Source organism: Patagioenas fasciata, chromosome 12 (assembly GCF_037038585.1).
Source record: "Patagioenas fasciata isolate bPatFas1 chromosome 12, bPatFas1.hap1, whole genome shotgun sequence".
Classification (NCBI taxonomy): Eukaryota; Metazoa; Chordata; class Aves; order Columbiformes; family Columbidae; genus Patagioenas; species Patagioenas fasciata.
In genome coordinates this window covers 25,253,950-25,314,272 of record NC_092531.1, presented here as the reverse complement: position 1 = coordinate 25,314,272, position 60,323 = coordinate 25,253,950, and the positions used below count along the sequence as shown (strand labels likewise).

The 60,323-nt window shown below is 45.5% G+C and overlaps 2 protein-coding genes across 2 annotated transcripts; both read left to right on the top strand.

Moving 5' to 3' along the window:
* The first annotated feature begins 5,827 nt into the window (after positions 1-5,827).
* Positions 5,828-36,101, top strand: LOC136106759 (tropomodulin-2). The gene is made up of 10 exons (XM_065847350.2): positions 5,828-5,966; positions 15,305-15,503; positions 17,305-17,461; positions 24,812-24,934; positions 25,719-25,805; positions 28,345-28,475; positions 29,071-29,178; positions 29,449-29,592; positions 29,913-30,057; positions 32,648-36,101. Exons 2-10 carry the CDS (start codon positions 15,378-15,380, stop codon positions 32,680-32,682), a joined length of 1,056 nt encoding a protein of 351 aa, XP_065703422.1. The 5' UTR covers positions 5,828-5,966; positions 15,305-15,377; the 3' UTR covers positions 32,683-36,101.
* A 15,070-nt stretch (positions 36,102-51,171) lies between these two features.
* Positions 51,172-59,579, top strand: LYSMD2 (LysM domain containing 2). Its single transcript, XM_065847906.2, has 3 exons — positions 51,172-51,417; positions 55,893-56,230; positions 58,791-59,579. Exons 1-3 carry the CDS (start codon positions 51,220-51,222, stop codon positions 58,840-58,842), a joined length of 588 nt encoding a protein of 195 aa, XP_065703978.1. The 5' UTR covers positions 51,172-51,219; the 3' UTR covers positions 58,843-59,579.
* Positions 59,580-60,323: the final 744 nt, after the last annotated feature.

Here is a 60,323-nt window from a genome sequence, read left to right as displayed (position 1 = left end):
TCACACGGCAGGCGATGCCGACACGCCGATCTGTTCAGAGCCACTGGAAACACTTGGCAGATTTGGGAAAAGAAAGTGGGGGTGAATTGCTGTCCCCACTGGCATCAGTGTGAGTTCTGCTGTCTGCTGCCAAGATTTCACTTCTGAAGATACATAGATTGTAAGGTATCATACGTAACCCATTTCATTTAATATGGAGGTTATTTAAAATTCTAGTAACTTACAATTAATACATTAATTAAGGATATTTTGACAAGTCCTGGCTGTGCTGAAGTCATTAGCAAGGCTCTTATTAACTTTAACAGAGACAGAAGTTAACCTGATAACTTACATCAAAATGAGAATTGTGCAAACTTGAAATAGAAGAGTCCAGTGTTCTTTGCGTCCAAGACAGACGCTCCCTGTGTGTGTGGAGGAGGAGGCTGGGAGCGGTCGGCAGGTGATGGAGCCGCCTGCTCATCGCTGTGACATCCTCACTTGTTCGGTGCTGGAGGCAGGAGACCCACCAGGCCACGCGGAGCCCTCCTGGCACCGAGCCTGGGGTGAACGAAGAGCCATCTTTATAACCACAAGAGCACTTCTGCAGATGCTCAGTAATAGATTTATAATCCTCTAGTCATTAGAAGGCTGGTGTTTTCCAAGCTGGCAGACCAATGCGTGTGTCAGAGGGCAAACATAATGTTCTCAGAAGGATTAGCAGAGGGATTTCTTTTTCAAAGGCTGCAATATAATTTAAAGCAATCGTAGATGGGTGAGGGAAGTGTTGCAAATACGAAACCTCAAGGGACATGGAAGACCCGGACAGCAGAGGAACTTCCGCTAGTGCTGAAATGATGCACGTGCAAAGCAAGAGCGACACGGCACGAAGCATCCTCACTGTGATTCACTGAGCTGAGCTGCACACGGCAGGAAAGGGACATCCAAAGCCTCAGACATAATCCTAAACTGATTAAATCATAATACATCTAATATATTTACTTTCTACAGTGCTGATGTGGTACAAATGAAAAAGGTTGTTTCCATATATATGGCCTGAGACACAAATGTCTTCCTGGTTGGGGAATTCACACAGGATAGAGACAGGAAGGATACTGTCAGCAAACTAGATGATGACAAAAAGCAATGCTTGGACCTTCTATCTTATGAAAATGAGAGTGGCCAAACTCAGACTGAAGCAAATTATGAGTAAGGAAATTGTGTTCCTTCCAGTGTCAGCAGAGAAGGGCACGGTTCAGTCCTGGTTCCCTCGAGACACTAATGCTTTGAGAATTTTCTCTTCTGACATGAAGGGTTAACCGAGCACGTTCCCATGAGTGCGCTGGCTTACACCGCCTGTGGCAGGAGGCCACAGGGGAAGCTACCTACGTGTTCTGGAGTTTTGTCCTCTCGGTGCAGATGGCCAGCCTGCCGGGGTGCCTGGAGACAAGCTCCAGCACCCACTGCCAGACTCTCAGCATCCTCAGCCCCGTCTGCAGGAGCCACTCGCTGTCCAACGCGCTCTGCCCAGCACCTGGGACACGCTGCACAGGGCCTTGTTTCTCAACTGCACCATTAAGGCAGTTTAGACATATCCAAAATGATCAAATCCACTGTGAACTGGCTGTATGAAAGAAACATGTGCTAAGAGAAACATCCCCAGTGCATACTGGTCAGCTACAGAGGGTCTTTATCTGACTTTGGGGCTCAGGCTCCTTAGGGAAAGAAGGAAACCCAACACTGAACAACCTGTGCTGCAGATGCCTTCATGGAGACAGAGATGGAGCAGGAAGATCTTTACCATTAGCAGAGCCAGTGAAGAGAGGACAGCATCCATCAGGTCCTGCTCCCTTCTGAGGAGCAAACCACCCCAATCAGGACAGGTCGAAGGAGGCAGAGAGCTGCCCTGTGCCTCCAAAGCCTCCTCATGCCAGCAGACAGCACAGATGGGGCTGGAGGAGCCACCGTATCTCAGTGGATGGAGCAGAAGTTGTGTAGCCTGTACTGCTGCAAATTAATCGGTACAGATGAGGTATTTGGTATTACTGTTATTACCACAGCAAGCGCAGTGTCCGAATCTGAATGCGTTTCTCCAGGACTCAGAGTACTGTGGATATAGGAGGGTTTCACACAAATCAAGTCTGGGTGAAATAACAGGTGACTCGAAGTTGGTGTTCCTTAATGTATTGCTGTACTCTGCCATATAAAATAGTCCAAGAAAATCCTATTTTCTGCCAAACCAATGCAATTTAAAAATTCCAGCCTAAATACAGTTGGGGTTTGTCCACTTGAAATGCTGCTGGCCGGAATTTTAAGGCCTGAACCTCCAGGTTTTTACAAACTGGGGCTGACTATATACCAAAAACATTTCGGCAAGTGTCACAGCAACTCAGTAATTTCACATGTGAATTAGAGTAAAATTTGATCTCTAGGTCCAAGATTTGCTGATCAGGCATTGAACCAAGGGGTTTTATCTACAGTTCGCTGAATTTGATCAACAGCTGGTCTTTAAGGGAAGAGATCAAAACATGCACAATGCAGTAATCAAGGCCAGATGTTTGTCTAAAAGACAAGCTCCAGCTCGACAGGAATTCATTAAGCAAAGTCTTACAAGCTGTGCTATAAGGAAAACAGATTAAAAAATCGCAATGGCTCCTCTGCTGTTTTATTAAAAAAAATATAACAAACAATTTAAAGCAACTGACCACATTTCAGATACAAATAGCTCAGTAAAAGAGCCTGGCCTCTGGGTGCAGGCTCTGGCGCCGAGCTCAGCCCGGCAGTGCTGGAAACGCCAAACCTCACAGTGCAGCCGCTCCGAACCAAACCTGCCCGGCTCAAAGGACACGCAGAGCCACAAAATGCTCCTGCTGGGGACCCATCGGACCGCTCGCTATTGAAAGTGACCCTCAGAGGGCAGCAATCTTTTTTCTAGAGTAGTTTTCCCCATGTATGTTGTATCCTTAGGGTGTTAACTCTACCACTGCACCTCTTTCAACAAGGCGACTTAAACCATAAATAAATAAAAAGCCAGATGGACAAAATGTTATGCAAGATTCCTACCAGAGAAAAAGGACAGAGCTGGTTGGAGCCTTACCCTGCACGTCTAGATGTGCTTTCAGGGTCTGTGAAGCCCCATGCACAGGAGATGCAGTCAGTGCAGGCGGTCACAGCCGTGCGATGTAAATGCGTCCCAGCAGGTACATCCCATGCAAGCGATGCATTCTCCATTTGTGAAGTGCATTGTGTACTTTTGTCTTTCAATTCTGCAGTTTGGGAAAAATGGAAAATTATTTAGAGCACACTGTACAACAGACTGAAGTCTGATAAGGTTTACTTTGTATTCTGTGATTTAAGGAGACTGCCATTCGTATACATGTGGGTATGCTCTTGTGTACACCTTCATTTAACATATTTATCAAGTGTATTTTTGTCTGTATGTCTCATGAATACAGGTGACCTGTATCTTTTCTTAGACAAAGACTGATTGTGTTTCTGATTTTTTGTTTGCAAGTTCTATACATGAGGCAAAAGGAAGAAAGAAACATGAAACCACAGCCAAAGAGAAGAACCGCGACTCCAGCCAAACTGTGCTCCCTGCAGAGCTCTCAGATTGTTACATTTCAAACAGAAACCAGTGAAGTGAGTTGGTCAGCAAATACAAGGGAACTGCGAATGGAAAAGTCAGCATGGGAGGGGTTCTTCCCATTCAGATCAACTGAGACAGAGTTCCAACTTAGCAAATATATTTTAAGGTGTGACAGGAAAATCCGAGTGAAAAACTTGCAGAAGTTTATCAAAAAAACAAACAACCCAATGTTAACTTTCGCTCTTTGTTGATATTGCACATTTCCCTTTCCCAGTGTTTGTGTAATTACAATTTGAGTAACTCATTCAACCCCTGATCCTACAGACCAGGATTAAACACCGAAAGCGAATTTAATCAGTGTTAAGAATTGAATCCATGTTTCTCAGTCTCGTGTCTGAATCGGCCCCGTGTGCAGTGGAGCTTCAACCCCACCACCAAACCAAGCGATGGATCCGCAGCCCGACCCCCCCATTGCTGAGCAGCTGGTGTCAACGCACTGCGGTTCAGCTTCCCTGATGCTCCTGGTGCCAACCAAACAAAACCAGGGCTGCCAGCCCTGTTTTCTCTGAATGCTCAAAGGCAGAGAGAGGGGAAGATTGTGGGATAAACAGATGTGCTCCTTTTCCATTTCTGTTGATCTGACAACATTTTGGATGTTCAGCAAAAGCTTTGCCAACTTATGGATGAACATCATGTTTCATTAGACATTTGAGGCAAGGAGGCTCCAATTAGATAGTTGCAGTTTTGGAGCACCTTTGTGCTTTCTGCACATTCTTGTGGATACAGGTGTTTTCCTGAACAGCAGCAGCAAAATGCCCAAATTAACCTTTCAGTCCCTGAAATGAGTCTGAGTTTTCTGCTGTAAGTCCTGCTACAGATGCCTGAAGTGTTTGGCACTATCTAGTTGCACTTTTTAAAAAAATTGGAAAATTAATCTCTGTTGCAGCATCTGCTTCTTAACCAGGTAATGTCTTGTTTTCCTGCCAACATGTCATGAAACTTAGAGAAATTTTAATCACAGGAATAGCTTTTCTGCTGCCAGTGACGCATCACTTAGTGCTCAGAACCAAGGGCCTCAGTTCAGCTAAAGCATGCTGTCTAATGAAGGCAACAAGATCAATTAAACTTACAGACATACTTGATTACAGGCAGTACATTCAGATTTATTACATATTATATATGACCTCAAATAGCAGTTAACTTTAGAATAAAAGCATGAATCTAAATTAAATCATCAAAATTAATTAAAAGAAGAGAGGAAAAGCATTAAAACAATCTTTTCTTATATTCTCTGTTAAGATCAACACGTTTTTTCTGGGAGGTTTTGACCCCACTGTAACACCATAGCCTCACTGCACTATGATACAGCCAAAGCTCTTGGGAAGTGCCAGAGTAGTGACTTGTCCTTCCTGAATGGAGAGGGGACCCAGAGATGCTCCTGCCCTTACAGCCTCCAGGTGAGACCCCCAGAGATCCCTCTGAATCCTTATGGAGACACCGCGTCCCTCTCCTCCAGCCTGTGTCCTGCGCCCTGGCTGCAGCCCGGGCAGCCTCTTTGGGCAGGGGCCAGCACCCTTTGCTCCAGAACGGGCTCCCTGGAGCGCCACGTCTTGGTGCAGGGTGAGGGCCAGCAGCCACTGCTCCCGTGGGACCCATTTGGCTGGTTCAGCTGCGGGCCAGTTTGCAGAGGGTGTGCGAGAGGAGCAAAGCGTGCACTGCAGGGCCAGCTGCCTACATGTGCACCCAGAAATGTCCAACGTATCTGCCGAGGCCATGCACCCACATGCGGCGACTGCACGCTCAACTGCTCAGAGGTGCGCAGAGGGCAGGGGCGATGACTGCAGTTAGCCCAGCAGCCGAGCCTCAGCACAGTCTGCTTTCATGCTTTCCACAGAGGGGGCTGCACAGGGAAGGGGTGAGGCTGAGGCTACCTCATGCCAAGTCAAAGTCGAGGTGCGATAAACCTGGTCTGGATAGGAGTTAGGTAGGACTTAACCTGCAGACTTAAGACAGAAAGAAATGGAACAGGGTGAGGGAGGACAGGGGGGCCATGGGGTGACCCGGTGAGGGTGGGAGGGATGTGCTGGTGAGGTCGGTGATGCTGGGGCTGGTGCTGCCCGCGGGTGGGCAGGGGCTGCCTGGGGCTGGGTGGGGCTGGGTGGGGCTGCCTGGGGCTGGCCGTGCTGCTGCTGCCGGGGCCCGCGGACCCCGCGGCGGCTGCCGGACTACGAGTCCCAGCGTGCCCGGCAGGGCAGGGGCCGCGGTGCGCAGCCGCCGCGCCGGGCACCCACCTGCCGCCGCCGCCGCCGGGCTCGGGGCGCGGAGGGGCGCGCAGCCGCGAGGCGGCGCCGGGCTCGGGCGCGGAGGGGCGCGCAGGCGGCGAGGGCCGGCCCCACGGCGGGTAAGACGGCGGGCCGGGGCCGGGGGAGCGGCTGGGGCACGGCCCGCGGGGCCGGGGCGGGTGGCGGCTCCGCGGGGCTCCGCGCACCGCGGTGCGGAGCGGGCGGGAGGCGCGGCGGAGGGCGGCGGAGCATCCCCGGCGCGGGGCCTCGGCTGGCTCCGACCGCCGCCCGGCGCCGGGCACAGAGCGCTGGACACCGCCCCCGGCGGGTGGGCACCGGCGGGCTCGGCCGGGCGGCCTCGCCGCGCCCGGGGCTCCCGCGGGGCGCGGAGTGCCGCTCCCTGCCCGCCGGCTTGTTTATGACAGCGCGCCTCACCGGGAATGCGTGCGCATTGATGCGATGCGCTGGCATCCTTTGTGGCACCCGTTAAATGACAAAAATTAGGTGAAGCAATTTAATAAAATATGGAGAGCAGGTATTTTTGTAAGTGAAGATGAGCTGTCTCAGAGATCTCATGCGCTGTGTGTCAGCAGCACGGCAGGGCCGATGGAGGCCGGCGGTGCTGTGCTGTGCTGTGCTGTGCTGTGCTGTGCTGTGCTGTGCTGTGCTGTGCTGTGCTGTGCTGTGCTGTGCTGCGCTGCCGGCGAGCAGGGCAGAATATACGCAGCAGTGACCGCCTCAGAACGGGGTGCGGATTTAGTAACATTTCCAAGCTCTCCATCAGCAAAATGTAGCCCCAAAACCTGCACGTTGGCGTTAGATACCACACGTGCTGTTTTGTCATCTTCTGATTACAAAATGATCAGAGTGGGCCTCTGCTAATTCAAGGGGTTTTGCTTTGATGGAAGCTCTGGGGGAGGGTTTTTTTGCCAGAGTAAAAATCCACAGTTGATCAATGAGAAACGTGTAGAGAAATCTGACGAGTGTAACAATGAAAAATAAGTGAAAACTGGTTAGTTTGGCATGACCACCCTGAGCTTAGGAGAAACATAAACTTAAGGAAAACACATTGTAACATCATTAACCATGAAACAAACTCGGAAATGTATCAATTTAAAAGAACAGTTTATAAACAGTTGGAAGAAATAATAATATTTTATACAAAGAATGATACAGTGTATCATTTGGAAACATTTAGTGGAGGGGAAGTCTTCAGCCAGTTACTTGAGTGGTGTATTTGTAGTAAACAGGTGCGGTCTTTCAATTTCTTCTCGTACCAAGGCTTTTCTTTAACTGATTATTCTCGGAAATTGTCCTTGAGCTTCCTCTGTCCTGCCCTCCGCTCTGGAGACAGAACACGTAACGGGAGAGGAACACCTGGGACCAACCGGCCTAGTGCTGCAGGCACCGCGTCTCCCGAGGCCTTGCGAGGGTACAATGAATAGAATAACGAACTCAAACGCAGGGAGGTGCGGAGGTGTCTCACTCATGATGCTACAGTCTTTTGCACATTATTCTGCACCCATTTGCTATCTGATAGACCGTCTGCCTTTGCTGTGGTGCTCTATACTGTGCAGCTTTTAACTGGCTTTCAGAATATTTATGTTTTTAAATTTTTACCACTATGTAAAAAATGAAGAAGGTTATGTGAGTAATTTTAGTGGCTTTGCCAACCTAAATTCCATATGTATCTTTTCTCCCATTCATCTAGCTTGGTTGGATTTGTGTGAACTTAGTCAGTAGCTTCTCTCATCTCGATAATCTGAACAATTTGGTTCAAAATGATGCACTTTGCTCTCTCATTACACAACTTTTCTTCCTTCCCCAATCTATTATTACTTCCACCACTTTACAACTTCTGGCAAACAATGTCTATGCATTTCTGTTGTCATTAATCTGCTCTAGGGGTTGTTTTAGTAGCATTCCTAAGTTACTGAATGTCCTAGCCTGATGTCCTCCTGTGACTGAGTGTCCTGTAGCCTGAGGCCGTGTGTCCGTGCAGGGATTTGCTCTGAGAGGTGCCAGGTACCAGCATCCTGTAGCCATGTGTACGTGCCCATGGGTGAACGCGTACGTTGTGTTTGCTGACCGTAACACACAAGCACTGCAGTGGCTTCTGTTTGGCAGTGGAGCCTGGTGATCATTATTTGGTGCCACAGAAATCTGTAAGCTTGTTTTTTAAGTCCTTCTTTACAAGGAGTGTTGCAAGGAACAGCTGGGTCTGGAGCTCCAGCTGCCGTTCTAGCATAGGGAAATCTGAGGACAGCAGTGACAAAAAAGGTAGCACACCATTTGCTACCAGTGCAGGTAGAATGATGCTTTTGTTACTATTACCCAGTAGCCTTTTTTCCTATTGATGTTTCCAACATGTGAAAAACAAACCCTAGTGTTGTCTTTTCCAGGGCTGGTCTGACCTATTTTGTTGGAAAAATAAAAAATCTATTTCCAGGTACAATTCTTTCTCCTATTTATTGTTTCAGCTATCAAGATGTTCACATCGCAGATGGTTTCTGGCTTTGGTTTACAGCTAGAATGCAGAAAAAATAGGTAGTTATGATGTCTCTGTACATCATAAGAAGAAAAAAACAGCTTAGGAAAGAAGCAAAAAGAGTTTTTTAATAACTTATCTAGCACTGATAATTATTAAGAATTATGGTTCTGCAATGAGTAGCATAAGCTCTTAACCCAGCCTTTGGTTCTCTCTCTGCTGTGTTTTCACTTGTTGTATGTTATTCATTTAAAAGATCCACTTAATTGAATGGGACTGTCCATAGACCCATAGCCAAAGGACAAGCTGTCCCATGTTTGCCTGGCAGATGGTTCAGTCCCTTCTCTTGCCACAAACCTTCCATTTGACCTCGAACAAGGCATTTCTTTCCCTGGCAGGACAGTGAAGTGGGGGCTCTCAGGTGGCTGATGGTGTTTAAGGCACCACAACAGTTGGTTCCACATAAATATGATCGATCAATGAGGATATCAGAACCTGGCCTTTGGCTCCCTGAGGATGCCTTTAATTCGTACCCCAACACCAGCTTTGCTTTGCAGCCGTGGTAGATGTGCCGATCACAAGAACTACAATTCCTTACACAACACGAAATCTGGGAGACTGAACTGGATGAAGACCCCATGTTGTGAATGTCACAGCTATTACTGTAACGTGCATGATGTAGGAACCGATTCGTCCATGTTCATCCAGGGACCACATAGCAATGGGCTGCTGTGTCACTGGGCTGGGGGCATGTACAGTCAAACCTGCACACGCTCGTAGTTACTGAAAGGGGTTCAAATACCATTGGTGCCCCACAGAAAATAATGAGGCTGTTTTCTCCCAGTTGCCACCAAACGGGCACTTACACTATCACTTAGAACACTGATCAGCATCACTACTGACAGTGCCAGTCAATCGTGATGCTAAGTCTTATCCGAGGGCCTGTCAGTCAGCTGCCAGTGGAGCGGCTCCGCGCAGGGTGCTGCTGCTCACGTCAGAGCTGAAGCTGACAGGTGACGAATTGTGGGTGGAGCTGCCATTTCATAGTCCATTCTATCTGTATAAAAATACTGTGCTCTCCAGGATTTTCAGCCTAGCAACACCACCCTCAGTTTCAGACAGTATCTATGTCATGGTTTTATTTGAGGAAAGCTAATGAACCTTGCGTGGATTTTCAAATAACCACTGAAGTTCTGAAGATGGAAGAAACCTGCCTTCCAGTTCCACAAAGCCACCAGTTGCAAGGAGCAGAAATAGAAGATGGTTGCTTTGTTATTTTATAACTAAACTGCTCTAAAAGCAAGGGGAGCCTCTCCCGCAGGACACAGGACAGATGGACAGGTCTCTCTGGGCTTTTCCATTTCCTATACTGGGGGCGTCCCTGGAGACTCAGAGCACCATACACAATTCCACTCATATCTGTAACGCTTCGTCTGTTCTGTCATCCTCTTCTGTAGGTAGAAACTGGGTGATTTAGAGGTTGCTTTTTTAAGCAAGACTGGCTTAAATCATCATATGATCACTGTATAATTAGTATGGTTTTTTTTGTATAGAAACAAATCAGGTGATTATGATCTAAAACTATGATGATACCCAGAAACAGGTTATAAATTCATCAGGCACTGTAATCTGCTTCTTTCCCAGGACTTGGTTTCATGTTTTGAATGGCCATAAATAATACCACTAATGTTATTTTAGAAACAATCAGAAATTAGGTATTATATAACTTTATTCTGCATCATTAGTGTTTCATCTTTCTTTAATCGCCAGTTAAAAACCTTTCGTGTTGTTGGAATCAAAGGGAGTACATCCCTTTATATCTTCTATAAATAACAGTACATTCATATGGAGAATTTTGCAATATACATGATGGTTATTTTCTTACAAAGGGCATGATTGAACTCCCATTAAAATGAATTGATGATTCACATTTTATGGTTGTCAATTCCTCAGTAGAGAAGCCAATCGTAACGTAAACTACAGAGCAGCATAAGCATTAATGAGGTTCAGAAAGGCTCACCCAGTTATGGAGTTTCTGATCACGGAATGATTACCATAAACGTTCAGGCCTAGTCTAATATTATGACAACATAACTGTTAAATATTTACCAGCTTCTATATGGGACTAAACCAGTTACTAGGAACAGAATGTGGAATAACCCTACATTAGCCCTGGAGAAAAGCAGCATTTTAAATATACGGGGAATTGGAAGGATTCTTTGCTACAGTACAACAACAGATGGCAAACTGGGCTGGGCACAGAAGAGGTTTGGCCGTGTCACTGCTCGCCCCGAGCTCAGTGCCACGTGCAGCCGAGTCTGCTCCATCAGCCCCAGAGACACCCGCCCATGGACCAGCCCCACGAACCCTTTGAAGGGAACGCGCTTTGATCCACCAAGCGATCACACTGCGTCCTGCATGGAAACGGTTAGAAAAGGTGGCTAAACTGGAGCAGTTCAGTGCTCCTTGTGTTGTGACTTCTTCAGAAGTCTTTTTTTTTGGGAAACAGGCACAAGAATTGGAGATTCTAGAACACCAAATCCTTTTCTACAGATGTCTCTTCCGTTTTCTACCAATGTGAGTTTATTTGATGTGTCTACTGCCTCTCTCTACATCAGGACCTGTAGCTAATGGCTTTTTCATCATATACTCAAACCATCAGTTTCCTAATGCTCCACTGTATGTTCGTGTCATAGTCCTGTGCTGTGCTGGCCCTCATGCCTCCTTTCTAGAACCTCCTACTTCAAAACCAGGTAGAAATTTTGTACCAAAACTCATGATCTCTGAGCATACATCTCCCTTATGTTCATGGTTAGAAAGTACATATTGGTCTTGATTTTTAAGTATAAAAATTAAAAAAACCCCGTTATTTATATGTCAAATAATGGAACATTTATTAAGTTTCAACTTTGAAGAGCCCAGTTGTACTTTCCATAGCAGTTCGTGGGCAGCAGAGAGGCCCTTGTGTGGCGCTGGGCTGTGCTGGTGGGAGCGCTCCATTGCCCGCGCGGGGCGGGACGATCACCCTCCTTCTGAGCATCTGCTTGTGTTGCACAAACACTTCATCATCGTGGCCCCAATCCTATTTATTTGGTCCAGTATCAGTTTAACTTGGGATTTATTCCACCTGTTTCTTATTGTCATGTTCAGCGACTTCAGACTGTTCCAAGAAAGGGGAGAATTTTTCCACATTTGCAGATGAATTTCACAAATATTTTTCAAAACACAAATATCCACTTCTGCGGATATGGAGATACCACAATTTCCTTTCTAAACATCAGCTGCCATGATTTGGAAAAGTGATAACAATTTCTTACATCTGATTATAAAAGAAGTTTGTTTGGTTGGTTTTTTCTTTCCTATAGAAATGCAAAGAACACTCTTGGATTGTTTCCCATTCAGCACGTCGCTTTCTACATCATAAATTCACATTGCCATGCAGCTTCATTCTTAGCTTGTACGCACTATCAAAAGCTGGAGATTCACATCATCCATATGACAGAATTCTCACCTCTGCAGGACCCCAGGGACGTGATGTTTTTCTAGGTGCATAACCTGTGCTTTAGAAGCACGAGGGACCTGATGTGCCTTTGTCGCTGCTGCTCCACAGAAGGTTCTGTAATTCAGGTTCTTCCAACACTAACACTTCTTAAGGGATGCAAGCAAACACAAGTGGGATCTCCCTGGCATGTAACATTAATTCAGCAGAGGACTGATTCTGCCCCAGAAAGAACTATCAGTATCATCAGCAGAAAATTACAACAGGGTTATGATAGCAGCAGAAAGTACAGCCTCACTGCTCTAGAAAACCCTTCAGTAGCTGATAAGGATTATAACCAAAAAGTACTTATGGAACACAAGCAAAGTACAGGGGAGTTGTAGCGCAGCAGGCGCTGACTACATAGAGCAGTAAGGATTTGATGCAGGCTGACTAGTGACGCCCTTTTTGTCTTTGGAAACATATTTTGAATCCTGAAAAGAAAATCCAGCAGATATAATCTGTAAAAAGTAAATGTTATCTGCATGCTCAGAAAAGTTAAACTGCAATAAGAAGCTGCACAGACAGCATATGGCCCTGTTTGCATACACAAAACTAACAGTATGAAATCCAATTAGGAAGGTGGAGATTGTAATCATCACATTAGACAGCAATTTCCAGAGTATGTGAACTCAAGGCTTCAGCACTTCCTTCCCAGCCTGCAGGATGATGAATGGCTGGATTGATCTGGTTCCCTGGTTGCTGATGATGTGGTTGTGGCAAAAGGTCAACAGAGAACACGGAGCTGGAACGCGAGCGACGGGCGTTGCGGTGCAGCTCTCACTGGCGGGGTGCAGGCTCCAGAAAAGCTTCACCGCTTACAGGGATTGTGGGCAAAGAAACTCCCTAAGCGCTGTCTCCTGCTTTTGGTCACTCACAGAAGAGTGGGATTGAGTTGTGAAAGGGAAAATGTCAAGGGAATTTCTGTTGCAAGTATATGCATGTGAGAAAAGCATGATTTCAAGCTCTTCCATGTACTGCTAATCTAACAAGCGTTATCCAACATAGTGCTTCATGCCATGGGAGAAGTTGGACTGATATATATTTTTCCTTGGGTGTGCCTGTTGCACATGGTCAAATAGATAGGTTTTCTTCCTAATAATTCAAAGGAAACAGTTACAATACTGAAAAGTGTCGCCTGCTGGGAAGTGTCCCCTGGCACATCATCCCCTCGTGGCCGAGCGCTTAGGTAGCTCACAGCCACCAGACGCGGCTGGCACACACAAACCACACTCCACACTCACCACCTGTGAGCACCCAGACCGAGTTTGCAAACCTCCCCCACCAGCTGTTCACAGGTGGGCTGGTGATGTCCGTAGCACAATTCTTAGCCGTGTTCCCCAATGGGAGCCGTGCAGAGCCGTGCAGCGACGACTTCTTACTTTTCAAATGATACTTAATTAACCTAACCTTGGGATTACATTCCTGCCCTTTTCAGGGATGCGATTAAACTCTAATCAAATAACCATTTAAACCATTAAATAGAGTTTTAAAAAGCTCTAATCCCCTCAAAGGAATTTTTCAGCCCAGTTAATGACTGCTGGCTGAAATGTTACATTTTGAGGACTTTACCCAAAGAAACGTAGAGAAGGCGCCAGATGCCTTAGAACAGAAATCTTGTACCGTAGCTGAATTTGGTTTTACAGTTTAAGCAAATACAATTATCACTTTTAAATAAAATGCTTTTGTTACTTGACAAGTAGTTGTGGTAACAAATTGCATCAATTAAACTGTGTAGAACTAGTGTTCTCTTTAAGCAGCAAACACACACCAAAACCCAGCTCTTTGGATGATTTTTGCCAGGATCTCTCTCACACGCATCGCATGTGTCAGGATTCTGATAGCGTAGGATTGTTTCACAGCTGCTGCAACTTTGTGAAGCAGAGGCCGACTTTCTAAAAGAGACTCGCCATTTAGAGAACAGTTGAGTTCTGTCATGGCAATTGGAATGGCTTGACAATGATGTCACGCCGTGAAAACGGGGACAAGAAACAGATCCGTAATAAAGAAAAATTAGGAGTGTTTAGGGGAAAGAAGGCTTTTTCTTGGAATGGGATATTTAATGGTTTTGAATCAAGGCTTATCGTGCCTTGCATTATTCATAGAATTCCACATTTTCCAAATTTGTAATCCTACTGTTCTCCTCCCTTTCTAGAAGGTTGCTGATTTTGATAAATAGAAAAACGAGAGATGTTTTAATATTTAGTATTTTAATAGAGAATCTAAGTAAATGCTACTTTTTCTTCTGGATTTTGAAGAAAAGAAAAATAGAGACCAGGCGTCGAGCTCACATGCAGAGCTCAGAACGCGTGTGGATTTTGCCATCTTCTGGCAGCTAAGGACCCGGCCAAAGGAAGCCGGGGTTTGGGGTGGTACCTAAGGCAGATGTAGGTGCCAGCTGGCTGGGCTCCATGTCAACCGTAACTCTGACGTCCGTGAATGCCAAAGCTCAGCTGTGACACTGCACAAGTCGCTGTGCGGTTCGGGGCTGGCGTGGGAAACTGGGCAGACTTGGGGCACAAGAAAGGCCCCAGCCAATGTTGTTTCTGATCATAGATTAATTCTCTTTCACTCCATCCATTTACAGGCAGATTCTGGCTCTAGACAGGGAAAAAAGAGTGAACAAAGACAGAGAGCCCTTCTTCATATGACAGATGATATGACAATGACTATTGTGGCCATGCAAATGACACTTTCTTGTTAGCGATCACTCTGCATCATCTAACGATGAACCACGTTTAAGTTTTAAAACTTGAAGTTTATGAAATCCTGAGTCAATATTTTTTCACGACCGTGTTTTGAACGCCTGCAGGTGCCCCGTGCAGCAAACTCGTTCACAGGGGGCTTTTGAGCTACAAGTGGCACATCCCCACTGCAAGAATTATTTTGATGATAAGCACTATCATTTGTAGGCAAACATTTTGAAATAAGACTACTGACCAGTGTGCTCTAAAGCTGCTTGGGTAACCAAAATGTACCAAAACGCCAGCCAAGACGATGTGGGTAAACTTCCAGCCGTCAGCGAAGTTGGGAGAAGACAGAATAGCTCAAGACATAACGTTTTGTTTGCTGTTTGTCAGTGTTGGGCTGTTTTCTGTGATTCTACCACTTCCCTCTGCCTTTAGCCAAAAGAACAAGCAGATGCTGCTGTTTCTAAGCAATTACATAGATTTATCTCTATGGAAAGGGCCAGGTTCCCGATGTTTTTTCTGACCTATGTCTCAAAGCTGCTCTTTGCCGCTGCACCCGTGAGGCTCCCAAGTGCCCCGGACCCCTCCTTGCTAGTCCTTGGCTACCACTGCACCCACAGCCCCAGTGCTTCCCACACCCCAAAACAAGACATCTTGCTGCAAACGTGGCTCTCAGCATTGGGGCTTTTTAGGACTATATCAGCTAAACAGAGATAACTTGTGATGCTTTATTGTTGACAGTGAGTGAAGGTGCAAGAAGCTGGATGGTGGAAACCCTGAGGAGCAGCGTCAGTCGCGCAGTGCAGCGGGAACCATGTCTCTGCCCTTCCGAAAAGAGTTGGAGAAATATAAGAATATCAACGAAGATGAAATACTCAGTAAACTCTCAGAGGATGAGCTGAAACAGCTCGAGAATGTTCTTGATGACCTTGATCCTGAGGTTGGTAATGGGGACCAGGGTATCATAGTTCAAAGCTGCCTATTATGAACGCCACTTACCGCAGTGTTTCATGTTTGCATTCCGCTGCAGTAGTGCAGTGCATCCCTAGAGGAGGAGCAGCTCAGCTGGGGACATCCTGGTTTTATTCCTGCTGTGATGTGCTACTTGCTTTTTCACAAGCGTGCCCTTTCGCTGTGCCACCTCTATTAAACACGAGCTTATCTGCGATTTAAATCTTTAACGATGTTTGTACACCGCAGCGCGATGAGGAGCTTTTTGTGAGTGCTCTTTCTGAGCACACCGATAAACACACAAGCAAGCAGTCAGTCTGTGAGGATCGGATCTTTTGAACTTCTGAAATCGGTTGACTCCGTCATTCAGCACAGATATTTTTAGCTGAAGAGAATATATTTAGGCATGATTAAGAAAATTAAGATTCAGCTACACAACTGTCATTTTCTAGAGAGCAAGGGTAATTTGGATATTTGAAGACACTCTCAGAAAGAATTTAAAGAGCTCTGGCCTGGGAACCGCTTGGTCCTACAATGATGAGTTTATAGTCACAGGAGTGCTGGAAATTCTGACTGCACCTCCCCCAGAAGCTTCCAGAGTGCTGGAGGAGGTTGAAAACCGGCAGGTAAACCAGCAGATAACATCCGCTCACTCTGGAGACAACGTGAATTCGAAAAATCACCATAAATTAAAGCTTCTAGTTTTATAGCACACATTTATCTGGAAGCTAAGGGTGGGCTTTACTGTCCTCTCCCTGCACGCTGCCTCTTCCCTCGCTACTGCCGCTCTACCACTTCTACAGCGCATTTTCTGGTATTTTCACATATCTGGCATCTCAGAGATACAGAACATTAAAAACAAAGAAAAAACCCCACAAAACAGGCAATGGTGCATTTGCGGCCAGGCTACATACATACGTGCAGTACATTTGTAGCACTCCAGGCACGGTTGTGCACGCACAGATAAACTGTTTAGCGACCGGAGTTCACTGGGTGTGCTCAGGGTTCGCGGATATTGGCCACGGATCAGGTTTACTGCTCGTGCTCTGGCCAAGGATGGAGCGTTTCCGCAGCACCCCGGGGCACCCCAGCGCGTTGGCTTTGCTGCACGTGTACTGCAAAGTCCGGGTACCTGTAATCCTCCCTGGGATTTCCTGGACTGACATGTGGGAGCCTCATGCATCTTCCTCTATGATGGGATAGAGATGCGATCACATGCTCACGCAGCTACATGTTTAAAGTCAGGCTTTGTCTGCCGCTTCCCACATGCTCTAAATACCTGAAGTCCACGCAATTCACCAATTACTTTCTGCACGTACCAATCATTTCCGAAGCTCGAGGGACATCTGCATTAGAATGAAAGGAATTTTTGAAAAAATGAAAAGAGAGAGAGAAAAAGGGGGTGGAAACAGAGTAAATGAAGAGAATTTATAGAAAACTTATCCTGGTCTCTTTACCTGGACTGCAGACTCTATGGTTATAATATGTGTAACAGAAAAGGGTCTGATCTTGTTCTTTGTGATCTCGTTCTCTTGTTATCTTGATCTTTGGTGCTGTGATTGTAAATGTGCTCAATCAAAATATGAATAGGTGGTACACTCAAGCAGCATAGAAGGTATACGGGTTGTAGTGATTACATTTAGGTAACGAGTGTTATTGCTCTCACCAAACACCATTGTATGAAGTGACATGCAAAGAATGGTTTCACTTACAAAACAACAGTGAAATTAAATTTGGAAAACTGTAGGAAATGGCCTCACGTCCTTTCCGTGCGTCCCTCTGTTGCACAGAACGCCTTGCTTCCAGCGGGATTCCGGCAAAAGGACCAGACCACGAAACCTGCCACGGGCCCTTTCGACAGAGAACGCCTGCTGTCCTACCTGGAGAAGCAAGCGCTTGAGCACAAGGACAGAGAAGACTTTGTACCGTTTACGGGGGAAAAGAAAGGTACCGTGTGTCCCTGTGTGGGCGCTGGGTAAGGGACCGCCCGAGCTCCGCTCCCACCGCTGCACGGCCTCTCTGTGCTGGGACAGGAGCGCTGGGGCTGTGATTGCGCAGGGTGGGCTCGGGAGTCACATTGCAGAGCTGCCGGGTGCTCTGCCCTCCTACCCTGCCACTACCATCGCGTTTAAATCAGGGCTGGCGTGGGCACGGGAACACGTGTACAGCAGTGCAGCAAAGGGCTCGCTCAGCAGCTCCCGGACCAGCAGATGCCCCTATGTGCAGCCCAGGAGGGACAGGGTGGGCTCGCCAAGCGCCCTGGGGCTGTTCCCACCTCCAGCATCAGTCCCATGTAAGTGTATTGAAGTGGGGGAGGTGTTTAGGAGGAAACCTATTAAATGCCTTTCTGACTAAGTATTGCCTGCAATTGCTGTAAGTAATAGCTTAGGGAATACACTTTAAAAAGTAAGTATTTTTCCACTTGTTTACTAGCACATCTGGCAACGCTATTCATGCAGACAGTTTCTCTGCTTCCCTTTGGCCTACAGCTACGGGGAAAAAAAAGGGAAAAACCAGGAAAACCTGATTCTAATCATTCAGACATTGGTAGGATAGCCTTAGGGCAGGAACAGTCATATTTGTAAGTGAGCAGTGTTCCTTTAGCAATGTATCTCCTTTCCCTCATTTCTACACAGTGGATAAAGACGCCTACCTCAGGCCACTTTTTCATTCTAGAAGGAGCTTCTTATGTCTGGGTCCATTTTTGACCATCTGATGAGTTTGCCGTTATTTCAATGGGACTCAGGGGAAAGCAGGTATTTCAAGAAAGTCAATTGCAACATTTTTTACTTCATGTATTATTATCAAAGATATACCATGTTATTTGCAGGCTAAGAGCTGTTACGGTCATTACATTGCGTTCTCATTCTTCAAACCAGTAGTTTTAGACAAACAAGACAGTTTCGAGCTTGATCCGACTGATGCGCTATTTTAAAATACAGCATACTCCTTAACCTGCTTTTTCCTCCGTCACATCTTGTGCTGGATGCTGTTCACAGGGCCGACGCTGAGCCCACGGAAATGCAGTGACACGGGAGCGATCACGCACATACTGTACAGAAAAAAACAGTTTATTGTATTATGGATTTATTACCCATATTTTCCCTTTTCCAGTCTCTTACACACTGCAGTGTTACCAGCACAAGTCACCACCGCAGGTCTCTGCATATTTATACCAGCACCTGCAGTCAGGTCTCACCTTACTGATATTTACCGACTTAGGGCTAGGACTTTGCATTTGTGCTGTAGTCGTGCCTGGGGTCTCCAAACGTGTCTGAAACACAAGTGCATGAGATTGTGTATGCACGGGACAGGGACACGGTCCGCACAAAAGTGACACCTGCATTGCCCGTGACAGCAGCCTTGTATGCAGTGGCCTGTTTGTTCTATTTCAGTTTTCTTTTGATGAGACTAAAGCAGTATTATTTCTCTCTTTGCTTCCACATGCCCTTAAAATGCTTATTAACTCCTGGTGTCTCTGGTGTGGAAACAGCGCTGTTTTTTGAACACAGGTAACACCGCTTGTCCCTCAGCACAGAGTGAATTCAGCCACTTGAGCGTTTAAAGCTGTTTTTTTGACTCACTGTGGTAATTTGCTTCAAAATTATTGCTTATTTTGACCAACTCGATTGAAGAAACAGTAACAGAATGACTGTGTTAAAATATTAATGATTTGATTTTATCTATACTAAGATATTTTCTGTGCAAGGAAATCCAATAATCCTGGAAAGGCATTTCCGAGATACGATACTACGTACTAGATGTAAAGTCACTGTAATTAGAGAATAATTAGTATTCTTCTAAAGCTCAGGATAAGTAATTTACATTCCTAAAATGTGTCCTCAAGAGAAACTAAACAGGGGTATCTCTTGAGGAAAAGCTTACTCTTCACCTTCTGCATGTTGATGATCTCTAAGGGGTATTTACAGATTAGTAAATATTTATATGATTATATTACATAGGCACCCATTAGAGTATTTCTTTACATTGGAGCAGTGCTATACTGGAGCTGCACTGTAAATACTTTCCTATTGATTTTACACTAACTCTGGTAGTTAAAAATTAAGTTCCAAGACAGCTGCGAAGTGCATTTATGTGTAATTGGAGGTGGGAGGTGCTGATGTCCATGTACATCTGGCACTGCTTACCTCCCGAGAAGAGCTGCGAGTGGGTAGGAGCAGGGTATGTCAAGTGCTGTTTCAGCTCTTGTCACCGTTTTGTACTTTGATGTTTTTCTGCCACTGGGGAGCATTTATCTTTCCAAATCTGGGAAGCGGGACGCTTCTACCAAATGTTAAGTGACACTTCTACCAGTTCCTACGTTTATCAGTTTAGCAGCTGACACTGACCTGAAAATTCAGTGATGAGCCAAAAAAAAGGTGGCATTTAAAACATCCTCCTTCCAGAACAGTCTGTGATGCATCGTTGTTGTTTATCTAGTGTCTCTGCCTCTGTTTTTCGGTGTTAATGTTTGATTGGAGAGTTCTTGACCGAAAAGCAATAGCAAACAGAATGAAATAGAGTTGCCTGTGTTGCTCTCTATAGGCTGAATAGAACCATCAGGTTTTGATTGTGCTAGAAAACAAGGCAAAAAACCCCCAAAAATCCAGAGCTGGCAGGATGTTGAGAGTGGTTAAAACAAAGGAAGTATTAAATATGAGCTCAAGGTGGGGGCTGCTTGTGCAGGAAATTGCCTTGGTTTTGATTGCAATCATGATTTTGAGAGGTTGGAAACGTTTGGCAAAAACAATCGAACGTATGGCGTGCATTAGGCTTTTGGTCCTCTGCCATATTTCGGCTTGTTAACGTACTACGTTAATTGCTGTACAAAAAGGTTTTAAGCCTGTACGGGATAGCTCTCAAATGTCAATGTTATTAATGAGCAATGGAGGTATAAGGAATTAGGACTGATAACTGTAGCCATAGCGATTGGCAGTTTCCAAGTGTTTATTTTATGTACTTTTGGCTTAGTTCCTGCTTAGGATAGATATTCTAGAAATCCTTACATAGTCCTGGCACACTACAGAAGTTACTTAGACCGACCCACTGCATTGAACACGTGCAGCTGGAACAGCTGCTTCTCCACTGGGATCACATGAAGCATTTCGAGCTCATGAAAAGGAATGAAATAAATGAAAAGGCAGAGAAAGTAAGGGACGGTGCAGGCACAGAATATTGAAGAGTAATATCAGTGCTGCATGTTTTCTGTTACTGACCGTGGTATGTGCATCTGACCTCAGTTAAGATCTGAGTAGTACTGTAATGCAAACACTTAACATTTCTGCGTCTGCTTCATTGCAGTGGCTCTCTTAGCTGCACGCTGCCAATGAAACGGCGTTGAAAAAAGTTCCCTTGTTGTGAAATATCATTAGATCTGAAAAGCCGGCCATGCCGGTTTTAATTGCTGTTAGGACTGCTGTTTCGACCCTTCACCGCTACCCCTGTTTCCTGCAAGGTCTTCTGCTCCTTGCCAAACAATTTCGTTTTGGATCTGATCCAGTTCTCAAAGTCATGGAAAAACTTCAGTGGATTGGGCTATTATTATTTGCGGCTGGAAAGGGAAGGAGAAGACGCTTGTTTGTGATTAAATGCTGACATTTTTAGCTGACTGATAAAGGGAAAAGGAAGAAAATAGGATGATTAAACCAGACAGCTCTTGGCCAACCCGCTGTTTTCAGTTGCTCTGTCCGACCATCTATCTTGCCTGTTGTGCAGTGCCAAGCAGAGTATCAATATGCAGCACTAGTAATAACGACAGTGATTTGCAGAAGGTCAAAGTATTAGAGTAGATGCTAATGAGTTCCAATTCCAGTTTCTCTAACAGACCATCTAAACATGTCAGGGTTTAGTTTAGAGATACGGTAGCTTTCTTGGATGGAAAAATGCAGGTTTTTTTACACCCAATGCCAAAATTGTTTGTTTAAATTTTTGCCACCTTCTTCCTGTTCTTCAGGGCTTGAATTTAGAACTGAATTTGTCCCTTAGAGCACTGCAAGTGCTGCAGTTGCCGACAGTAATGCCTCCAGCCAGTGCCTTTCACTGCTTGCTTTTGAAAGGCTTTCAGCTGCTCGGGGCTTTGCCAAACTCGCGCAGTTCTCACTGAAATTTCCCATGCTGGGAGTCTGCCTTGGGCTGAAGTTTTGGAGGGTGTCAGCAAAAAGGACTCAGCTGTTTCCAAGAACAAGATTAGGAGAAAACACATTGTTTTAGCCATCTGAAAGAAATTTTTCCAGCTGTTTTTATTTTATTTTTTTTTAATGAACTACAGCGCCTCCATGCTTTGAAGAGGGGTTTTGAAACATATGCCCTTTGCAGCCCCCAGGGGAACACACTTGAATTTGGCACCTTCACAATATTGTACTTTCTTGTACATCCAGTTTGTTAGAGTGCTGTGCAGATGTTCCCCCTGCAGCGGGTCCTGGCCTCGGAGCCTCTGCTGCAGGCTGGGGGTGCGTGGGCTGCGCGGGATGCTCCCGACATCACTTGTCACACCACTGTCACACCTGACCCCGGGCAGGGACACCCTCTCCTGCTCTGACAGCGCTGCCCTCGCTCTGTAAGGGCACTGTAAAGGAGAAAGAGAAGAGAGCAGAGAGGCCAGGGCGGAGAGGTGGAGAAGGAGCTGCATGAACATGTTCTGGATGAAGAACGGGATGTGGCAGCTCTGGGGAAAGGAGATGTAGAAGAGAGCAGGATAAGGAAGAGAGGGAAAGCAGCAAGAAGGATCAGGATTTAAACCATTCACCAACAGAGCAGAAAACTCGTATGTCTGATGGGCAAGGCACGGGGGGACAATGAGGAAAGGGACAGAGGAGAAGGACACGAAGGGTGGGAGAGAAGAGGCCAGAGAGGAACAGAACTGGAGTTCCTGCGCTGCTGGGGGCAGGTTCATCCAGGGGGTTACCCGGGGGCTGCAGACATCCCAGCTGCTCTGATAACCCAGCCGAGGGTCGATGGAAATCTGGGCTTCCTTCTGCTTTAAAGATGATGTGTTGGATTCTGTTCAGTTTTATTGGGTACGATATACTTTTCAGAATAGTTCTTCACAGGGTATCACTGAGGCGGCAGAATCACAGCATGCTGATCAGAGATGCTGGTGCGATTTAGCTTCACCTTCGTGTATATGCACAATAGATTTAATAACTTTGGAAAGCTTAACTTTGCAGCCTTCCTATTCCATTGCCATAATTTTTAAGTCATAGAACATAGAGACACTAATCCAGTTATGATACTGCATTTGAATTACTACTGCCTTTCAGCTTCACAATTATTTGAACTTGGAGTATTTTCTTCATCATACAGATTTATTCCTGGTAAGATCTAACTTAGCTCTGTTTTCACAGGATACTTGTAGGGAGCAGTTTAAGCCTCAGAAGAATAGTGGGAAATGGAAAAAGTGACTCAGGTCGCTGTGATAAATGCAAGGCAGGTGTCCCAGATTATTGGATCTCAGTTGTGAGGTGGGTGCAGCATTCTGTCCTTGACAAGAAACAGGCACTCACCGTAGCCAGGGATTCGTCGAGAAGTAAGAAGTAACAAGTGTACCCAGATATTTGCTTGGAAGAACAATATTCTGAAGTACCACTCATAGGAAAAGAAAGTACACTATTGTTTTACCATTATGGCAGAAAATGAATTTGTATTATAAAGTTAAGTAACTATCCTTAATAAAACTGATGCTAAATAAAAGGACATTTTTACAGCTAGCATAAAGCGGCTTATTTCTCATTGCACTGTGCTTTGTTGAGTTCTGGCTTGTGCCAGGTGCCATTAAAGTATTTATACTCAACAAAAATAGCAAGAATTTCTATTTATTCACAAATGTCCAATGACATAAGGAGGGAGGCAGAGAGAAAACAACCAGAAATGATGTTCCAAATCCTGCAAAGTATGAATGAAGATCAAATCCTCACATTGTTTTAGACTGGGCCCACCAGTGAAATCACACAAACTATGCCATTCAAACTGCTTTTTTTTCCCCATATGTAACAATAGACAAATAAACTTATGTCAGGAAAATACACTTGAAGTAGTTCCCTGCTCAATTAATACGTTTTCCTATAAATGTGCATATGTGCCTATATAGTCAATTTTTATTTTATAATACATTTTATACTACATTTACTTGTTAACGCTGATGTAGCTCAAGTGCGATCTGTATAAATGTGTCTTTCTACCAATGAAAAACAGTGACACAAGTCAAGCTATTACTATTAAGACTTCGTAAAGAACATCAGCATTTTCTGGAGGCAAAATGTAACACAGCCGACATTAATTACACCACATGGAACGTTATTATATAGCGCCTTCTAAAATACAGGGTGACAATAAGGAGTACCAAGAGCAGCAGCCTTTCTTCATAAATCTCACTTTAAAATAATAAAACATCACTATTCTTCCTTGGCTTGTTCCAAATAACACATTTTTAATTTAAGCATTGAAGCAAGCAAGCCACAATCCATGTTTTATTCTGTTAGTGCGTTCCATGATGGCACTGTATATTGGATTTACAGCGTCCTGATGTGGGACTGGGAGGGACCTCCTGAATCTTTGAACTCTGTCCTTGAATTAACGAAGGAAACCTGGTTGACAGCCGTCTATAAACACAGTTTTGCTGTTGGTGGACAGGTCATGAATCCCTAATAATGTGCAATAAGCTCTTCTAACCTCTATGGGCTGTGCCACAGCATCTCTTCACGAGGGGATAAAGCAAAAGAATGTTCTTATCTAGAGAACACAAAAAGGATATTTTAAAATGCCACTGGAAGCCAGCAAGGCCCACATGTATTGAAGACATATATTACCATCCCTGACGTGACCTTACCCCTTTAAATATTTCATATAACCAGTAATAGAATTTTTTTCTAAAACATTTGCCAAGAACGCTCCAAATGAAACTATCATTGGGAGTCATACACACATCTTAAAAGATGTGGGCTGCCATCCAAGAATTACATATGCCTGAAGCAAATGCCTAAAAATTGTATTCCTATATATGTGAAGTGCACAGGGAAAGCACGAGCCTGTGCTGGTTTCTACTACCCCTGGGTTTCTTTGGCCTGCCCGCATCCAAAGTCCATAGAGAAGGACTGACTGTAGTTACACATTTCCTCTTTAGACTCTCACTAAGATCTTGGTGTGGAGGACAGCATCAAGCAGAAAAGAAGAAAACATGCACTTTATGTTATTTCCAAGCAGTTTCACCATTATAGACCTATTCCCCGCACTGCCAGGAGGCAGAGAGAGGAGTTGTTCCAATAACTCATTACTCACTCTGGCTTTTTCTTCTCCTCTTAGGAAAAATATTTATCCCTAAAGAAAAGCCCATAGAAACCTGTACAGAAGAGAAGGTGACCCTGGATCCGGAACTGGAAGAAGCCCTGGCCAGCGCTTCGGACACGGAGCTCTATGACCTCGCAGGTTAGATAATACAGAGCTATGATCCCCATGCACGGCCAGGTCTTCTCTGGCTGGACCTGCCACCCGGAGCATCTCACGATCCTCCAGGACCTGCTGTCCCACTACACAGAGAGGTGCCCAACCTGCAGGCCACGCAGTGCCCAGACTCGTCAGAGCTTATATCCTCACCATTTGCTTTGAAGTCCTGGAATATATTATTTTTTTCCCAAGCATGTTACTATCCATGTCCTTCTCTAAGAAACCCCAGCGTGAATGCCAATTTATTAAGCTATCCACACGTACAGTCAAATTTTTCTCAGATAGGCCGAACAATACAAAGAGCAATAAGAGGTTCAGTTTCTATATTAGCGAAGGAAAAAAAAATACAAAGATTAGCAGTACAGCACTGAAACGAGTTACCCAAAGAGACCGGGGGACCTCCATCCCTGCGTGTTCTGAGGATGCAGCTGGACAAAGGCACAAGCTGACCCGGTTAGTGCTGGCAACGCTCCTGCTTGAGCGGGAGGCTGGGCAAGGTGACCCACAGCCTTCCTTCCTTCCAGCTGCCGTTTCTGTCATCTACACTACATTGATTCGGTTGTGCAAAAATCTATATGAAAAATGTCTGTATCTCCAGTATTTAGACCCTGAAGACTCTCCCTACAAGAAAGTGTGACTCAGTTAATATTTTATAAAGGGGATTTTGTTTGGGGAACTAAACTAAAATTTGTAGCAGATATTTTTTCTGCAGTCTTTGCTCTTGCCGTTAACATTGTATCCTGTTGCTGGCATTTACACATTCTAGCTGTTCTTGGGGTGCACAACATGGTCAACAACCCAAAATTTGATGAAGGAGGAGCCCGCAGTAAAGATGGAAAAGGAACCGTGAGAAGTAAGCAAGCAGATTTCTCTTGTGGGCTATACGTCATCTTTAGGTTGGGCATATTGGTCTAATTTAGCGTGAAGTAACTGGGCCTTGCCTTTATTGATCTAATTATTCATGATCTAATGAATTATTAATTGATCTCATTATTCATCTAATTATTTATTTTAAAGTAAACACAATCTTAAAATTCATTATCTATAATGACAACAGTACTACATAAATGAGTAAGGAACTTTGTTTTCCCAGAGAGCCATATCTGGCTCTGCAGAGGGGCTTGAAAGGGTGGGAGTATTTAAGAAGTCAAGACATACACATTTTGATCTCACTTCAGTTGAGGCAGCAGACAGAACACGTAGCGAGCTGTAGCTCAGAGGTGGCCGTCTCGCCCGAGTACCTACACTGAGTGCCTATGCAGCCGATAAACCACTTGTAACCACAGGGCTTGCACGCGGCTGAATCCCCGGCAGAGCCACGGGAAGCCGCGCTCATCCTGCGGCAGGGTACTGAAACGGTCCCTGTTGGATGTTCCTTGGGTACGCAGGAAGCGAGATCGTTCAGGAAACCCCCAACAGAAACAGCTGTAGATACTGAAAGCAAATCCAGAAACATTTGCACTAAATAAACAGACCCTTGGTGAATCAGATCTTAGCAACCGACAGGAGGCCGGATGGGGGCAGAAATGGGTTATGTCTGAATTCCAAGTTTTTCTTGAGAGCAGCCAAGCCTTGATCCAGAGCTCATCACCTCCAAGCTCTAGGATATCAAGTGGGCTAAGCTGTGCTTGTGAAGACACAGTCGCGGAATGCCCTTCTCTAGGGAAACTGTACTCTAAAAGTGTTTGCTGCTTCTAAGACCAGGAGAACAGCAACCATCTTTACCAAGGACTTCCATTTCCATCCTTCACTACTAAAGGGAGGAGGGAAAGCAGACAGGACACAATGTCAGTTCATTGTTCTGAGGATTAGGATGCTCTGCAAGCCTCCCCAGCAGGGCCCTGTGCGAGTTGTCGTCTATCTCATAACAGGCAACTGCATGCATTGCTAATCCACATAGATTTCAGAATATTTTTGTTGTACCGAGTCAAAATGTCAGCTATGCGAGTCAGCTCAACTATGTTCCAATCACAGACTTAAGAACCAGAAAGATCACTGTCATATCGCTGTATTCTTTGGTCCAAAAGCAACAACTTTCTTGAGCCAAGTGGAATTTTTCAGCAAAAAAAGGAGACATCGCAAAAGTTGCCAACCAATGCAGCGAACAGCACCACGATTAAAGGAGCAAAATAAAACTCATGGGAAGCAAGAAGAGTTAGAAAATGAAAACTCCTGCAAAGCCTGGGCTGAGTGTGCGGTGCTGTCTGAGCTGAGCCGGGGCTGCAGGCCCCTTCCCTCGGCCCCAGCTCGATGGAGTGTTGCTGCAAGTGTGGAAAATGATTTGCTGTCTTGTGTTTGTTCTCCATCCTTGCATCCAATGTGAATTCCCTATATGCATTTTACAGTAGTTTTCAATTCCCTACTCCCCAGAGGGCCAGAGTGTTATTTACGGATATGCCAGGTCTCTCAGGAAATACTAAAAAAAGAGTTCAAAGTGAAAAGGAGCAGAGTAAAACCAGCTCGAGGCTCGTGTGTGACTTCAGCTCTACTAAGACTGCAAGCTCTAAAAAGAAGTATTTGGCTTTCTTTTGGTCCTTGACATGGCGTGAACGTTGCCCATTGCACTGAACAGCTGTGTCGTACACTGGGGCCGGAGCACGAGTCTTCGAAAATCACTCACTGCAGCCCTAAAGTGTTTAAACATACCTGTGGTCAGTAACATATTCCCTTCTTGCCTCTCATGGCTTGGATGGTCAGGGCTTATAAATTAATCTCCATAACTATATATGCAGGAATTAGAAGTACTAATTGTGTTCTAAGCTATGATTTTTATGCATTTCAGCGTTAAAAAAAGGGATCTCTTCGGAGCTTGAATACTCAAAGGCTTCATAAATCTTGGTGCTGGCAGACAGACTTGCTTTTCCTGCTTTGATAGTAGGGTTTTTATTATTATGATTTAGAAAGCGCAGATGTTGCAATTTTACAAGAGCTAATTGCATTGATAGTAAGGCTGACGGCATCAGTCAAGAGAAGGAAACGGAGGGGCCTCCTGATCACGTTCCTTTGTGTTAGCACAGTCTATTCATAGGTGCAGAGATGTTTTCTGAGCACACCTTCCTTTACAGGTATTAGACAAAGAACAAATCAGACCTTGTAGTACATTACATCCCATACAATAGCCTTTAAAGCTGCTTTGGCTCAAATTAATTGTACTGGGACTTCTGTACATAAAGAAGAGTTTACCCATGACAATGCCACCCAGCCACCCCCACTGACATGTGTCTGGGTGTGCACAAGGTGCGAAGGGCACGGCAGGGGTAACGGGGCTAATTCTCCTGTTTCCAAGTTTTGTGGTTCATATAAACCCTTTCTTGAATGGGAAGTGGAGGGTCAGACTGGTACTGCTGATGCCTGTTCCTCGTGACAACATCTCCTGAGGTTTTGTGTTGCAGATGTGGTGAAAGGCGAAAAGGTCAAACCCATCTTTGAGGAGCCTCCCAACCCGACCAACGTAGAAGCAAGCTTACAAAGGATAAAAGCAAATGATCCTAGTCTTACAGAAATTAATCTCAACAACATAAAGGTAGGTGCTGTGTTTCATTTACAGTTTACGGAGGGTTTATTCAAATATTTTCCAAAGCCCTTGTCTTTTATCTTCAAATTTTCTCTCTCTACTGTTCAGGAAAAGCAGGACACACAGGAACGGGATGTGGTGGGAGCTGCTGTAGAGGCTCTGAGGTTGCCAATGCATGATATTGAATCAGATGCCAATTCAAAGCCCAAGGGGTGACTCTCCCAGGCTGTCCTTCTTCAGCAGACTGTAAAGCAAGATATCTCATGGGCACTATATAATCACCACCGGCCAAATTCAATTAGCCCATATGTGCAGATGGAGGGGGATCTGGCACACAGATTGAACAAGCGGTGGTAAAACAGGGCAGTAGCTCAGAGATCGGTCGCACGCTTGCGTTGGCCTGACCCAGTTAAAGGCAGCGCTGACTTCACACCCCAGCGCAGCCCTCCATGGGGCACCAAAACACATCGTCCTCTCTCAGATACCCTTAAAAGCATTGCAGATGTTTACATTGTGTAGACTATGGCTATTAATCAATTGGTTTGATAATAATTAAAACCAGTGTCTAGCTTTCCTGATTACTGAATTTATCTTCTTAATGCAGAATATTCCTATTCCAACACTGAAAGAATTTGCAAAAGCTTTGGAGAGCAACACACATGTGAAGACATTCAGCCTGGCAGCTACTCGAAGCAATGACCCTGTAGCTATTGTAAGTTTAAACACTATTTGGGGGAAAAAAGGCAACACAATTTTAAGTAGGTCTATGTCTGCTTTAGGATGCGTTGTTCTTTTTCCCCTGGAGCATTTTCCTGTGACTATGCAAAGTAGAGGTGTAATCGCTTCTGATTGACTTACGTGCTCTTCTAAGCCTATTTATGTTTTATTTGTTTGTAGGTACTAAGCCATGTTTTGCACATTCCCTGTTCTTCCCCGAAACTCTCAAGATGTTGTCTCATATTCCCTCTTTCTGACCACTCAGGCATTTGCAGATATGTTGAAAGTGAACAAAACCTTGAAGAGTCTGAATGTGGAATCCAACTTCATCACTGGGACGGGTATTTTGGCACTGATTGATGCACTGAAAGAGAACGAATCCCTGACAGAGATAAAAATTGACAACCAGGTAAAGAGAGCATTGAGCGAGTCCACTTTTCTTTCCCCTCTATAGGGATTCCCTGGGTGTTCTCCCAGAGGGCTCTGGCCAAGCCAAGGCAGCCTCTGGGGCTCAGTCATTCTGAGCTCATGTCCCACCCCTGTGCAACCAAACAGTGGAAAGCTTCTAAATAAGACAGGTCAAAGCCAAATATAAAACCCAGAGCAAAATCTCCAGGGATGGGATTGTCTTTGTAGTTCACAGCACAGTACTAAAATATAACCACTTATCTCTCTCATATGAAAGCAAATATTTTCTTTTCTTTTGGGGATATTTCACCCTATCACCAGAGGCAGCAGCTGGGCACAGCTGTAGAGATGGAGATTGCCAAGATGCTGGAGGAGAACTCCAAGATTCTCAAGTTTGGATACCAGTTCACAAAGCAAGGTCCAAGAACCAGGGTAGCAGCAGCTATCACTAAGAACAACGATCTGGGTAAGATGCTACTACCACATCTCATCATTTGTTTATGTGAGACAAGCTCTGAACTTTCTAGACACAGCTCCTCCTGTCTGTACACAAGGGTGATTTTTACCTTTACAACATTCCACCCTGCCCTGGGGAGACCACACCTGGAATCTTGTGTCCAGTTGTGGCCCCTCAGCTCCAGAAGGACAGGGAACTGCTGGAGAGAGTCCAGCGCAGCCACCAAGATGCTGATGGGAGTGGAGCATCTCCCGTGTGAGGAAAGGCTGAGGGAGCTGGGGCTCTGGAGCTGGAGAAGAGGAGACTGAGGGGTGACTCATTCATGTTTACAGATATCTAAAGGGTGAGTGTCAGGAGGATGGAGCCAGGCTCTTCTGGGTGACAACCAGTGACAGGACAAGGGGCAATGGGTGCAAACTGGAACACAGGAAGTTCCACTTAAATTTGAGAAGAAACTTGTTCCTGGTGAGGGTGGCAGAGCCTGGCCCAGGCTGCCCAGGGAGGTTGTGGAGTCTCCTCTCTGCAGACATTCAAACCCGCCTGGACACCTTCCTGTGGAACCTCAGCTGGGTGTTCCTGCTCCATGGGGGGATTGCACTGGATGAGGTCCCTTCTGAGGTCCCTTCCCATCCCTGACATTCTGTGATTCTGTGCTATATGTGAAGGGTGATGCATAGCTCCACAGACTCGAGAGAAGACAACAGTAAAGATCTTACTATGAATAGGAGCCACCATTCTTCTCTTCCACTCCCTCTGGGAAAGGAAGTTGCTGCAGCCCTTTCCATGGAGCACCCTGGATTTCCAGCTGCCCCATCAGCTGTTCTGGCCAGCAAGCAGAGAGCCAAACCCACCCTGCTTGCTCAGGGACCACAGACGTCCTCACATCTTTGCCATGCCCACGACAGACCGCGTCTGTCCAGCCCAGGGAACACAAAAGGACTTCCTGCCTGTGTGACCAAGTGCAGGCAAAGACTGTAAAGCTTTGCAAGCGCTACCTGAGTGTGACGTGCTCTGCCCTGTGTGCTCAATACACAGAATAAGGAGGAGATGACCAGGCAGGAGTAGTAGACAATAATAAGAATAAAACATTAACTACGTGGTTTTAATCAATTCTGCCTCCGAGTGGGGTGTCAAATCATGATGTCTTTGCTGGCTTCAGCTTGGGTTTCTCTCTGTGAGAACTACGACAGAAGTTGAGCTAGAACCTATGTCTTTCCCACATAACTTTGTTTTCATTTTTAGCAGTACCAAAGCATTCTATTGACATACTGTTGGGCCTGAAACCACTAGTGCCCAGGTGTTTGAAATGTCCCAGCAAGGAGGAGAGAAAAGCCTTCTTCCCACTATTTAGCCAGTTACCATTAGACACACGTCCTGTACCTTACCTTCATTTCCCGGCTTTTGTATTGTGTGGATTTGTTCAAGATTTAGTAGGACAGAATTCAATAGAATAAATGAAGCAATGGAACAGTGAAAGTGGACACAAATGACTGATGCTACACTGTAGGTTTTGGAATAATGAGGTCTATTTGCCAGGAAAGCACTATGAAACAAACCTCCTGATAGTGAACTAATGGGATTTTTGTAGTTATATGTTGTTGTTATTGAGTTCCTGTAGTGAAAAGCACTCATTCATTCAGCTTTACTGCAGTTCAATATCACAAACAGGACGTGGCAGTTTGGTGTAACACCAGATTTTCTATCACATAAAACAGGAGAACCTCACTAATCTTGTCCGGCCAAGTCAGAGAAGACTCACTACCTTTTCATTAAAGTGCGGAGTAGCAAACGCTGCCCAACCAGACCTACTCTATACCAGCTGTAACGTATCCTAAGTGCTGTAAAAATGAACGTGGGGCCAAAATAATCCTGCCCATAACACAAAGCTCACTGCTCTCTGCTTCACTAAATGGCAACTTCAGCCTACTTGGTTTCTTCTGAGAATCCAGAGTTAATTTACTTATTATCAGATGGTTGATGCAATCAGAGCATGTGAAGTTTAAGCGGATAAAGTTCAATACGATGTTTCCTTGTTACCAATACTCACTGATATCAATACCTAAGAGTACTTCAAATTATTTTCTGAAAGGATGTGATAATTGCTTACCTATAGCGTACACTTGTGCAGCTAGAGAAGTCATTAGTTTTTGATGCCTAATGCTCAAACAATCCAGAGCACTGCCGTGCAGACTGGAGCACTCCAATGTCAATTCAGTTGTAACGCAGTGGCTTTTAAAAGAACAACAAAACCGTAACCAAAATCTAAATGGAGCCGTTGGGAGGAAGCACTGGAAACGGTGACGACTCCATCGTCCAAAACCTTTAGCTCGGAATCTGATTTTTATAGAAAATGTATTGACATAAACACTTGGTGAAATTCTACAATCTGTGATCTAGAAAACTGCTGTTTAATTACAATTGTTTTGCTTAGCATTAAGATCTGTTAATTGTGACGTTTATGGACATAATCCTGCTGAGTATTTCTTGGAAGCTCCTTCCTTCCCGTTCCTGTTGCTGGAGGGGAGTGTGGCAGTGAGAGAAGTCCTCAGGTTCTCAGGAAAGCAACACTGAATGCTTTCTTCTTGTTTTGTTGGTGTAGTCCGTAAAAAGCGGGTGGAAGGAGAGCGGCAATAGCCACAGCACGGAGGATGCAAGGCAAGATGGGGGCCACCAACAACCGCAGTCTCCGCGTTCACTGCTCAGAAGGGAAGGCACTGGAAAACCATTATAATGGGAGTTGCTTATTTCTGTTAATGCCACCTTTTAAACCTTGAGAATACAGCCTGTTCATTTTTAACTTTCATGGTTAATTTAATTTTTATGAGAAAGATTCATAGTGGGTTCGATTTTAGTGAAAAGAAGATGTTTTGCAATATCTGAAGCCAATATGAAGAATCTTAACTGTGTTGCTGAGCATAACATTTAGTGACGTTTACCCTTATTTTAGACACTTTTCGATATGTTACAATATGATCTTGTGTATGGATAAGGGATTCTCTGCTGAAAATAGCAATTTTAGGGCCAAGTTCTGCAATGCCTTATGTTTGTGAATGGTCCTTACTTGTCCGTGTGTAGTCCTGCTGAACTGACTCCTGCAATGGGGCGCTCCCGGGAGCACAACCGGTAATGCCAGCGTAGGTCTGCGGGATCTCTGAGCCTCTTTGGGCCTCCCCGCTGCAGCAGAACCCAGGGAAGCTGGAACAGCACCTTCTACCTTCCCGGGTCGCCACCCGTCCAGGTCCAAGTGCAGGATCACGCCCAGACCTACGAACATTGTCAAAGCCTCCTTGTTTACATCAACCCACATTAGGTGGATCATTTTGCGATGTTACACTGACACTTGTTACCCTTCCTCCACATTGTAAAGTAACATTAGTGCTGCCAATCCTGTAGACTTGGAATGTTTTGGAATTTTTCCTAGGCCAACAGGTTTTTGTTTGCTACTAGAATGCACAGTTTACAGCTATTAACCTTAGTCTAAACAAGTATTCTGAGCAATATTTGTTTTGCTTTGAGCCATGTGTTTGACTTGCTTTAGTTCTCGTATTTATGTACTTTTGTTAGCATTATAGAACTGTTCTCAGGACCTTTTAGATGAAGATTAATGAAATGGTTAAGCCAGGAGAGCAGCTATGCTACCAGGGAAAAACAAAACCATCAAAAGGGCAGTTGGGCCAGCTACATAAGTTATATTTGTAGGCTCCAGTTCAGGTTTGTCCCTGTACCACAAGGCACTTAGGTATTCACATCAGCACCGAGCTGAATAAGGGCAGATTTCAGCACACGCACAAATGCTTTGCTAAATCAGGGCCTTAACTCAGATGCTGGACAATAATCTTAACCCAGCGGAAAACGCTTGCGAAGCAGCAGCTAACCCCAGTTCTCAGCAGCATCAACGTTTTGGTAATAACTCAGTCTGATGCTTCATCTCGTGCATTTTACAGTCTAAACCTACTCTGCCATGGTTTTAGCGCTGCCAACAGCTGTCTGACTAACAGGGCTCCCTCTGGTTACACATACGGGCACTGGAAGGGCCAAGGGAGACCCGGGTCAGGCGTGTCACACATATCGATGCTTTCAGAAAGCTGCAGAAATGCACCGGGGGCTATCGCTGCTACCCTAGAAACGCCGGCCTCTCCTCCGAAAGCTCCATCAGGACAAGGGGATGGAGGGGATGAAGGTGATGGCCTCACCCCAGCGTCAGGCACCCGGGGGATCAGAAACACGGAGAGCACCAGGAGCCATCAGCACCTGCTTGGCATGTTTCCCCAGGCGATGTTTTAGTGATCAGAGCTGGGGTGCAAGCTAACAGGATGAACCCCCGCTCCGTGCCTTTTAGAATGGAAAGGAGTAGGTCAAAGTCACCACTCTTCCTGCTGGGTAATGGTTTTCACGCTGGAGTCCAAACTGAATAACATACACTTAAATCCCACTAAAACACTTTGCTAAAGCGGCTTGCTGAGCTGGGATCTAAAGCACAGTATCTATGGTTTACTTCTCTGGAGAGCTTCTCGTCTTTACAATTTCCACCTCTCCTTCCCTTCGTCAGAACAAGGCTAAAACCTTCACTTTGCAAGCAAAAAGCAAAACACATGGGGCAGTCTTGCCAAGATTTTCCCTGGATCTATGCGGGATTTGCTGGGAAAAACCTTGATACCCCATTTAAAAAATGACAGGTTCTGTAACACAGTCATAACTTTGCATGGGCTTAAGGAAACAGTCCTTAAAAACACGTGGATTACTGGGAGGTACTGGGTTTGCAGCATCAACTCTCATGGGTAGGAAGAACCCTCATCCTCAAAACCAAAAGACTGCAGTTGCTGCCCAACTTCAGTGGTTACAGAATCACACTGCCCCTGTTATAATCTTCTTTTCCTTTGATACAACCAAGGGAATACCAACTATCAATCAATTTTTAAGGCATTTTGAAGTTGTTTTTTTTTTCTTTGTTTTTTAAGGGTGGTATGTATATGTGTTTAAGGGAAACAAGTGCAATCCATTTCTAGTCTTAATTGCCATTTAAAGCCTTGGCATTTGCATGCAGCAGTTTTACAAGGATGGATTGGTCTGCCTGCTTCACAAAGTCTGCAGCACATCACCCTGCAGCGCTGCGCTCGGAGCCACACGGGTGCTCGCACAGCCAGGTGGCTCCGTCCACCTCAGCTCTGGTTTGCACCACGGACCAAGGCAGGGCTGGGAAAGGCCTCGGGGTCTCTCCATCCGTTCCTCTGCCCTGCTCTCTGCTCAGATGTGTTCCCTCAGGCACTCGAGAGCTCCATCTCACACACCAGCCCCACCAGACAGTGCCTGGAGCTGCGCAGCCCATGGTGGGCACCGGGAGGTCTGGCTCCTTCCAGCTGACATGAGAACCCCTAAACCTCCATCCTCTTCTCCAGGCAGCTGCTGCCAGCCCTGCTGGGGGCTCGGTGACCAGGGACACGTCTGTCCTGCCTCCCGTGTGCTCCACACAAGGGCTTGGTTGCCATCTGGCTTGAAGCATCACCAGTCGCACATTGCAATGGGTTAGAGATCTGTTTGATACAACACCACCATGTGATAGTGATGCTCAAAGCCAGATTTTCATATTAATATAGGATTATTTAGCTGGTTAAAAATCTCTGCAACTAACATGAAGGGGGCCAGGGCGTGACTACTTATTTTAAATGCTACTTTCAAGCAACATCGGGCATACTCAATGCTGAATGGGGAACAGGGACAGAAGAGTCCTTTTCTCTTAAGCGAACATCCAGGAGTACCTGTCTATTTTTGCACATTGCTTCTCGTGTTGACAGCTTCAGTTTGGTTTGTATTTTTTATACAGTTTTTTCACAGAAAAGCTCAACTTTGTGCGTGTCCTAACATATATGTGACTTGTAGCGTGCACTAGGACCATATGCGTACATGTATAACTCTAGATAAAATGATATTTCTGGAAGAAAAGTAATTGCATGCGCACACCGTGGTGCATATTACTCAAGAGGGAGGGAATTACCATGCTATGTACCAGTGACTCCCCAGCGTTGTGGTTTTTCTAAATAAATCATCATAAAGGATCTGGCTTTTGCAGTTTCTCATGGGTTTGTGCCTTGAATCAAGCTTCCCTGGATGCTTTCCCCTTGGTGGCTCTGGAAGCTTTCACTCGCCTGGATCATTTGCCAGGTGTCACCTCTGTTCCCCTCATGACATGCGCTGAGCTGGAGCTTTGTGAATGGTGGTTGGGTGCTCAGAACCACGTTTGGGAGCAGAGAAACCCAGATTTTCCTCCCAGGTTTAACAGACCTCCCAGATTTAAAGCAAGTTCATTTCACCTGTCCGTGCCTTGGCTTGCACACTCTAACATCGATCTAATACTTTCCTGCCTCCCAACTCAGCGAACGCTTGAGAAACTCTGAGATTCTCAGATGAAGACGCAGCAAGAGATGTACTTTTCTCTAAAGGAAATAAATGGGAAATTAGAATCTCCCATTTTCTGGATGTATCGCTATCTGAGATACTTTGGATGAGATTTCTGTCATGCATCTGGACATGTGCAAATACCGTGGCTTTCCACGGGCAGCTTTAGGGGTGACTGGGTACCAGCTCTTACCCCCTGCAATGTCGGTGTAGATCCACAAGTCCCTGTCCTTGGGCAGTTGTTAATATGGGCCATAAGAATCTGGCCCAGGCACCCAACCCCCTTCTGGGAACTTAACATGCGTTTGAAAATTATGTCCCATATCCCAAAACTAGACTGTATTACTTGTGTGTGTGTTGGTGGTGCTTTGTTTTGTTTTAAATATATGTCATCACTTCAAAAATAAGTACACAGTGCAAAGTGAAGAGAAAAGCAGGACCCTTATTCTGCAATGCCTAATATTTTCATTAGCTCTGGTTTCAAATTTCACAGCTCTGCAAAGATATAACAAAGGGAATGGAAGTTTGATGGTCATAAGCAGCGAGGAGTGCTCAGCAGCTGTGACAAAGCTTTGTCACAAGCCACAAGCGGTTCTGCCACCTGCCAAGAGCTGGAGTCCCTTCCAGCACCAGAGATTCACGGAGAAAGATTACTCCCACGATGAGAAAGACTGAAGGTTTAACAAAGACATGTATGACATTTACATAAAAATGCATTTGCTTCCATTTAGTAGACATTTTTCATTTAAATTAGAGAGTTATACTAACAACTTCTAGTTATTCCAATTTTGGAGCAATGAGAAAATCCAATTAAAAATATTATTTCCCTTCACTCTTCTGAAGCTTTTAGACTGACTCTGTAATTAAATGAACAAGTAGGAACAAGTTACTTTTAATACTTGTACAATGGAAAACACACTGTTTCCAAGGAGAGGGACATGATTCTGCACGCTCTGAAGTCAGGCAGGACTCACTCAGACCTGCACACAGCCAGTGCTGGGTGAAGCAGCAATAGTCAGGCAGGGCTCACTCAGACCTGCACACAGCCAGCGCTGGGTGAAGCAGCAATAGTCAGGCAGGACTCACTCAGACCTGCACACAGCCAGTGCTGGGTGAAGCAGCAATAGTCAGGCAGGGCTCACTCAGACCTGCACACAGCCAGCGCTGGGTGAAGCAGCAATAGTCAGGCAGGGCTCACTCAGACCTGCACCCAGCCAGCGCTGGGCGAAGCAGCAATAGTCAGGCAGGGCTCACTCAGACCTGCACACAGCCAGTGCTGGATGAAGCAGCAATAGTCAGGCAGGGCTCACTCAGACCTGCACACAGCCAGTGCTGGGCGAAGCAGCAATAGCCAGGCAGGGCTCACTCAGACCTGCACACAGCCAGTGCTGGGTGAAGCAGCAATAGCCAGGCAGGGCTCACTCAGACCTGCACACAGCCAGTGCTGGGCGAAGCAGCAATCCCCAGACACACCAGCTGAGTACCTGCTGCTCCTATGAAGGACTCACTGGGCTGTCTAGGTAGCTTGGAGATGGAATGAATCACCGCGAGAACATCCAAGAAGGACACCTGGGTGCTGGGGAGCAGACTTGCAAAAGGTTTTGCTTGTTGTTTTTTCACTGATGCACGGAGTCATTGTAGTCTCCAGCTATGCCACTCATCTCAATGTTGCAAAGGCCACGTGTGTACTCCATTGCCCTGGAGGTACAGGTCACGGCTCTGCTTACGAGTTACTGTCAGATCCTGCTGCTTTGAAACTGCTTGTTACTTGACAGTAATGATCCTATTGGGTCTCATTTTTCCATACGAGGGACTAATGGGGCCACCTAGTCTGGCCTCTTGTGTATCCGATATCTTTAAATTGCATGCCAGTACCCCGCCTATAATTTAATCAGGTCAAGTACTTGCATCGTTTAGAAAAAAGTTGACACTAGAACTGTGTTGCAGAGAATAAGTGATGTAATGGCACAAATGAACGAGGTATGAAATAGGCAGATGTTTCCAGGTGCTGAAAGTAAAATCTACAATACCTGCAACCGAGGAAGGGAAAAGCCTAACGTCTCTGTCTGCAAAGCTGGACTGGAGGGGTATCAGCTCAGAGTTGGTAATTGAGTTTACCTCTGGACACATGAGCAGTTTGGCACGCAAGGTATGCCAGAGGTACTAAAAGAAGCATTGGCACCAACCTTCTGGATCTTTTTCCGGATGTTCACACAGAGCACAATCATCCGCTCTGCTTGGAACTTAACAAAGGAGACCTCAGCAGGCTAATTTACTTGAAAGTGTTTAAACCAGTGCCAAGCTAATCAGCCCTCTGGATGACCCTCAAATCTCCTCCTCTGAATAAAGTTGCTCTGAAATTAAAGAGAAATGCATACCACAGTAAAACTCCAGTCCCAGCCCTGAGGAATCCAGCAGGGTACAAGCAGAGTTTGACCCCATCACCACGCAGGTTGGCAAGCAGCTTTAAGTGCCTTCCCCCAGCCCACGGCAGCGCCTGCAGCGGTCGGCCCTGTGCTGGTGGTACCTGAGCAGCCTGCAGTACCTGCAGGTCAGAAACGCTGCTGCCACGCTGAGCTGTAGCTGGAAATCCTCTCTTATCTGCCGCACAGGACACGAACAGCATTCCTGTGCTGGGAAGGAAAGCCCAAGCAAACGGCAAGCACTGCCCATCCCTGCCTGCGCCTTTTCACAAAACAGGGTTTAGTTCACTGGGTTTTAACAGGGAATGCACATGTACTGCATTGGAAACACCACAGTCACCCTCTATTAATTAAGAGCAACTTGCTGCAAAGGCAAATGATGACATTCCCCTCGGCAAGTTTTCCGAGGAGCTCTGAAACAAGTGCTGGCGTTCAGCGGGGTGCCCTGCACAGGGCAGCTCCCCGGTCTCCCGCGATGGCTTTGGGCTGGATAGTGCCGGCGGCTGCTTTGCCGGGGACAGAGAGAACAGCAGGTTTGGCTCCAGGAGCAAATGCGTCACAGGATGACAAACAAGTCACTTATGGTTAACTGAAGAGGGAGGGGAGGCAGGACTAGGCTGGGGCTGAATGCGTGGGCCTCGCTGTAAACACACTGGGATTTTTGCAAAGCTGAGAAATACATAAAGCACATAAATAAATACTTTTGGGATGATGCATCTTTATGTATTTCTCTAAAGCGGGCATTAATAGCTACCTCAGGTCACTGATCCTCAGAACATCCCCTCCAATGTCAACTTTGCACTTAAAAAACAAGCCTGCTTAGGAGGGGTGGCTGTCAACCACACTTCCCCTCTGACTGGTACAGGTGGCATTGCAATTTCTGGACCATCTTCAAATCATTAATAAATCAGTTTGCTGCATTTTGCCAGTTTTGGTGCAGACATTTACAAGTACTCGGACAGCAAGTGCTGCATGCATGCTTAACTCACTACAGTGGTGGAAACTGAGGCACGGATACATTCAATACTTTTTCCCTGTCTACCAAACAAAATGTTAGCAACAGAAGTCCCCTTGACATTTCCTGTAGCAGCTCCTGCAGAGCCTGATGCACCAGCCTGTCCAGGAGGATTTATCTCCTAGTCACGCATTTGCTTTGCGGTGGCACTCACTGGGGCTGCGGGGACACTTGTCCTTCCCCTCTGCTCTGTGCTGTGAGTCACCGAAGCCTTCGCTCACTGTCTGGGTGGGAGCGAGAGCAGCGTCACCCGGCACAGCAGAGCGGGGCAGGAGGTGACTCAGGCTGGAGCATCCAGGGCCAGGGCTGTCACGGCAACTGCGCTTTAACCACTGGGTTGCTTAGACCAGGTAGCCTTTAATTAATGGCATGATTCTTGCTCCTTCCTTTCTCCCACAGTCTAGTATTTACTGCACTCACTAGGCGAGCCATGGAGAGACTTCAAACGCCAGAGACTACAGCTGGTCCCAATGGCATGTGGGAAGAGGTCCTGAGCTTCCAGGAGCACTGATGAGGTGGGAATGGGTACAGCGCCTCAAGGAAGGGCAGTGCCATGGTGAGTGACACCAATCAGATCTGCCTAGAGCCTGTGTGTTCATCACCGAGAGACCCCAGATCCACTGGCAGCCTCTGACACCAGGAAAAGTTCAGAAAGTCCCCTCAGCATCAGAGCAAGGAAGTAAAAGACGTGCACCTGCTGCTCCCAAGCATTTTTATGCTGCTAGGGAAAGGGCTGCAGATCTACCAGCAGCAGCAAATGGTGCTGCATTGAGAATCTCCATTTGCCACTTCACTAAAAGCACTCAAGTTGATCTCTGCTGCACACAAATAAAACAGGTTTGAAATAAATGGTATTGCTAGTACATACAAGGTATGTAATAGGACACCAGAGAGTGAGACCAGCATCATCCCCCTAATTCCCTGGTGTCCACAGTGAGAAAGGACCTGCAATTGGGGGATACAACCACAGCTCTGCTCTTTCCAGACTTTACTGTTTGACTTCAAGGTTCAAAGCCTGAAATGCTTTTCCCTTAATGCTGATAGTATGAAAATCTTCTCCAGACACAGCCATTAATGTTGTTAATAATGTTATTATAGAAGAGTGACTGAATTACCAGTATGGCATAATGTTGTCCTCTGCTGAGAAATATGCTTCAGTGGAATCAGTTTTGGAAAAATAAATGAAATCCTAGTCTAATCCCCATAGGCTTCACCTTTGAAATGTCACTTCTGAATACACATTCTGCTTGATTTATTTATTTGTTTGCCAGATTTAGCATTCAACACCAGAAACCTGCCTTTGACAGAGCCAGCTCAGGAGCTGGTGACGAACAAACAGAACTACGGGATGGTAGAAAATGGACCTGGGGACACACTCCAAGTGAGGATGAGTAACGATACCTGCTGCTCCAGATGTACGTCAAAACCAACCATCATTAAGAGGTTTGGACAGTTAATCTTAAGATTTGCAATGCTGTTAGATTGAGTTATTCAAGGACGGAGAGTTATGAATCATAAAGAAGCTTTTAATAAGATGAGTCTAAGCCCTGCGCTGGAACAGCTCAGGTAGTGCTCTCACTGTAGCTTAATCACTCAGGTCAATTAAAAGCCACCAAACTGGCTCTGAAGGTTGCATGTGCGTTCGGAACAGCTGTTCGTGTTTCACACAGCCCGGCAGCCTCGGCTCAGCCGGAGGCCCCAGTGTCCCTGCAGAGCCCCAACATCTGGCAGAAGCGCAGTCACCATGGCAAAGGCGTTAGAAACCAAACCAGCAGCTTTGTCGGAGTTCGAAGCTACAGGTGAACGTCTGCCTTCGTTGCACCCAATGGACAAAGCCCAGGTGAAGAAAGATCTGCCTGAGAGAGCTTGGGTTTCTTGTTTCCACTTTCAGGTTTAACGTGAACACCAAACCAAAACATCAAGTCCTTTTAATAAAATTTTTAAAAAGTGTACAAGTTTATAAACAAAAGCTGAAAACTGCCAATTTTTCAGGGCACCGAAGCACTGGAGAATATAACGTGTATCCATCATGTGGATTACACAAAGGATTCAAAAATCAGGAACTGGAAAGTAGCATTTCCTTAATTTGAAGTTGTTATTTTTTAAACAGAAACATTTAAACTAATTCCAAAACACCCACTACTGAAAGAGCTTTCCAGCTCCGAGTTTGAAGCAAGTCTAGGAGCTGCAAACGCCATGGGTTTAAAAGGTCACTGCATAATCCAGCCTCAGTGATTAACATTTTCCTTTGTAGTTATGACTGTACTAAAATAATGATCCATATTCACAGGCCGATTAAGCGTGTCTACTCATTTCACTTCTGTAAATGAGGCTGGAGAACCATTGTATAACCCAGCCAGCTGAAGCACAGCTCACTACACTTTTTCCTTCAAGGAGGTTAATTTTCCCAGTTACGACAAAAAAACCCAGTTCTAGTTCAAAACTTTGCTTTTTCCTATTCAAAGCTGTGAAATAAGACTAATTTTAGTACCTAATTCAGAGCCAGCATCTCAGAGCTACTGCTGAACATTGTCCTTCTGCCTGCTAATTTTAAGGCTCTCATTATTGCCCCAGGCAGTGTACAATTGTTTACTGTAAGAGTTCCCACATTGTTTGAGCCATCTGTGCTAATATCCACCTAGATGAGCAAGGGCACTTGATAGGAGGTGAAAAACCCCGCAACTTCACAAAAATGATGCCCTCAGCGCCACTTGATATCCTGTCACGTCTTTCTGTGTGAAAGGCGATTTTAGCCGACTTCTCTTGAGTGTTCTCAGATTTGGTTTATTTCTGAGCACTGCCGTGGGCTGCTGACACGAACAGACCTCTCCCTCCACCACAAGAGCAACTAATATGCAATATTCTACTTGCCAAAAGTTCAGTCTTTGTTGCATATTTTGTACTCAACTTACCTTTCACACTCATCAGTCATATGAGTGAGCAGAAATACATCAATAGTATCAAATGCTACTTTTAATGAAGGAAAATTAACCTCTTACCCCAACAGACAATTAAAACAGTAATTAATGAAAGCAGATGGCAACTAGGTCACAACACCTAAGAAATGAATATATTCAGTGCTGCTTGTTTCTCAATTCATGCATTAAATAGTGGTGGTCACCTTGCCGAGTTTAATCTATGTGACTGAACACATGGAAGCGGGGCAAGGCTAAAAAGTCTAGAGCCGGCTCCTTTGCAGCGTCACGTTATCTCACACCGTGCTGCGGAAGAGAACAGAGGCAACAAAGAGGTCTGAGTATGATCCCACAACGCCATCCTCATCCCTCGGGATCCACGCAAAACGAGGACCAAACCACGCCAATAACCATTCTGGACTTGTTTGTTCCTTTCACAAAGGCATTGAAGTGGCACAGGCACAGCTTCACAGAGTGCCCGGCTCCAGAGGTCGGCTCTGACCCTACCCCCGAGACCTGCCCGAAGCCTCGGAGCTTTTGCTTCCAGCTCTGGAGCTGCAAAGTTAAGCTTCATGTTCTGTCCATGCAAGGTCAACACACGGCTCCTGACCGCTGTGTTCTGATGGATTCCTTCAGCACCCCTTCCACCTCCTCTTTCCTTTTCGAAGCAGCACGCTCTTCTAGAAGCAAGATACCAACCAATACTCAGAGTGAACAAAGGCGTCACTTAGTGGTGCTTTGTGTGATTGAGCTGCATTTTTTGATGGAGAAAAGCATCCTGGCAGCTGTAACCAGTGTAACACAGGCAGACCTCGAGGGGTTCATCTAATTTTACAAGAAAGTGAACCATGATAATTAATGAAACAGAGGTGCTAGGAATGCTCACCAAGAAACAGCAGAAGACTGATTCTGAGAAACTGAAGATGTCTTTTCATGTGATATGGAGTAGGGAAATTATTCAGAGTGGCTTGAAAGAATTGCTTAACAGGAGAGTAGATGCGAGGCAAGTTCCAGCAAACTTGCATGACTAGGAACAGTACAGGTGTTCACATAAAACGTTGGGGCTCTTTCAGGTCATCCCTCCATGGGCTCACTTGCCATCTCGAACATATGTGTTCAGCTGTTGTGAACAACAGGACAAGGGGGGTCTCGCACGCCGCTCTGTTCAGGTGAATTACCTGATGGCAGCAGCTCACTCTGCAGTTCTTCCACTCCATCGGGCCGGATGGCCAGCACTGGGGTTCATTTCAGGAAAATGAAGGTCCCTGGTGCCAAAGAATAAAGTGACAGATTGGAACAGTCTATTTTAGAAAAGAGCTGCCACATCTAGTTATTATCATACACAGATTCGCTGCACGGTAACAAATGGATGCTGAACTGAGCTTGGAAACTAAAGCCAAAAGTACACTGAGGGTTCCCGCCAGGAAAGAGAAGGAAAAACACTTCTCTGCATTAAATTGCAGGGAGCAAGTGTTCCTATTTTACTAATGTTCTCTGGTTTGCTCCCTTCATTTCCTTTCAAGATATCTTTTTAAGGACATGAGACACTAGCATAGCTGATCCAATGCATGACCAAATTTGAAACTCAAGGGAAGTAAAGATTAAGTGATGTAAACAGCAAGCAAATCAATCTCCTGCCACCATGCTGCACCTCAGCTCCACAGAAGAGAGGACTCACTATAGAAAGCTTTCACTCAAGAAATCCTGAATTAACCCACCAAGCAGACCATAGTATTTTCCTTGATCTCCTTTCTTTGACAGAAGAACCAGGCAATTTAATTATGAATTGTAATAGTGAGACTACTAATCATCTATTCCTTTCTGACTGATCATATTAATCATAGAATCATTTTGGTTGGAAGAGACGCTTAAGAACATTAAGTCCAACCATAATCCGTTGTTCCTATTTATTACTCTGTACCACTGTATATTTTACTGCTTATATTTGGGGCCATTGTTTCAGTGTAAGAAGCAATTTGATATACTCATGGGTGTTTGGGCATAAATCCAGCATTGTAATGCTGTGAGGTTATTATGACATTCCACAGGTCACCTGCCCACCAAAACACATTTGTGAGCAGATATAACTGAAAGGTATAGGGTAACCCTTTCTCATTTTTGTTTTTGCTTTTTAATTTTCAAGCAAAACAAGTCACATACTGCCACACGTTTCACCGGCCCAGAAAAACAAGCATGTCTGAGTTAAACCAGTACACTGAGCTATAACTTACTGGACTGCCAGCATCCCAACGCTTGCAGCAAAACTGCCATAAAGACTGTAACCCCGGCAGAGAGTCACAGCGCAAACCAGAAAGCTGTAATGCCTCATGCTGCTTTTCCACAGGCCACCTCCATCCCTTTATTAACTCATCATCTTGTGTTCTGACTTAATAAACTGCCGGGGTGCTCTGGGCTTGTTCAGAGGCTGCCGTCCCCCAGCACCTTTGCTATGTCACATTGTCAGAGACCAACTCAAGCCTGCTCAGAGTTTAACAGAAAGACCGTTATAAAACCCTGTGGGAGACCCAGAGCACAGCAGATGAACCACTCAGACGAGCTCAGAGACCTTCACCCTGCCACAGGAAAACCCTCTTCTACAAAGTTATGGTTTCCATGTTAAAACCATGAACTGTAGTCCAGAAACGGCACAACAGACAGAGCTACTGGAAGAAGCAGTCATATAAATTGAATTTAGAGGGTTTGTGATCAAACTCATATCATTACATTTCCTTCAGAATTGCAGTTCTGTTTTCTGCAGAAGCTGAAGCTGCGGTGCTGCCACATCGCTTGGAAACCTCGCGCCCGTCGCTGCACAGAGCGGGGGGAGCGGCTGAACATCCCTGCACAGCCCGGCTGGGCACCCCGAACCTGACCCACGAACACCTCCAGCAGCAGCTCCAGCCGGGACCGAGCTGCCGGTCGCCACTCGAGGGCAGCATTTCAGTAAAAAAACCACGGAAATAAAACCGAAGGAGACGGAACAGCCAAACTGTTTTAGCTCACCATGAAGATTTTGTTTGCCCGTTGATCTCAAAGCTTTCTGTATCTATATAAACAGGGTGGAAAAATGAGCAGAGCACTGAAGTGTAAGCAGTGAAGGAATAAGAGGTCAACACCAGATAAATAAGAGCTGTATATGTCTTAGTTACCAGAAGGCAGATGCACCCACACCTTGTGGAAACAATGCACTCTCCCCAGTGGAAACAATCTACCCGCGGGGACACGGAGTTGTCATTCAGATCAGCCAACTGTCTTCTACCAGATCACAGAAAGCTGTTGTACACTTGTGACTTCAGCTTTTAAGCTAAGGAACAGCACCCACAAACTGTCAGGATACAAAACAATAACCCCATCTGGTCCATAATCACCTTCTCACTTCCAATAATACTGGAAGCAGCAATTGCCACTATTCTTCTAAGGTAAATTCCTCATTGCCTAAAGTGAGGAGCCTGTAGTAAAAACTGCTGCTGGTTTAGTGCCCCACTTACACCAGCTAAAAATAGTCACAGGTCAAAAACACGCTCCAGTTTTGGACACTGAACAACAACATGAGCTACAAGGCCAATTACACCAAATTAAATGATTCCCACAGGAAGAAACCATACACCAGTAAACACCCTGGAAGGCAAAGAGAGCTCTTGGAATAGAAACTTGCTACACAGCTTCAAATGCATCCTTGTCACTGTTCCGTCTCCTTACTGCCGAAGAGCAGCTTTCCCTCTCCCCAGCACCAGGCTGCTCTCGAGGAGCACCACGAGGGCCTGGGCGCTGTGATCTGAGGCGTCCTCTGCACTCCGTGACCACAGGGGATTTTGCAAGTGACTCACAGAGAAAAACCTCATTTGAGTTGCTCTTCCCAAAGCAAGAGTTAAACTCCGTTTTTCCTTGAAGTATTTAAACACAGAAGCCTCTCCTCCTTAATTTCAACTGCTGCTCTCCCTAAGCTCTTTCTCCTCCAGACACACGTGCACCCTGCAGCACACATGGCAAAAGCAAGAATCGGTGTGCTTCTCCCAGCTCTTCCAAGCGGGCAGGGGACTGCCGGCGTATCTGCACCAGCAGGCTCGGCAGAGGGGGATAATGGTGAAGATCCTGCACACGGAGGCCTGAGCTGGGGTGCAGGGGTCTGAACGCTCACGGGGAGCAGCAGCGAACGTGGACCAGCAAGACAGTACGAACAGAAACAGAGGCTAAATTATAAATATACTTTAACTCAGAAGTATTCTGCAGTGACTAGTATTCTAATGCAATGCACAAGAACCGATTTTGACATTATTTTCACTCGGGAAATTGAAATCAAAGATGGTGTCATGAGGTTCAATGATAAACCGTCCAGGGATCACCCAAAAGTTGTCTGTTCTTCACACTCTACTATCACCATGTTTTCAACACTACTTTTAGTGTCCTTCTCCGCACTCCTCCCCTTCCAAAACGAGCATGACGTGCTGCCACTGTCTCGCAGCAGGGTTTGCATGGACAGCAATGGATAACGCAGCACATCACCATCTGCACATCTATAAGCCATGCTGGCAGGTGAAAGCTGTGTTGCCAGGATCTCCCGTCACTAATACACTGAGTAAACACCATAAAAGAGACCATGCTATTGATGCATTAAGAAGTCAGTCAACATGGATCCATCTGCTACACGTAATTTCATGTCGCATACATCATCAGCAAGGCATGAAATTAAGGAAGGCTATAGCCTGACATTTTAGTTGTAAACCAAATACATTTAACCCAGAAGCCATTGAAGGACAGCAGATGTCCAAGGGCAACTTCCTAACAACTGCTTCTTAGTATAGAGCAGCTTCTTATGTAGTTTAGGATGCTAATAGACACATGTGCTGCTGTTCCAAATGCTTTCTCCTTCCATACTGTTGACTTCACTGCCCGGTAATTTAATAACCAGAGTTGTAAACAGTCTGATTTTAAGGATTTCATGACTTAAAGGAAAAGTTAAAAAACAATAAGAAGGCTAAAAAAAGACGTGAGCAGAAAGAGAGCCTGAATGCCAGTGGACCCAAGGGCTAATACGGCCACCGACGGGGCCCTCGTATGTGCAGATGTGCAAAACATGGCAATTCCATCTTGTGCGTTCAGCCTGCCTATTTTCACTGCAAACAACTATGAACTGCCCAAGAACTGCCTGCCCGTCCAGCATGCACAGGTAGAGAACAAGTACCAGCCGCAAGATGTAGTTAACAAGAAGAGCCTGCCTGGCATCATCATGCAGCAACTCACACCAAAAGCCACAGGGCTGAAAGAAACAGAACACATCGGTGACAGCACAAGCCAGCCCTCGCCATGGGATCCAGACCTCTTGCATCCTATCCTGTGCAAGATTGTCCCAGCATGGTACTCGCAACGCTCACTAAGGAGCAGGCGATGTCTAAGTGAAGCTGGAGGCAATGAAGAATGGATCATCCTGGACTACAGTGCAGGTTACAAAGATATTCGGACTCTGCGTGTGGTAGGGAAGGGCAATAAATGAAGCTTCACTGGCACTTAGTACGAAGCCAAAACAACTCTGAGAACGCAAACCCACGGCACATGATACTGCGACACTGTCTTGTAACCTTATTACAGAAACCCAGAGTAACCTCTGCCAAGAGCGTTAAATATTAATAATGGCTCACAGCTGCTGCTGCCTCATAACGGGCTTATTTTGGTGAAGAATATGTGCGCAGGTTAAGTAATGTACACCACTTCACACAAAGCTACTTTCCTTTTGATATTCATGCAGGACCCTCTCTCCTTGCTGCAATTAATTGCAGAACCCAAGGCTATTACTCTTGAAAGGCAGGATTTTCCTCTGATCTTCGTCCTACATCGCATTTTTTTTACCAGAGGTTGCAGCATGAGCAGAGGTGGACAGCATCGCTTGAGACACCACCCATTACCAGGGGGCAGCCTTCTTTTGTCTATACTGTCCTAATTACTGTGAACCTGCCCACAGATAGAGCCCACAAGGTTAGTTTTTTATTGTTCCTGAAATTAAAACATCCCTGTCCTACATTATTACAATTATTATAAATGGTAATGTCCCTAGTTTGCATCATAAACGAAGTTATGAAATGCTCACTGTTTCATTTAACCCTTTGCTAAGTATATTTGAGTTTCTTTACTGACAAAGTAGCTGATGAACACCTGATCACTAACAGAATGGTCACCTAGCTAGAAGGCATGTTCTTCTCTACTTTGCCATTAAATCATATGGGCTGTCTTAGCTAGAATCAATTAATACTGATCTCCATTTTAGAAAATCATTGACTTTAGTCTGTTGACCTATTTAAAATAAATCAAGACCACCGTGCACTTGGCTCAAGTTTAACTCAATTTTTAGTTTAGGGGCTGTTCTCTTTATGTAGAGAAAAGGCAGGCAGCTCATTAGATAAAGTATTTTGGAAACACCCCAGATCCAAACATTTCTCTGGCTACAATATGGATTTTGGGGTAAGAAACAAGCATCTTCACAACAAAAGACAACCCAGCAAATCCAGTAGAAAAAACCCAAACTTATCCTTGGGAAGGTTTATTATTAAAATAAAGCTTTCAACGTTAAAATATCTGTGGTATCTTTCTACTAATGCAGGAGATGATGCTGCCGTTCTCAGAGTTGTGACAGCTGATTTAAAGTGTATTGCACACACTTCGCATATAAATAGAGTTAAAGGTAATGTTAAAGGGAATAAAGCTGTCTAATATTAGTGCACCTGTCAAACAGTTTTAAACTAATTGATATTACATGTTCAGCTCATCATATCACTAACGTTAAATAACATTTCCATTTTATTGAACTGCAGCTCCCCTTCATTATACTAAAAGCCACTTTAGCTAAAGGAACTGGTCTGAACAATTCCAGCTCCAGGCAGGCGTCCAGATGCTTGTAATGTCCATCGATCAGCTTTAAGAGGCTGAAGCCGAGTTACGACCCCGCACTGCACACACAGGAGACACTTGTATTGTAACATGCTGAGCTGCGGTTGTGCTCTTTCGCTAGGTGGGTCACAGCTGAATTGCTGATGCAGCTCAGCAGGCAGAGGAGTTTCCCAAGGAACTCAAAGCACAGAGATGGCACAATTTGCTGTTCTCTTTCTGCAACTGGTATAACCTCAATTGGACACCCCCAGGGAGCCTCCAACTTCCCAAGTACATTGTAGACTGCAGAAAAAACTAAAGTGAACCTTTCATTGCCATCAATTTGTATACTGTCTTGTACTGCCCTGATCTATCCACAGATTGCTATGGTTCCTCTGTTCAGCCAGTCTAGGACTGTCACATCGGCTGCTCTCATGTGACAGCGGGGTGCTGATGTGTCACTCCTTATCAGCAACTTCTGCATCTTGATGGCAGCTCTCATATTTTCCTAACTTATGCTTGGAAACTTGTAGCTAGATTAGCAACATTTGTCAGGTCTACCCTGACTTTTGTACTGTGTTCCTTAGAGAAACTCCATAATCCATGCAATGAACATAATTAATCTAAAAACCACAAGTAGATATTATATCAGTTAAGGCGTTTATTTTTCCAAATAATTACGTGAATACACAGTGTGCTGAAGAACGCTGAGGTTATCACATGCATGCCTGTGTTGCTTAAGCCACGGGTCTATCTTTTTAGGACTTTCCAGGAAACAAAAAAAACCCCACACCCAAACAAAACCCCACAGGGGGTTACGTGTACACCACTTCCCAGAATCCCAGGATATCCACCTTTCTTTCCTCAAATGAATTTGTTCACTTCCTACTGATCTGGCACAATCACTACCCTTTTGCATACCCGCACGCGTGCCCAAAGTCATCCCTTTCCACACTCTCTTCGCTTCACAACCACAAATGGCTGATCACTGGGCCCCCAGCTGACAAACCGGCTGAAGTCTCGACACCCACCAGCACTCTGTGCTTGCTGCTTCGTAACCCGTACGAGAAATTGTATGTACGAGACCGATGTGTACGCTGGGACCCATCAGAGACACGTCCCTTACTCTTGGCAAGTGACCAACGAATCCCCGGACAGACAACCCTGTGTTCGGGTCCCTCGGCCCCGCACGCCCACCCCGCAGGGCGGGCCCCGGCGCCGCAGGCTCTGCGGGAGAGCAGCGGTGCGTGCAAAGGCAGAAAACCCCTGCTTTGGTGATTTTCCCTAGGAAAACGCGAACTGCCTCCACCCCGCTCTCCGGTGAACCGCGGTGCGCCCGGGCGCAGCAGCGACTGCGCAGGCGCGGGTCAGGCCGGTAGTGGGCACGCGCGCTGCCCCGCGCACGGGCCGGTCCCGCTGCTGGCGCATGCGCGGGGCGCTCCGCGGGCCGGGCCGCAGGCTCCGCCGTTGCCGCCGCGGGCGGGCGGCGCCGGGGCGGGGGCAGCGCCATGGCCGGGGCGGGCGAGGGGCCGGCGCGGGGCCGCGGTCGCTGAGAGGCGGCGGGAGCATGGCCGAGTCGCTGCGGGAGGAGCCGCCGGGCGGCCCGGAGTCGGAGGCCGAGCTGTCGCAGCGGCTGGCCCGCACCAAGGCCCGCTCGTACGGCAGCACGGCGAGCGTGGCGGCGCCGCTGGCCGAGCGGTATGTGGAGCACCGGCTCAGCGCCGGGGACACGCTGCAGGGCATCGCCCTCAAGTACGGCGTCACGGTAAGGCGAGCGCCGCAGGGGCGGCCTGCCGGCCCGGGGAGCCAGGAGGGCGGCGGGGCGAGCCGGGGAGGCGCTGAGCCCCGGGGGTGCGGGGCCGGTAGCGGCGATCGGCTCCCGAAAGAACGGCCCGCGGTTGTTCGGCCGCGAAAGCACCGGAGCCGAAAGGGGCAGGTGCACTGAGGCGCAGAACAGCGAGAGGTGACGGGATGAGGATGTCCCGCGGAAGGCAGAAGAGCCGGTTCTTACCGCGGGTGCGGGGCAGGGCCGGTTCGGCACTTAGAACGCTGACACATGTCAGTCCTGTAAGCGCTGGCAGGGGTCAGTGCCCGGTTCCTGTGGTCAATGGCAGAGTCAGGACATGGAGCCTTCTCCAGCACGGGCTCGAAACCGAGAAGTGCTGGGTTTAGGGGACAGAACAGTGGCCCCAGGAAGAAAGATGCACTTACTGTCACCCAGCAAACCTGTGCTCATGGCAATTCACTACTACACACGCTCCAGATTAAAAACAAAACCACCAAACACCACACCAACAGAGAAAAACAAAACCAAAAAACCAACACTAGTTAAATTTCTCTTGAAAAGAATCATTATTTTGAGGTTGACATGTAGGCTGTATCAAGAGAAATCTTCCAGTAGCCTCAGGGCTAAATCTGTTTTCTCTTGTCATCTAACTACCTGCCTAGAGGTGATTTACAACGGATTTGAAAGCATTGCCAGGCTGACACGCAGAGTGCAGCAGGGTCCACAGCAGCCCCTAACACACTGCCATTCCCCACCCAGCAGAGCTCTCTACCCTGCCTTCAGTCCAGCTTCTCTGGGAACCCTGGAGCTCCAGCTGACATACCCGTACAGCATCAGTAGTCCCGACATGCGGAATTGCTGGGGGCCAAGCACCCCGTGAGCAGAGCTGACAGCATGACCCAGCACTTGCTCAGTGTTGCTTCCACATCAGCTGCAAGGAGCACCTTCCTGTCAGGCTCTTGCCAGAAGGGGTACAATACAGTCCCAAATATTTATGTTCTGACTGGAGTGGGTTTCCTTTCTTTCTCTGGTTCTGAAAGATCTACTAAAACCTTCCAACAGCTTCAACAGCATTCAGCCTTTGCTGTGAAACACGTTGAAAGTCTATTTCTCTGCCCTTAAGAAAGATTAAGCCACTTTTGACCAAATCTTGTTGGCAACAAGATTAATGGTATTTCAGATTTGCATTGGTCCACATTAAAACAAAGTTTTGCTTGCTACAGAGGCAAAGCAGAGGGCCCCACCCCACTGCTCATTGGATTTGTTTCAGCTTTCATTTTTGGCAGTGCTTTCCGTAGTGAATGAAGTCTCTGACCCAAATGATTTATCTGTGTTGTTCTTCAGTCGGAAGTGTATTTGCTTACTGCAGCAAATGAAAAATATACACAGATCACTAAAATGTGAGTTTTAAAGAAGAATAGGGCATTTCTAACCACTTTCAGCTAAAGTGAAGTTGTGGATCAAACCTGTACAATCTGAAAAAATAGGTTTGAATCATGAACCACAACCTTTCTTGGTGGTATGAGTTTAATAAACTTTTGCTGTGCTAATGATGCATTTAAAGTATAAATGCTGGTTTTTATACATCTCATTTGTTATTTGATTTACTGTTGCTAGTATTCTGCTTAAGAAACTAGAGCTGCATCATTATAGACTTCAATTGAGAGAGGGTCATTTCATGTCAGTTTAACCCAAGAACAGTGCCAGGTTAGCTGAGATCAGCCATTGTGTTTCTCCTTTAATGGGTTTCAGCCCAGGGTAGGAATGTATGCAAACACATTTGCTTTTAGCAACATTAAGAATCTTATGTGTTCACACAGTGACAAGGACTAACTTCCTCTAAAGAGTCATTACTTTCGCTTCTCTCATCCCGTACAGTTGGCTAGAAGTGAGAACTGTTGTAATGGCAACCTCAGAATTATCTTTGGCTGCCATTGCCTGCAGTGTTACTGCTTTTAGAAGTTTACCCTTGTGGTTTTCCTCACTGGGAGTTACTTTGCAGCAAGAAACATCCTGTCCAGTGCCTGCCTGGGCATGACATAGCATAGGCAGTTTAAGATGGACCAAGGAGCATGTTGGGGGGGAAGATCAGAGTGTTGTTTGGCCTCATCCTCTGCCCTTCACTCCGCTCCCCCAGGTACTGTCTATTAATCTTGTATGGCTCGTGTTCATGAGATCTTCCTTGGAACACTGTTGGGTAAATTAACACTGGAAATTAACGTTTAGCATCATGTTTATGGTTCAGTTGGAGTGCTGGTTTCCATCATACAAAGGTATCCCTTTTGAGGGAAGAAGGAAGGGAACTATCTATTTCATTGTCAGTAGAAGCAGTTCTGATGGATTAGTGCAGCTGCAGTGGAAGTACTAAGAGGAGAGGCTTTGGCACATGCTTTCACTGTTTTAGGTCTGTAGCCAACAGAAATTAGTTCAGTCTTCCTAAAAGAAAACTAGTGTTAAATCCCATTCTCCATACACCTGTGAATGTATGGAATCATACATTGGAGCAGTATATATGATGCACATCAAGTTACCTGCTCAAGACTGTGTGAGATGTTCTTAGAACCAAGTATTTCCCATTTCATTGGTACCCAGTGCAGATGTGAACAGTCTTGTGAACAGTCTTCCACCTGCCACATGGTGGTATTTAAAAGGTATTTTAGGAAGAAATAACCAGAGCTAGAGTTACAGTGCAGTAGGACAGAGAACAGCAGTACAGTACATTATTTATCAGCTATCGAAGCATCACCTTCCAGCTGCCCTGTAGCAGAGATCTCGGTTTTCAGCTTTTGAATTATATTTTCAGCTGAAGGCTCCAGCTAGCATTTTCAACATTTGATACCCATCAAGACAGACAACTTTTGGAGACTTTAAGAACTGACATTTGCACTGGCATCTAATGACCATTACAGGTCTCATTACTGAGTCGGGGAAGCTTCCTGTATGCTCTTCAGATGGGACTCAGCTTAGGAGAGAACTTGCACTCTGTGCTGGGTGAGGTTAACTGAAAATAATTTCCAGGCTTCAGGAGCTGGAAATAAGCTTGTCTTAACTTGTAATAACTTACTGCCTGACACTGGATGTTCTCCAGCTTTTGAAAGGGATTATTAAATCTAACAATTGCATCATCTTAGCCATCTGCAGCAACAGGTTGGGATTGTCTTTAAGCAGAGAGTATAGTTTTTGTAGTAGCGCTGAGCTTTACTGCACTGTTTTCACTACTTCTCCATAATCCCAGCCTTTCTAGAGAGAATCTCACATTTATTTTTAGGGAGAAAGATTTCACCAGGCTTACAGGACCCGAGCAAATGCCTCCATACATGCCAGCAGATCTATAATGGCACTGCAGCAGATACTCTTAGCACACAGGACAAGTCTACATTGCATACAGTGACTACAGAGTCTTGCATCTGCACAGAGAAGGAGGACTAACGTCTCCACTGCTTGCTCTTGGTTTTAGAGAGTTTGCCCAGCTAGTGTGTGCAGTGTAAGAAACGCACAGGCGTGTTAACCCAGTTATTATCTGCTAACAATGCTCTTTTCTTTTGCAGTTGGGAAGGACTTCAAGTAGTGGCAAAATTTAAAAGACTTTGAGACTAACAAGGATGAGGTGGTAGAGCTCATCTTGGTCATTATGGAAGAGCTGAACCCAAGATACTTCAGACTTTGAAGTAGTGAGTGGCGAGCGCTTAGAGTGCTCAGCTTGTTTGGGCAGTTATGCTAGCAGTAAGGCTCCTACTATTACAAATTATAATCTTTAATTCAGTTTAACTCCATTTGGTTTAATAAAAATGAGTATCACTGTAATACAGACAAGAGGTATTTTCGAATGTTCAAGAGTCTCCCATTCTTTTCACTGCCCAACTTCTCACTGAAAATCAGGACTTCATCTGAAGTCCAAATTTGTTACATCAACTAGGGGAGAAAATACTGTGGCATAGGCTGCTCTTGTGGTGCTCAGTGTTCGTAACTAGCACATCCTAGAATGCTCAAGGTAACTTTATCACCCCTTGATTATGTTATACATGCTTTTCACTAGAGTAGTTCACCTACAGCAGCTGCTGGCAGTTCTGAGCCTTACTCTAATACAAATGCAAACCAGCAGCACTTTTGCAGTAGAGTTTTTATTCTTTGGCAGGTTGTTCATATGAGTCTGTGTAGAGATTGGAAGATTGTGCAAGAAAAGCATCTTTAGTAGTGCAAGACTTCAGAGAGACTGATACTTGGGAGTCAAGTCTGCATGAAAGGAAGAAGCTAGGGTGTTGAGTTAACAAGGCTAAGACACAACATGCACTCTGAAATCACTTTGTATGCAAAACCCAACCTTTCCTGAAGTCTTTGCTGCTGCAAAGAAAGTATAGATTTATTGTAACTAAAGGTTATTGTACTACTTCTGAAATTTAGTACTCTATACTTTGCCAAAACCTAATAACCTACATTTTTCCTATCTTTTTCAGATGGAACAAATAAAGAGGGCAAATAAACTGTTCACTAATGACTGTATATTTCTGAGGAAAACCCTGAGCATTCCTGTTATATCAGAGAAACCGTTACTATTCAATGGACTTAATTCACTGGAGTCTCCCGAGAACGAAACTGTTGACAGCTCCCCTTCTTGTGATGAAGGACCAGTGACAGTTCAGGAAGACAGCAGCTCTTCTCCCAGTCCTCAAGAGCCTGACAATCAGCCCACTGCACCAGAAGAACTGTCTGCCAAAGATTACCTCCAGAGGTTGGACTTGCAGATTAAGTTATCTAAACAAGCAGCCAGAAAACTAAAAGATGACAATGTCAGGTAAATGCCATTTTTAGTCTTGAACCTCTTAATCTTATCCTGAAGGCTTTTTAGTCCATCTTGAACCCTCTTGGTGGTACCTCAGCATCTGTAGTTTTAATTTGCCAACAGCAGGTCTGTGCTGTTATCAGGTACCAGATACATTCAGAGCACACCGTGAGCGTATGTCTTGCTAAGACAGTTATAAAGGCTGCATGAAAGGCACATGAAAGAGGAAAAAGAGCTGTTGGAACCCTGCTCCTTCTCCATCCAAACTCATTCGCTTGCATTGTTACATTTGAAATAATGTAGAGCATCTATCAAAATTTGTGCCACTGCTGACTCTCAGATCAGTACGTGTATGTACCTAAAACAGATGAGAGTAGGTGTTGACCCAGCAGTTAAGCCGGGTGACAGGAAACCACAGTCCCTGCCGGAGGAAGGCAACCACTTTAACACCCCTTCAACAAAATAACGTGCTAATTTGCAGAAGGAAATTCACTGAGAACTTGCTGCACCGCGTGCAGAGCCAATACAGCGAGAGTGACACCACACAAATAGCACACTGCCGCTGCTAATATCCGTTTCCTATATTGCTTAAGTTACAACTTGGGAAATGAGGTTTAATGAAAGGTCTTTACAGAGCCCTTAATAATTTCGGGTGGTACTGGGGCAGGCTAGAACACTATGGCTGTGTACTGTGCTTCTGGGACAGGTCACATTCTGTGCTTGCCTGTTACTGACTCATTTTGAAAACCTTCTAATTGAGTAGAGCCACTCTAAACACTGTTGCTACCCAACATAATTAACTGGTGTGCAACACTGAAATGGAACCATATATTGTTATCTGTTCGGTTGCTTTGACCTGAACCTTGGAAAGAGTAGGGTGTTGAAGCGTTCGAAACTGATAACTAATTGAGTTAATTTGCCCAATAATTGTTCACTGTTATTGACTATCAGCTAAGAAAACAGATACCTCAATAAAGGAGGCTGCCTGTGGAGAATCCTGCTTTCAGCCTTCCAAAACCAATTAAATCATGAACTGTGATTGCTGGCTAATTTAATTGTGAACTCTAGAAGCATCCAAGCATCAGATTTGGGTTTTCTTGTTCAGCCCCGGGTGCACTTGGTCTCACAGAGGTGGTTGTTAGTGGTGTTTGTTGTGGCCTGACGCATACAATAGCTGGCAGTAGATGGCTTTCAGCTCCTGTAACCTGCTGGGCAAAGTGGCAACAGCAAACAGGGAGGGACAGCAGCACAAAGCCTTGTGATGCTGTGCTGTTCCTTCTTTGCCTGAGGAGAATGGTGCAGTGACTTAGTGCTTTGCTATTTTAAGCATCTCAAAGAAAATTCTTTGGTCACTAAACATACACACGCTGCCATGTTGTTGGTTGTGAGCTGTGAGCCAGAGCTACTACTATGTAATTTTATTTCATTTAAAGCTTGGCTTGTTTTTAAGCCATCATAACCAACTTGTACCTGCTATGTACAGCTCTAAAGATCTCCATTAGTAATGTTTGTGGCCATTACCTTGGTTTGGAGTAACACATTTTAGACCCTCTCACATCACCTAGTACTGCAGTGTGTGGCAGCCAGCAGCTGTTCTGCAGCTCCCTGCCAACAACAGCCTGCCTGAGCACAGCTCGGAAATGTAGTTTGCACATAACAGCCAGTCATGCTTTGCTTGGATACAAGCATCACCACCCACTGCACGGTTCTTGGGTCCCTGCCACATGCAGGAACCCATCAAAGGTGGCAGCGACCAAGGGCCAGGCTCCTGCCCTCTGCCAGCTGCCAACTAAGTGCCTGGAGTGCAAGTACATATTTCACAAGGGAAGTGAAGACCAGCAGCTTGGACTGGCTGTTTTGTTACTTTGAAGCCTGAACACCTGCTCATATGCCATCCCTATTTCCACTCTTCAGTTCTCCATATTCACCCCTATTTTCCACCATGATCAACTGCAACTAATTCCAGTCCAGTGTGTCATGGGGGATGTTATTCCTGTATTCAGGCTTTCAAGAAGAATGACAGAAAGGCCTATTCTGGCAGCCTTTTATTGGAAGGAAGGTCTTTTTGCTCTAACTCTGCCACATGTTATTCTTCTAAAAGGGCAAACATAACAAAACTAAGAAGTCCAAAGCAATTTTCAGTGTATGGCATAGAAAGTGAGCTTCTCTGCTACCTGACAGTCTGAGCTCCTGTTCTTGCCTCATTTGGTCCATCTGCACCCGCTGCCATTCCAAAGACCAAAACAAACCTACAGCTAAGCTTGCTTTAAAAGAAAAGATAGAGAAATTGAAAGCAACAGTACAGGAACTCCAGCACGCCTGCTACTTGTAGATCCTTTAGAGTATTATTGATCCGACACTGTAGCGTCAAGAATAGTTCATTAAACCCTAAATACGTTGTGATGTTGTTGAACTTACATAGCTTTACTTCAGCATTCTGTTCCTGAAGCAATATAACAGTCTTATCTATTTGGATCCATTGGGAAAGCTAGTTACCTCTGCTTGCGTTCCACTTTTACTGTTGAGACATGGTATGTTCCTGATCTGATGGTTGTGATCATTTTCTTTTTAGAGAGGAGGAGAATGAGGAAGGTCCCTATGCAACTTCTTCGTATCACCAGTAGAAGACAGATGTGATGGCCGGAAAACTTCCCATGAAATCAGTTCTTAAAGAACTAAATGGTCAGTAATTCAAAACCCAAGTCTTTTGGACTCATCGTCGTGATGTACATAAACCAAGTCATGAATGGGTAATTGCACTGAAATTATGACCTCTCTGCCTTCCATAGGTTAATGTCCTTATGCTATATCAACAAAGGGTTTGAGCCTTCTAAAACTAGAGATGGCCTTTATACCCCTTCTGTGCAAACTGTAGCATGGTAGCAACAATATATCCTTGAGGTCACCTTTATGCAGGATGTTGATCTTTAGTAAAGACTTTGTAAATATTTGTTAAAGTGAAATTTGTTTTAAGTATTTAAAAACATTAAGTTTGCTTGTAAACAACGAACTATGAAAGTGACAGAAATTTACTTACTCTGCAAACGCAGGCAGATGTGCTGTGGAAGTTTTGTCTACTTCAGGTCTGCAGGACTCTCCTCTGAACCCTGTGTGTGTGCCTGTGTGTGGTTTGATGTGTTCCTAGACAGGGGAATTGGACTTGTTCTCATGAGTTGAAGCCTTCATGCTTAAACAACTGTTTGTAGACTGGATTTCTGCTAATAAAAGGGAAGAGTTGCAGCAAGAGATTTTTCTTTGTGAGATACGACATTGGAATATCAGATGTGTGTTCTTGTATGCAGTTATATTTTGTGTGGTTTTAATTTAATAAATACAGAAATACTGATGTGTCTGTTCGTAATGAAGTCAGCTCGGTTGTAGTCTGTTTTTTGTAAAGAATGGTTTGTCTAGTTACACGAGCTATTGGATGCTAATTTCAGGGCATCCTGTCCTTTACAATATAGCTCACCCCACCTAAATGAGACCTCAGTGAACTGTTTGATCTGGTTGTGCAGTCACTGGCTTATCAAGGTTAATAAGAGCCACCCTGTTAAGCCTTCATTGTTCTGAGATGCCATTGTTCAAGCCTGCAGGTGGACCCTGCCTGCAGCTCAGGAAGGCACAGTGCAGACGGTTCACTCTGTCCTGAAGTTACTGTATTAGCAACTTCTTGGTAAGCAGCCTGCGCTTTTTCCTCAAGTATTCAACAAGCATCACAAAACTCTTGTCAATAAAGAATTGCTGGATCTCCACCGTGGCAACTGCTGTTTCCTATGTATCAGCTCATTCAGATAGTTTAGTGCTCCCTCAAAGCAAAAACTTTCTGCAATATGTTAAGACAGAAGCAATATAGAAATTACATTAACTTAATAAAATTAGAAGTAAAAATTCAGAGCTAGGCAGGAATTGGTATTTCCCTAGGGCCTGCGGGAGCTCAGACGCAGCAAGCTCATTCACATAGCCTCCAGCTCTGCGTGGCACACAAATTAACAACAGGGAAAGCTTGGAGTGAATAAAAGGAAGCACTGACTCTTCTTGAAGAGAGTGGTGAATTAGTTCTAGGCTTTGTATCCTTCTTCAATTGGGATTTATATCTGTTCCTTGC

Coding starts and splice junctions, on each gene's coding strand:
- LOC136106759 (XM_065847350.2), top strand. CDS start 15,378: ATGTCTCTGCCCTTCCGAAAAGAGTTGGAGAAATATAAGAATATCAAC. Junction 15,504..17,304: donor TTGATGACCTTGATCCTGAG/GTTGGTAATGGG, acceptor TCTGTTGCACAG/AACGCCTTGCTTCCAGCGGG. Junction 25,806..28,344: donor TGGAAAAGGAACCGTGAGAA/GTAAGCAAGCAG, acceptor TTTGTGTTGCAG/ATGTGGTGAAAGGCGAAAAG.
- LYSMD2 (XM_065847906.2), top strand. CDS start 51,220: ATGGCCGAGTCGCTGCGGGAGGAGCCGCCGGGCGGCCCGGAGTCGGAG. Junction 51,418..55,892: donor CCCTCAAGTACGGCGTCACG/GTAAGGCGAGCG, acceptor TATCTTTTTCAG/ATGGAACAAATAAAGAGGGC. Junction 56,231..58,790: donor CTAAAAGATGACAATGTCAG/GTAAATGCCATT, acceptor TTTTCTTTTTAG/AGAGGAGGAGAATGAGGAAG.